This window comes from Manis javanica, chromosome 3 (assembly GCF_040802235.1).
Source record: "Manis javanica isolate MJ-LG chromosome 3, MJ_LKY, whole genome shotgun sequence".
In the NCBI taxonomy this organism is placed as follows: Eukaryota; Metazoa; Chordata; class Mammalia; order Pholidota; family Manidae; genus Manis; species Manis javanica.
In genome coordinates this window covers 47,992,518-48,064,606 of record NC_133158.1, presented here as the reverse complement: position 1 = coordinate 48,064,606, position 72,089 = coordinate 47,992,518, and the positions used below count along the sequence as shown (strand labels likewise).

Below are 72,089 nucleotides of genomic sequence, written 5' to 3'. Positions count from 1 at the left end.
CCCACAGCTGTTGTGGTCAGTGACCAATCCATACTCCATATCAATTGCCACAAGCACCCACCCAACCTTTTCATCAGACACCTGCATGTCATTGGTTACAGGACCTGTTCAGCAAAATGCCTGTCACCTTCCAGAGTAACGAGCTGGTTTCCGCGAGGACCAGCAGCCCCTGGAGGCAGGCCAGCCACGGTGGCTGGGGCTCATCCTGAACCACTGCCGTGTGGCCATTACCTCCTGTGGAATCTGCAGCGGGCTCCATGGGGAAGGAGGGCACACACCAGGCATAAGGTACAACAAAATCCCCCAGGATTTATAAACCTATGCAGACAGATAACCTTTCCTTTATCATGGATCAAAACCAAGAAACTCATCCAGATTTTTCTTCTGTTTCTTTAGACTTTGGAATAGTTTGGTGAATTTGTAACCATTTATGAAATAAACAGGAAATTGCAGAGTGAAACACACTGATGCCGCTATGCACTTTTCTCTTAGCCTTCCTCAGTGAGGCCATCTTACACACTATGCAGCATTAAGGAGCCAGGAAATTGAGAGTAACACAATACCATTAACTTGACCTGGACATTTTCTAGAAGTCACCAGAGTTCATAGCAAAAAAAAAAAAACAATCTTTGAAAGTTTCCCACATACACACTGATTACTAACTCTGCTTTCTCTGTCTCTCTAGAGACAGAGACTAGTGTTCTCATCCACCTACATATGGAGGCAGATGTGACAATTAAAAACAATTTTTTTTGACACCAGGTCTACACAGAGCTGCTGTCAATAGAGAGACCTCAAGGTGAGTCTGGCTGGCAGTCCCCATGGAGTGTCTCTGGCAGGATAGGGCCCCTTGCCTCTGACCTCATCCCAGGTCAGCTCCCTCTCCCTGCTCTGCTACACTGGCCCCCATGGTTTGTCTCTTCAGTGATGCTAGGGTTCTTGTTTGCAGAGTTGAAGAATGAACCTAGCAAACACCCAAGGTAGGAGAACCAGGGAGACTTTTATTGAGAGATGCAGTGAGAGGACAGACAGAGCTCCTGGTTTGAGCCAGGAGTGGACAAGAGAGCCCGGGCTGGTGCATTGTCTAGGGGATTTATAGGCTTTTGATGATTTGGGGGAATTGAGGGCTTAGGGGGTGGACTTGTACTACCTGCCCTGCAGTCAAGGTGGGCAGGGTTGTTGTCTGTTTGCTAGGACTGTTTACAGTGAAGTCACAGCTTATGCTGAGATACCCTTGTGGAACACTCAAACATTCCAGGCCAAGTTCCTCCTGGCCTTTTGACCTTTAACTGATCTTACTGAAGATGTCTATATTCCTAGTATGGTATCCCTACCCTAGAGAATTAGTGTGGCCTTAACTTTGCATAATGCTGAACACAGAGTTTCAATAGGGACTTTACATTGTTACATTGCTTTGACTGTAAATATCTTGCCTTGCTTTTTGCAAAGGCCCTCACCCTACTCTGTCTAACCCCACGGTCCCTGTCTCATTCCCAACTCCACAGATAGAGACCCTAGCTGCTGCTACAGAAAGGGGGCGATGACCGCTCTGGCTGCTTCATGCTGTGAAGGGGCACAGTAAAGGGTGCAGTTAGGTCTCCATCAGTGGTCAGTTGAGAGGGCCTCAGAAGATGGGCACTTCTATTCCAGGTTCCATTTCTATTACTATTTGTAGTTTTGTGGATTCTAGGCAAGATAGAACAAATTGTGTTATTAAGTTTAAGTAGCAACATCTGGAGTTGGATTTTCCATTCTGGAAGGACAACCTTAATGAGATTAAGAATGCATGATTCAATATGAGAACTAGAAATAGATCTCAAAACTTTAATCGAAATGATGGGAGAAAACTAACACATCTGGAGAATCATAGCCAGATATTTTGAAGAAACTAGAATTCTAGATCTTGTTTATGTCCCAATGACTAGTATTAGGATTTACTATAGATAAGGCTGCATTATTGAAACAATACTTTTCTCTAAAATCACCCTCATTTTTATTAGAAGCAACCAGATTAAGAAAATAATGAACACTTGGCTTTATTATTTGCATAAGTGCAGCAAGAAAAGCAATTGAATACATAGGCTCTTTTAAATGTGCTTTGCTGGAACTTTTTATAAGGAATTTCAGATTGGACTTTTAAAGACCTCTCAAGGCCAGAAAGCCAAGCCAGACTTGTCTCCAGGTTTTGCCTGCAGTACCTGTACATTTGGGTGAATTCCTCTCATCTCGAGGTCCCTAAGACATCCTGAGGTTCCTGCACCTGCCAGGAAGTGACCTTCCTTACTCACCTGGGAGTTAAGTAAGGCTGCTGGGAACCCTGTAAGCAAGGTAGCAGGCCAGTTCTTCCAAGGGGCTTTGTTGGCTTTATAAAGACAACCCTAGTTCCTTAAAGCTGTCTGTTCATATCTGAGTTTACACATGTGTCTCTCAGGTATTACACTCCAGTCAAAGCATTGGCAATATAATCAGTGTTTCTAATTGGTCCTTTTACAAGGAAAGCAGATTCTTATTGAACTTATGCAAATAAACATACTGCCATGAAATATTAAAAAAACAGTCACTGAGAGTTTTTTAATTCTGGAGGTATCAGGTAGAGAGAAAAACAAATGTTTCAATTCTGCTTATAAAGGTATTGTCATTTACTAAACTGTTGTCGGCTTAAGAGAAAAATCTTAAAACACTTTAACAGCAACATTTGAAATAAAGAGCCACAAAATCATCTTCCTTTGTTTACTTAATCTTATGTATCTAATACCTGTTCTGCTGAAATCTAGTTCTTTACTAGTTTAGGAGTAATAAACCAGTGACTAAATGACAAAAGACTTACAAATGACAATGCCTAAATATCTGATGAGAGCTTTCTATGAGACAGTTGACATAAGAAAATTTGGAAATTTCTGTAACACAAACATTCAATGATAGCATCATTGCAATAGCAAGCATTCAGTTTAGCTTCACTACCTTTGACAGTGCTTTCCAGGTAATTAAGCAGGTAATTATGTATCAGATAAATAAGCCAAATTAGCCAAATCCTTTCCCCAAAAAAATTCCTCTGACATGTTCCAGGGACCCTCTGAAAAATATCAGACTTAACTAGAGGTGAAAGCACCTTTTTGATTTGATTTTGGGAAATCAGAAGAAAGTTTCTTTGGCACTTGCTTAAATAGGATTATAGGTTGTCATGAAGCAATACTTATCCATTTAACTAGAATGACAATAAAATACCTAAAGACAAACACAGAAGGTTACATTTGTTAGCAAAGTTTTAATATTAAGATCTCACTTTCTTAAATACTCAGACAACTCATTGAGACTTTAAGCATGAGAAACAGCTTTGACAAAACAATTAGAGAACCCTTTGCAATCTTTCAACATTAGGAGCAAACAGTTTAAGAAAACTCTGTCTTTTAATTGAAAATAAAATTCTAATTGGCTGTGTACTTGATACCGAGACTCATTTGCTTTAATTTAACACAGCATGACCATATCAATTCTTACACACACTTTCTACAAGTTCCTTTTACATTCAGAGATCTCCCTCTTTAAATAAACAGCTGTACTTTAGAACAAAGTTACTTTATTTTATCAAAAGACACATTCTTTAGCACACAGAAATGTTTTCTTTATTACTTTAACTAGTTTTAATTAGAGCTTAAAACCATTAGGTACCTTAATTTTCAGTGAACACTGAGAAGTAGGCTATTGTAAACTGGTACACTAGCATTCTTTAGATTGAAAGATTTATGAACACATTTTATAATTTCTTCAACCATGAGCTTTACAGCGCAATCTCTCACTAAGCACAAAGTATGTCTACTTAACTTAGCAAAACTTTAAAGTTTTAGGTTACTACAAAGATTATCAGTCTGTTTGTAGGCATACACACTCTAACACATGATTATTAAAGTGTCCACTTGTTACACTTAGTTTACTCATTTCTAACAACTATGCTAGATCACTTTCAAAACCCTTACTGAACATTAGACAAAGTCAAGCCTCTAAGCACTATATTCTTGAAAGATTTAACAGATAACATTAACTTAAATGACTTTAGGTAAACTTAGGCAGCTGATAACCGTAAGAACATGTCTATTTTAGTTCAACTAAAATTAGCATTAATGCTTAATATCTTCTTTTAGAATTTTCTGGAAGTTTTAGAATGCCCAATTTTCAGAAGTGCTTGTCTTTAAATCGATTTTATTAATACTATCTGGAGGTAGAAAAATATTTTTCATTTAGACTCTTACACACACAAACATACAGAATGAGACCTAATGACTACAGTTAGCAACACTTTTCATAAAAGAACATATACACAGACAGATAAGCTGATACAAAGATTTGAGTTAGTGCTGTCCAATTACCTTCTTTCCTTTTACTTTATTTGACTAAAAGTATCTCAGTTTTCAGGAATACACTCTAAAGGCGAACAGTTTACATAACTGGATTAAGGCTTAGATGACCCTAGACTAACAGGGCAGATGAATGCTCTGAATTGATAGGCACTGTGTGTGTCTAGGTGGCTGGAAATGAAATACAAGTACAGTACAAGCTCTAGTCATTTAAAGGCAGGCTGTATTGCATGTGATAAATTTCTTCAATTTCAGGGAGTCTAGTTTAAAAACCTCTAAATTTTTTAATATAATGTACCCAATAAGTAGAATAGATTTTCACCAAAAAAAAATTAGAATATTAGTCCCATATTGTAGGAGTCCACGAGACTTTGACTATTTTCTTTCATTGTGGCAAAATACATTTAGCCGCATAACCTAATAATATTGTATACTTCTCTCAGGGGCCAAGCCTCTCTATTAGAGAGTCTGTATTGAGGAGAGGCTTGTGTGCAGAAGATAAAGCACTTCTTTTTCAGGGTCTGGGGGTCAAATTACTCCCAGTTCTTCAGAATGCATGCCAGAGGGGTGTCTGGCTTTAAGAGGAAGCTCCCATCTGGAAGAGAGAGAAAGACAGATGGGCAACACCTGGTTGGCTCCCCTCGCCTTGGAGCCTGGGTGACAGCAGTCAATCACCTCCTCTGCCAAGCCTACTGGACTTAACCACTCCTTCCCAGCGTGGCCTGTATCTTGCCTTGATTTCCCTCGTGCCTTCACACTCAGCAAGAGGTGCTTCAGAGCCCTAGATCTAGTGGGAACCTGACCAGTATGCTCTTACTTTACACCTTCTGGGAGTCCTGAACAAGACCCTAGTTTCTCTGCATGGGCTTTAGCATAGTCCACTCAGGATCAATCCCTGAGAGCCCCCTGCCTGTCCGATAAGTGTAGGGACTGTGTGACCTCTCACTGCCAGAGCCTTGGTCAGAGCCACAAGCCTGTTTCACTTCCCTGAGGCTGCAGAAAAGGAAATGCCTAGCCCCAGCATGGCTGCCTCTAAGGAAGGGAGGTCAAGGGAATAGAGACATTTACATGGTGGGCTCAAGGTTTCAGCCTGATTACTTTACAGACTCCATTTACATTACACAGGAGAAAGTGGTGCAGGTCTAAGAGGACTGCTTTGTGTGGGGAGCAGGGGAACTTTTTCCAAGGCCAGAGATAAAATTCAGAGGCTGCCACAAACATTTTTGGGGGAGATCCATACTCTTAAACACCAGTTTCTGCCACTGCCTGGAAATTATCCTGCTAGTCACTCATTCTAAGACATCTGATCTGTGAGACAAGAGGTCAGGTATCATCTGTGACTCTTGCATAGGAAGGAGCCTAGCTGGAGGTTCACTCAGCACTATCGGATCCATCAGCCAGAGCCGAGATCCAAGGACCACTGTCTACTAGTCCAGTCCACCCTCAGAGTCTGCAGATTAGGAGAAGAAAGTAGGAAATCAGCTCAGCCACTCCCCGACATCCTCGTCCAACTGGAGGCGGGGGATCACGAGCAGCAGACACCGGGAAACCTTTCACCTGAGACTTAAGAATGGTTGCTGATCTAATTGTCTTTTAAGTGGCTAGCAGGTGCCCACACACATTTTATGAGATAAACAGTGCAGCATTTAGTCAGGAATAAGAGTGAAGAGTAGGTCTTTTACCTTGCGGTGGTGAGCATTGGGTTCTGTGAAATTGATGAACTTAGGAGAAAGTTAGGAACACCCCCAGCCTCACTCAGAGGCCAGGGTGGCCTGAAGAAGCAGGCTGGAAGTTAGAGACACAGAGAGAGAGAGAGACACTCTTCACGGATACCCAGTCGGGCTGTCGGGGTCTGATTCCAGACACATTGCCTTTGAGAAGCCGCTGAAGTGCAGCCTCAGCCTAGACTCTCGCAGGTGACCACGGCCTTCCTTGGCCCCTGGCATCCAAGGAGATCCCTCTGAAAGGGAATCCTGGCCTCCACTCAGGAGACTTTCCCAGCTCCCAAGGGGGATGGGGGACCCACTGAGGGAGACGCAGGGGAACCTGTCACTCGAGACTTTGTGATTGGCAGCAGGGCTAGTCCCATTTAAGTGGCTGATGAATGCCTGATGCTGTGTGCCATAGACGGCTTCCTTCTATAAGGACAATGAAAGAAAAGGCAGGCTTGGATTCCGATACTCACCTCTGAAGTTATCCTGGATGAGCCCCCAAAAGAAGATGCCATGGATCTTGTTCGCAGAGTCAAAGAATGAACTTAGCAAACACCCAAGGGAGGAGAGCCAAGGAGACTTTTATTGAGAGATACAGTGAGAGGACAGACAGAGCTCCTGGGATGAGCCAGGAGGGGACAAGAGAGCCCGGGCTGGTGCACTGTCTAGGGGATTTATAGGCAGTTGAGGATTTGGGGGAACTGAGGGCTTAGGGTGTGGACTTGTACCACCTGCCCTGCCCTCAAGGTGGGCTGGGTTGTCTGTTTGCCAGGGCTGTTTACAGTGAAGTCATGGGTTATGCAGAGAAACCTTGTGGAACATTCAAACATTCCAGGCCAAGTTGGTCCTTGCATTTCGACCTTTAACTGATCTCACTGAAGATGGCTATATTCCTAGTCTGGTATCTTTACCCCAGAGAATTAGTGTGGCCTTGAATTTGCATAATGCTGAACACAGAGTCTTGATAGGGACTTTATACTGTTACATTGCTTTGACTGTAAATATCTTGCCTGGCTTTTTCCCGAGGCCCTCACCCTACTCTGTCTAAGCCCACGGTCTCTGTCTCCTCAGGTCCCAGTGCCCCACCTCAGGACTACACACTTGTCAGTGGCCATCAGTGCTCTGTCCCCAGCACAACTGCCTCTTTCCCACTCCCCGCTCTTCAGTCAAGGGTCTCCAGCAGGTCCTTTCCTTCCTCCCTGCCTCTCTCACACGGCATCTCTCAGTGGGCCTTCTTGCCCTCTCTCCTCCTTCTCTCTTTCTCAGGGGGAGCATATTCAGTAGAGTGGAACCTTCACAACCCCAATTTATTAGAACCCACAATATGTGTCACCTGCCCAGAACATTCCCAGACTCCAGACTCACATACATGTCTTACTGCCAGTCAGTCTCGTCCTGATGGCCATCCATCCCCAGAACACACCCCATGAAATTCATTTCCAAAACACACTCATCCTTTCCCCAACCATTTGGCATGTGACTTAATACAACCACCAGTCCCTGGAGTTTACACACATACCTGTTATTATCATTAACCAGGTCACAGGAGCTGTCCACCAGAGTTTCTCCACAGGCCTCCCCCTCCACCCGAGCTCTACAACACATGCTCACCTGGGACAATTGTAAACCCTTCTAGGGGACCAGCTTCTTAAGTGTTTTCCTTCCTGAGCCTTCTCTGTACCATCGGCATGCTACTCTCTCCCAAAATTCCTTCTGGTGCATGTCCAAGATCTTAGCATGTATGTATGTCTCTCTGTCATGTGACCTGTCTTCCCCCAGGTCGTGTTAACTCCCCTTCACCATAGCTGATACTTGGGTGAAAACAGTCACTTTACTTAAATGCTTTCAAGCTTCATCCACAGTGTTGCATGGTTCACTGCATCATTTCTTTGGAGAGTGTCCCTTACTAACCCTGTTTTCCACTGCCACTCTTGAGTACGATGTAATCAGTCCATTAGACAATGCTCACAAGTTGATAAAACCCAAACATAGAGAAAAGAGAATGCAATCCAGTGCTCTGAGCTGCTTTGATTTCCCATTGCTTGTGCAGGCTGGCAGCCTTCCAACAAGATGTACTGCATTCATCTCAGAACTGACAGTGAACCAATCATCCCTCGCTTGGTCTTCACACACATGTACAGAGAGCACTGCCTACATGTCATTAGATCCTCAAGTCATGGTAATGAGCAGCTCCTTACTTTCCCCTTAGTATGTTTCTGTAAAATCGCTTCTCATTTTCTTATGCAAGTTCTGGGAATGGCTTTCCCCATTCAAGCATTCTTCATTATCTGAGACAGTATAGGTAACACAAGTTTCAGGATTGTATCATGTGCTTCCTGCACAAGGCAGTCTTCACTAAAGCTCACAGCAGCTGGTTATTGCCTCTCCAAAGGACAAAACCCCAGTGACATTGGTATTTATCATTCTTGTGCACGCTTTCTACGTAACAACAGGTGTTGAATTTTAGGAACACTGGTGCATGTCTCTGCCATGGTGAGCTTGGTACCTCTTCAGCAGTGCAGCCAAGAAGTGGAGCAGTTGTTTAAGAGTGAGACCATCACATAGGAGGAGCTGGTAGGGCTTGCGAGCAAGTTTGTGGAAGATACAAAGAACACAGTGCACATGAAGGAGGGCTGGCTTTATATGAACATCACCATCTCTGCAGTGACAAACCTTGTTCTCACGGTCCTACCAAGAATCCATACCTGGATGCTGAGTGAATACAAGAAAGGGGCCAAGATCCTTCAGAATGCCTGGTTCCTGGGTGGGTGAGAATGGGCATGGGGGCATGGACAGAAGTCAGAGCACAGGAGAAGGATGAGGACCCTTGTGTATTTGGCCCCTTTTCCCTCAGATGCTGAGGCTGACAGTATGTCAGGAGAAAAATGTAGAGCAAGGACTCCTATCAGACTTCCCTTCACTGGCCCAAGTGTGTGGAATGTCTGCATTTGGGCCAAATGACATTATTTTGACTCTATCCAAAATATCCCCACCCAAAAAATAAAGAATACAAGGAATGCATTTCTGTCTATGGACTACTGCTTCCACTGGTTACTTCTCTGTGACTGGGTTGTGATAACTCTGTGATAGAGGGAGAAACATCCCACTGATGAATGATGATCTGAGATGAAATAATACTTTTTTACATATGTCCATTTATATGGACTGTTCATGAGCCAACTGTCAGGTATCTAGTAGACCCATACCAGGCTAGGTAGAGAAGAGAAAGTACAACTCAGAGATAAGTGAACATTATGAAAAGAGTCATGTAGTAAGTGTTTCCACCTTTATAAGCCACATGGTCTTGTTGCACTCAGATCATGTTGTAGCAGAAAGGTAGCCACAGACAACATAGAAACCAGTGAGCGTGGTTGGCTTGGAAGGAGCTCTTGCCAGAGAAGAAAGGGCAGGCAGGCAACACTTTCCAAGACCAACCGATCTGACCTATCACAGCCAGCTCTGAATCTCTCTACCTGCTCCACTGGCTCACCCAGTGTGGCCTTGTAAACCTGCTCCACCTGGCATGCTCAGCTCAACAGGGCCACCATTTCTGATTAAAGGCAGAAGAAAGCTATGCCCACAGTGAATCCCAGCAATCCCACAGTGAGTCACAGCACACAGGCAGCAGAGACCAGCTATGGGATGAGCCATTACTGGCAGATAGGGCAGTAAGATGGGCTCTGCCCACGTCTGACTAAAAGCAACCGCTACTGAGAGGAGAACCAGGCTCTGGCAGCACAGGGTTTTGAGGTTCTGGGCACTAGAGAATGCCTACTTTGTAAAACCATTACTTTCCAGACCAAGAGGCACACAGCCCTTCTATCTAATGCAAAGGAAGAAACACAGATACTCAGACAACATGAGGAGGCAGAGGAGTATGTTCCAATACAGAACACCAGGAAAAGGGCTTAGGAAATGGGGATAAGCAGTCTTCTTCATAAAGAATCCAATGTAACGGGCATAAAGACGCTCACTAATATGTGGAAACCAACTCGGGAGTAAAGGAGAATTTCAACAAAGAGATAGAAACACTGAGAGATGAAGAATACATTCACCAAAATAACAAATACAGTAGTAATGAACAAAAGAAGTAACAGAATAACCAAATAATAAATACAAATAGCAGGCTGCAGGGAGCAGTGGTACTCATCAGCGGGTGGGAGGATTGAGCACTGCCAAGTAAACAAGCTGAAGAAAAGAGAAAGAAGAATTTTTAAACATGAGAAAATGCTAACAGAGCTGTATGACAACTCCAAATAAAACAGTATTTGCATAGAAGGAGCCCCAGAAGGAGGAATGAGGGGCAAAGGGGTAGAATGTACATTGGAAGACATAGGAGCTGACCCTACAGGGTCAAGGAAATAGAGACCCAGGTCCTGGAAGCACAAAGAGCCCCTAACTCGATGAACCACAGGAGAACAACACCAAGACACAGAGTAATTCAAATGGCAAATACTCAAGATAAAGAGAGAATCTTAAAATCAGCAAGAGAAAGGCAGATAGTTCCCTGTAAAGGAAATTCCACAAGGCTATCAGCAGACTTCTCAGAAATTTTACAGGCCAGATGGGAGTAGTATGCAATATTCAAAATATTGAAAGGGAAATATCTACTCTACCCAGTAAGGTTATTATTTATACTTGAAGGAGAGACCAAACGTTTCTAAGATTAATGAACATTAATACAATTCACTGGCACAAAATGTTAAAGGGACTTCATTAGATGGAGTTCTTAAGGCTAAATATTTTTCATCAGTGAAAATAAATCTAAAGTAAAGGCAGTAGACCAACCACTTACAAAGCAAGCAGGAAGTTCAAAAAACAGAAGTGCTACGATCAACTATATACAATATTCATCAAAGAACATACAAATGTAGCCAATTACTACAACATGTACATAAAAGGTAAATGAGGAAAAAGAGTAAAAAATGTAGTCCTTTAAGAATGTGTTCACATAGAGCAACCATCAGCTTAAAATCAAATGTTATCTGTGTAGGAAACTACATATCAACCATATGGTAACCACAAACCTGAAACTTATAATAGATATACAAAAAGACAAAGAAATTAATATATCAAAACATTAAAGAAAACCATAATCTCATAAGAGAAGAATATAAAAATGAAGAAAGGAAAGAGAAGAACCAAAAACAAAAATAAGAGAATAGATCATAAAATGAAAAGTACATACCTATCACCAATTGCTTGTAATTTAAATGCATTAAATGTGCAAATCAAAAGATATACAGTGCAAGATGGATAAAGAAACAAGACCCATCTACATGCTGCCTACAGGAGATTCATTTCAGACATAAAGACATACATAGACTAAAAGGGAAGGGATTGAAAAAGATTTCAAACAAATAAAAGAATAGAGCAAGAGCAGCAATACTTTTATCAGACAAAGTAGAATTCAAAACAAAGAAAGTAAATAAAGAAGGGCATTACAGAATGATAAAGGGATCAGTTAAACAGGAGTATGTAACAATTGTAAATATCTATGCACCTAACATAGGAGACTAAAATATATAAAACAGATACTAACATAACTAAACAGAGAAACAGACAGCAACACAATAGTGCTAGGAATTTTTAACAGGACACATACATCACTGCATAGATCATCCAGACAGAAAATAAATAAGGAAACAGTGATGTTGAATGATATTAGACCAGAAAGACTTAATGCACATATATGGAACATTCCATCCCAAAGCAGCAGAATACACATTCTCCTCAAGTGTATATGAAACATTCTCCAAACAGATCACATATTATGACACAAAAAAAGTGTCAATTGATTTTTAAAAATTGAGATTATATCAAGCATCTTTTGAGGCTACAATGGTATGAAAATTGCAATTAATTACTTGGAACAAAAAACAGAAAAATACAAGCCTTGAGGTTAAACAATATACATCAAAAAACCCAATGAATCAATGAACAGCTCAAAGAGGAAATCGAACAATATATAGAGACCAAAAAAAACCAGAAAAACCAAAAATGTTAGGAATGCAAAAAAGTGTTCCTAACAGGGAAGTACCTGGCTACACAGGCCTACCTCTAGAAAAAAGAATAATCACAAATGAACAACATTACCTCACAATTAAAAGACCAAGAAAAAAGGAAATCAATAAAAGGCCAAAGTTAGTAGATGGAGGGACATAATGACAATGAGTGCAGAAATGAATAAAATACAGAATAAGAAAACAACTGAAAATAAAAACGATGAAACCAAGCACTGGTTTTTTGAGTAAATTTAAAAAATAGACAAATCCATAGCCAGACTTATCAAAAAACTGTAAAAAGGAGAGAGAACACAAATAAACAAAATCAGAATCAAAAAAAGAAGAGTCACAACCAAAACCATGGAAATGGAAAGAATCATTAGAGAAGTCCTTGAAAAATTATATGCCAATAAATTGTATAACATGGAAGAAATGGACAAATGCCTCAAAATGTACAATCTTCCAAGACTAAAGGAGAAAGAAATAGTAAATCTGAACAGACATATAACCAGTAATGAATTCAATAGTAATCAAAATATGGCCAAGAAAAAAAGATCAGGTGGCTTCCTGGATGAATATTACCAAATATATAAACATGGGCTAACACTTACCATTTTTAAAGGATTTGAAAAAAATAAAGGAGAGAATACTTCCAAACTAATTCTAAGTGGTCAGCATCACACTACTACAGAAAACAGAAAATGGCAATCCAAAAAAGGAAATGCCAGACCAATATCATTGAGACACCTGAATGCAAAAATCCTCAACAAAATATTACCAAACTGATTTCAAAAATACATCAAATTATTACCCATTACAGCCGAGCAGGATTTATTCCAGGGATGCAAGAATGGTATAAGCCTCATAAATCAATCAATGTGATAAAACACATCAACAAAGGAAGCATAAAACGCATATGATCATCTCAATAGTTGAAGAAAAAGCATTTGAATCTTCACCCATTCATGATAAAAACTCAATAAAGTAGGTATAGAGGGGACAGCCCTCAATATAATAAAGGCCATATAAAACAAACCCACAGCTAACATCATACTGAATGACAAAAAAACTGAAAACTTTTTTCTCTAAGATCAGCATCAAAACAAGGATGCCCACAGTCACCACTTCTATTCAGGAAAGTACTGGAGTTCCTAGCCATAGCAATCACACAAGAAAAAGAGATAAAAGTCATCCAAACTGGTAAGAAGGAAGCAAAACTGTCACTATTTGTGAATGACATGATTCTGTTTATGGAAAACCCTAAACAAAACACTATTAGAACTTGGATTTAGTAAAGCTGCAAGATACAAAATAATATAGAGAATTGGGTTGCATTCCTGTATATTAGTTATGAACTAGTGGAATGAAATCAAGAGAACAATTCCATTTGCAATTGCATCAGAAAGACTAAAATGTTTAGGAAAAAACCTAACTGAGGAGGTGAAAGACCTATACTCTGAAAAATAAAGACACTGATGAAATAAAGTGAAAACAACACAAATAAATGGAAAGCTATCCCTTGCTCATGGATAGGAAGAATTAACATTGTCAAAATGGCCATCCTGCCCAAAGCAATTTACAGATTCAGTACAATCCCTATGGAAGTACCAGTGGCAGTTTTCAATGAACTAGAGTAAATCATCCTAAAAATTATATGGAAATACAGAAGGCTCTGAATGGCCAAAGCAAAACTGAGAAAGAAGAACAAAGCTGGGGTTGTCAGAGTCCCAGATTTCAAGCTACATTACAAAGCTACATTGCTTAAAACTGTATGATACGACCACAAGAACAGACACATAGATCAACAGAACACAATAGAGAGCCCAAGCATATATATTCAATTAATATATGAGAATGGAACCAAGAATATACAATGGAGAAAACTCCATCTCTTCAATAAATCATCTGGGAAAAATTGGAGAATTCTATGCACAAGAAACAGGACCACTGTCTAACACCGTACATGAAAGTCAACTCAAAATGGATTAAAGACCTAAACATAAGACACAAAACCAGAACACTCTTAGTATAAAGCATAGGCAGGCATCTCTTAAACAACAAAAGGAGAAACGTTTTTCTGATATATTTCCCTGGGTAAGGGAAACTAAAGGAAAATTAAACAAGTGGGTCTACATCAAGCTGCTCTGTAAAGCAAAGGGAACCATCAACAAAACAAAAAGGCAACCTACTATATAAGAATATATATGGGAAGGCAGAGCCAAGATAACAGCGTGAGTAGAGCAGCGGAAATCTCCTCCCAAAAACACATATATTTTTGAAAATACAACAAATACAACTCTCCCTAAAAGACAGACCAGAAGACACAGGACAACAGCCAGACTACACCCACACCTGCGAGAACCCAGAGCCTCGCAAAGGGGGTAAGATACAAGCCATAGCCCGGTGGGACCTGAGCGCCCCTCACCCCAGCTCCCGGCAGGAGGAGAGGAGTCAGAGCGGGGAGGGAGAGGGAGCCCAGGACTGCTAAACACCCAGCCCTAGCCATCCGCAACAGAGCACAGACACACAGTGTGTGTGTGGGGTGCTGGAAACTAGGGGAAGAGGACAGTAAGACCTGTGAGTGGGTGCCTGCAGCCAGTGCCCCAGGGACAAAGAAAAATGAGTGCTTTTTGAAAGTCTTAAAGGGACAGGGACCCCACAGCTGGACAGAAGCATCCCGGGACACCGCTGGGAATCCGGGGGAACTCTGGGCACCCTAAACCCCTGTGCAGCAGGGCGGTTCAGAAGCCCCTCACAGAGATAAACAACCTCTCAGGCATTTCCCCTCCGAAGCGGCTCCGCCATATCGGAGCGGCAGCCCAAGGCAGGCCACAGCCACAGCAACTGTGGAGCTAAACTCCATAGAAGCCAGGCAGGAATCAGAGGCCCCGTCTGCACGCAGCTGCCCAGCACAAGCCACTAGAGGTTGCTGTTCTCCCAGGAGAGGAAGGCCACGAACCAACACGAAGGGAAGTTCTCCCAGCCATCACTCGCCCCAGCTCCACAAACTATCTCTATCGCCATGAAAAGGCAGAATCTAAGACAGACAAAAATCACAGAGACAACATCTGAAAAGGAGATAGACCTAACCAGTCTTCCTGAAAAAGAATTCAAAATAAAAATCATAAACATGCTGACGGAGATGCAGAGAGATATACAAGAGCTAAGGGATGAAGTCCAGAGGGAGATTACAGACGCCGGGAAAGAGATTACAGAAGTGAAACAAACTCTGGAAGGATTTATAAGCAGAATGGATAAGATGCAAGAGGCCATTGATGGAAGAGAAACCAGAGAACAGGAATGCATAGAAGCTGATGCAGAGAGAGATAAAAGGATATCCAGGAATGAAACAATATTAAGAGAACTGTGTGACCAATCCAAAAGGAACAATATCCTCATTATAGCAGTACCAGAGGAAGAAGAGAGAGAAAAAGGGATAGAAAGTGTCTTTGAAGAAATAATTGCTGAGAATTTCCACAAAATGGGGGAGGAAATAGTTGCTCAGACTACGGAAGTACACAGAACTCCCAACAGAAAGAACCCAAAGAGGACAACACCAAGACACATAATAATTAAAATGGCAAAGATCAAGGACAAGGACAGAGTATTAAAGGCAGCAAGAGAGAGAAAAAAGGTCACCTAGAAAGAAAAACCCATCAGGCTATCATCAGACTTCTCAAGAGAAACCTTACAGGCCAGAAGAGAATGGCATGATATATTTAATGCAGTGAAACAGAAGGACCTTGAACCAAGGATACTGTATCCACAAAGATTATTATTTAAATATGAAGGAGGGATTAAACAATTCCCAGACAAGCAAAAGTTGAGGGAATTTGCCTCCCACAAACCACCTCTACAGGGTATTTTAGAGGGACTGCTCTAGATGGAAGCACTCCTAAAAAGAGCACAGAACAAAACACCCAACATATGAAGAATGGAGGAGGAAGAATAAAAAGGGAGAGAAATAATTACCAGGCTGCATTTATAATAGCTCAATAAGTGAGTTAAGTTAGACAGTAAGGTAGTAAAGAAGCTAACCTTGAACCTTTGGTAACCATGAATCTAAATCCTACAATGGCAATAAGTACCTATCTTTCAATAATCACCCTAAATGTAAATGGACTGAATGCACCAATCAAAAGACACAGAGTAATAGAATGGACAAAAAAGCAAGACCCATCTATATGCTGCTTGCAAGAGACTCACCTAAACCCAAAGACATGCACAGATTAAAAGTCAAGGGATGGAAAAAGATATTTCATGCAAACAATAGGGAGAAAAAAGCAGATGTTGCAATACTAGTATCAGACAAAATAGACTTCAAAACAAAGAAAGTAACAAGAGATAAATAAGGACATTACATAATGATAAAGTGCTCAGTCCAACAAGAGGACATAACCATTATAAACATATATGCACCCAATACAGGCGCACCAATATATGTAAAGCAAATACTAACAGAATTAAAGGAGGAAATAGAATGCAATGTATTCGTTTTGGGAGACTTTAACACACCACTCACTCCAAAGGACAGATCCCCCAGACAGAAAATAAGTAAGGACACAAAGGCACTGAACAACACACTAGAACAGATGGACCTAATAGACACATATAGAACTCTACATCCAAAAGCAACAGGATACACATTCTTCTCAAGTGCACATGGAACATTCTCCAGAATAGACCACATACTAGGCCACAAAAAGAGCCTCAGTAAATTCCGAAAGATTGATATCCTACCAACCAATTTTTCAGACCACAAAGATATAAAACTAGAAATTAATTGTACAAAGAAAGCAAAAAGGCCTACAAACACATGGAGACTTAACAACATGCTCCTAAATAATCAATGGATCAACTACCAAATTAAAATGGAAATCCAGCAATATATGGAAACAAATGACAACAACAACACAAAGCCCCAACTTCTGTGGGACGCAGCAAAAGCAGTCTTAAGAGGAAAGTATATACCAATCAGGACATAAATAAAGAAGGAAGAACAATTCCAAATGAATAGTCTAATGTCACAATTATCAAAACTGGAAAAAGAAGAACAAATGAGGCCTAAGGTCAGCAGAAGGAGGGACATAATAAAGATCAGAGAAGAAATAAATAAAATTGAGAAGAATAAAACAATAGAAAAAATCAATGAAACCAAGAGCTGGTTCTTCAAGAAAATAAACAAAATAGTTAAGCCTCTAACCAGACTTATTAAGAGAAAAATAAAGTCAACACACATCAACAGAATCAGAAATGAGAAAGGAAAAATCACGACGGACCCCACAGAAATACAAAGAATTATTAGAGAATACTATGAAAACCTATATGTTAATAAGCTGGAAAACCCAGGAGAAATGGACAACTTCATAGAAAAATACAACCTTCCAAGACTGACCCAGAAAGAAACAGAAAATCTAAACAGACCGATTATCAGCAACGAAATTGATTCAGTAATCAAAAAACTACCCAAGAACAAAACCCACAGGCCAGATGGATTTACCTCAGAATTTTATCAGACAGAGAAGACATAGTACCCATTCTCCATAAAGTTTTCCAAAAAATAGAAGAGGAGGGAATACTCCCAAACCCATTCTATGAAGCCAACATCACCCTAATACCAAAACCAGGCAAAGACCCCACCAAAAAAGAAAACTACCGACCAATATCCCTGATGAACGTAGATGCAAAAATACTCAACAAAACATTAGCAAACCGAATTAAAAAATACATCAAAAGGATCATACACCATGACCAACTGGGATTCATGCCAGGGATGTAAGGATGGTACAACATCCAAAAATCCATCAACATCATCCACCACATCAACAAAAAGAAGGACAAAAACCACATGATCATCTCCATAGATGTTGAAAAAGCATTGGACAAAATTCAACAACCATTCATGATAAAAACTCTCAACAAAATGGGCATAGAGGGCAAGTACCTCAACATAATAAAGGCCATATATGATAAACCCACAGCCAGCATTATACTGAACAGCAAGAAGCTAAAGGCATTTCCTCTGAGATCAGGAACAAGACAGGGATGACCACTCTCCCCACTGTTATTCAACATAGTACTGGAGGTCCTAGCCACGGCAATCAGACAAAACAAAGAAATACAAGGAATCCAGATTGGTAAAAAAGAAGTCAAACTGTCACTATTTGCAGATGACATGATATTGTACATTAAAAAACCCTAAAGACTCCATTGCAAAACTACTAGAACTAATATCGAAATTCAGCAAAGTTGCAGGATACAAAATTAACACACGTGGCTTTCCTATACACCAACAATGAACTAATAGAAAGAGAAATCAGGAAAACAATTCCATTCACAGTACAATCAAAAAGAATAAAATACCTAGGAATAAACCTAACCAAGGAAGTGAAAGACCTATACCCTGAAAACTATAAGACACTCCTAACAGAAATTTAAGAGGACACTAACAAATGGAAACTCATCCCATGCTCCTGGCTAGGAAGAATTAATATCATCAAAATGGCCATCCTGCCCAAAGCAATATATAGATTTGATGCAATCCCTATCAAATTACCAACAGCATTCCTCAATGAACTGGAACAAATAGTTCAGAAATTCACATGGAACCACCAAGACCCCAAATAGCCAAAGCAATCCTGAGAAAGAAGAATACAGTGGGGGGGGATCTCACTCCCCAACTTCAAGCTCTACTACAAAGCCACAGTAATCAAGACAATTTGGTACTGGCACAAGAACAGAGCCACAGACCAGTGGAACAGAATAGAGACTCCAGATATTAACCCAAACATATATGGCCAATTAATATACAATAAAGGAGCCGTGGACATACAATGGGGAAATGACAGTCTCTTCAACAGATGGTGCTGGCAAAACTGGACACCTACATGTAAGAGAATGAAGCTGGATCACTGTCTAACTCCATACACAAAAGTAAATTCAAAATGGATCAAAGACCTGAATGTAACCATAAAACTCTTGAAAAAAACATAGGCAAAAATCTCATGGACATAAACATGAGTGACTTCTTCATGAACATATCTCCCCAGGCAAGGGAAACAAAAGCAAAAATGACCAAGTAGGACTATATCAAGCTAAAAAGCTTCTGTACAGCAAAGCACACCATCAATAGAACAAAAAGGTATCCTACAGTGTGGGAGAATATATTCATAAATGACAGATCCAATGAAGGGCTGACATCCAAAATATATAAAGAGCTCACACACCTCAACAAACAAAAAGCAAATAATCCAATTAAAAAATGGGCAGAGGAGCTGAAAAGACAGTTCTCTAAAGAAGAAATTCAGATGGCCAACAGACACATGAAAAGATGCTCCACATCGCTTGTTATCAGAGAAATGCAAATTAAAACCACAATGAGATATCACCTCAAACCAGTATGGATCGCCATCATTGAAAAGACAATCAACAACAAACGTTGGCGAGGTTGTGGAGAACCCTCCTACACTGCTGGTGGGAATGTAAATTAGTTCAACCATTGTGGAAAGCAGTATGGAGGTTCCTCAGAATGCTCAAAATAGAAATACCATTTGACCCAGGAATTCCACTCCTAGGAATTTACCCTAAGGATGCAGCACTCCAGTTTCAAAAGACAGATGCACCCCTATGTTTATCGCTGCACTATTTTCAATAGCCAAGATATGGAAGCAACCTAAATGTCCATCAGTAGATGAATGGATAAAGAAGATGTGGTATATATACACAATGGAATATTACTCAGCCATAAAAAAAAACAGATCCTACCATTTGCAACCACATGGATGGAGCTAGAGGGTATTATGCTCAGTGAAATAAGCCAGGCAGAGAAAGACAAGTACCAAGTAATTTCACTCATATGTGGAGTATAAGAACAAAGGAAAAATGAAGGTTCAAAACAGCAGCAGAACCACAGAACCGAAGAATGGACTAATAGTTACCAAAGGGAAAGGGACTGGGGAGGATGGGTGGGAAGGGAGGGACAAGGGCAGGGAAAAAGAAAGGGGGCATTACAATTAGCATATATGGTGTGTGGGGGCACTGGGAGGGCTGTACAACACAGGGAAGACAAGTAGTGATTTTTACAGCATCTTACTATGCTGATGAACAGTGACTATGAAGGGGTATGTGGGGGGGACTTTGTGAAGGGGGCAGCCTAGTAAACATAATTTTCTTCATGTAATTGTAGATTAATGATACCAAAATAAAAATAATAAAAAGCATATATTAAAAAAAAAGAATATATATGCCCAAATTATAAACCTGATAAGGGGCCAATACAAAAAATAAATAATGAACTGATATGATACAACACCATAAATAACATATAACCCAATAGAAAAAATTGGCAGAGATCCTGAAAGGACACTTTTCCAAAGAATACATACATAGCCAACAGGCACATAAAAATGTGTTCCATATCACTAATCATCAGGGAAATACAAATCAAAACCACAGTGAGATCATCTCACATGAGTCAGAATGGCCGCTGTCCAAAAGACAAGAAATAACAAGTGTTGGTGAAAATGTGGAGAAAAGGGAACCCTCCTTGATGTTGGTCGGACTGTAAATGGGTCCAGCTCTATGGGAAGCAGTTCAGAGGTTTATCCAAAAACTACAATTAGAAACACCAAAGACTCTGCAATTGCAGATCTAGGAATATACCAGGAAAAAAACAAACACCCTGACTTGAAAAGATACATGCACCCTTATATTTCATGCTGTATTATTCACAGTACCTTAGTTATGGAAGGAACCAAAGTGTCCATCAGCAGGTAGTGGATAAAGAAGAGGTGGTGCATAGACACAATGGAATATTACTCAGCAATAAAAAGAAGGAATTCTTGCCATTTGCAACTACATGGATTGACCTAGACGGTATTGTGCTAAGTTATATCAGCCAGCTGAGAAACACAAATAACCTATGATTTTACATACATGGGAAACGATGAACAAAATGAAACAAATGAAAAAAAACAGAAAAAGACTTAGAGACACTGGGAAGTGACAGGTGGTTACCATGGGGAAGAGACTGAGATAAGTGGGTGAAATAGATGAAGGGGATAAAGAAGCGCAAAATCCAAATCATATTTAGGTTAGTCATGGGAAAGAAAGAGAACACAGCACAGGGATACAGTCAGTAGTTTTGTAAAATCTTTCTATGTTGTCAGATAGTAACTACACTAGTTGGGTGAGCATTTAATAGCATGGATTATAGTTGGATAACTATGTTGTATTTTTGAAACCCATATCGTTTATCAAACTATATTTCAACAAAAAAGGACACAGGAAAATGGTCAGGATGGTCGTAGGAGTGCAGTGAAGATTAAGTGCAGGGACACAGATGCAAACATTGGAAGCACACGGGAAGGGAAAGTGAGTGATAACGTGAGAGCCTGGGAGTGGCCCTAACACAGCAGGGCAGTGACAAGGAGCTGCTCCCTGCCCCCCACCAAGTCCGGCGCCTCTGGGCCTCGGGGAGGGCACCCCACTGCCCTCCTTCACAGAAGCACCCAAAAAGAGACTAAAAGACGCCTCTGCTCTCAGGATTATTTTTACTCTTCACCAGTGAATGTCAGGCGTTTGGGAATTTAAAGGGATGGTCCCCAAAAGATAAGGGCAAGGCCTTACTGTAAAGGAGAGGTTACCTTCCCAGTGCCACCTGCACCCGACTGTGAAGGTCCTTCCCTGGAATTTATTTTTCTGAATTGCCACGGAGGAACATTTTTCTCTAGATCAATACCTGATCACTTCAACTCCTAGGATGCAAATGTATTCTCATCCCACAAGCATGGTTTATTCACCTTAATTAACTAAAAATGACACCGAAGTAAACGTAACACTTATTAAGTTGGACCCGTGAGAAAACGAAAAGGCAGGACTTTTCGCAAACCTAGTGATTATGTAACCATGAAAAATGACACATTCCAAACAAAACCTAAGTACCCAGGGAGAGCTCATACACATTCCTTGCCACCTGGGGGCACCTGGGCTCACACTGGGGGACCAGCCCCGTGCACAGCACCCGTCCCATCACAGGACCCAGTGTCCCTAATCCTGTCTCCTGAGTTTCTCTCTTCCTAAGGAAGCGCGGGGCTCACTGTCCTCAGAACCGCTTCCTGGGCCCAAGTCACCTCACTGCCTCTTGGGGAAGAGCAAGCAAACCCACTCTGCAGGGGGATGGGCCCGACCCAGCCATCACTCTGCTCCCGCTCTCCAGGGGTCCTCCCAAAGCAGTGTCCCTCCCCTGCCCTGACTCTCACCTCCTACTGAGCCCTCGCCAACCTGTGCTGCTTTGGGGAAGCGCACCTCTTCACCCAGAATGTGTTACTGGCTCTGAAGTGGGATCACGTGAGTGCTGTGTCCTGCTGGGCCCAGGGGGCCTCACCTGGAGAGGCCGACCGGGGGGCAGGACGAATCCTTCCAGGATACTTGGCTCCTCCTGGAGGGAGGGTCACAGGTGGGTCTTCCCTCTCTGAATCACAACGCTGGTTCCCAGAAACCATTACAGAGCAGGTTCTCTGGACTGTGCCAGGCCTTTGCAGCCTCGATGCCCTCAGCTAGCAGGCCCGTCTGCCTTCAACACCATCATCCCCACACAGCCCAGCCATGTCATCCTACAGCCGAGTGGTGCTGGTTACTGGGGCCAACAGGGGCATTGGCTTGGCCATTGTACGCAGCCTGTGCCAGCAGTTCTCGGGGGACGTGGTGCTCACGGCGCTGCACGCAGCACAGGGTCATGCGGCCGTGCAGCAGCTGCAGGCCGAGGGCCTGAGCCCGCGCTTCCTCCTGCTGGACATCTGCAACCGGCAGAGCATCCGGGCCCTGCGGGACTTCCTGCTCAAGGAGTACGGGGGCCTCGACGTGCTGGTCAACAATGCGGGGATAGGCTTCAATGGTAACGAAGGGATGGGTGCTGGAAAGGGACCCCTCTGTGAGGGTGTCCAGCCAGGGTGGGCTGGGGATTCTCCTGAGCCACTGTGGGGCCTGTATGTCCTGCAGAAACCAGACGGGCTCCCTAGGGAAAGACATCACACTTCGGGCATCAGGGGCATTCAAATCCTCCAAGATATACAAGGCTTTCAGGCAAAGGATCTTTGTATTATCATAAAGCAGACTCTTAGGGCCTCCTCCACATGTCTAGTTTCTGTTAATGGGACTGGGGAGCAGTTTAGTAAATTTTTAACTCACTTCAAAATAAACAAGAAATTGAGAAGAATGACACACAGAGATCCCATCCTGCACACTTCTCATAGCCTTCTCTAATGGTGCCAACTTACACACTTCGTAGCTTTAAAGAGCCAGGAAACTGACCTTGACACAATACCATTATCAGAACTCAAATGTTACGTACAATTGACCACATTTCACAGGCAAGAAAATAGTCTATCTTTCTGCAGAATTATCCCACATGGCTACTATTTAGGACTCTGTTTTCTTGCTCCTGGAAGAACAGATGATCCCACAAGATTGCATTTTCAAGCACAAATGGCCATGAAAACCAACCTTTTTGGTACCCGAGATGTCTGCACGGAGCTGCTGCCTCTAGTGAGACCCCAAGGTGAGTCTGGTGAGCAGCCCCAATGGAGCGTCTCTGGCAGGATCAGGCCCCGCTGTCCCTGACCTCGTCCCCAGCACGGCCCCCTCTCCCTGCTCTGCTACACTGGTCCTCGGGGTGTGTCTCCTCAGGGCCAGGGGCCCCTCTCCCACGACTACACACTTGTCAGTGGCCATCGGTGCTTCTCTCCGTGGCACAACCGCCTCTTTCTCTTCTTCAACTCTTCAGTCCAGCTGTCCCGACAGGCCCTTCACTTGCTCCCTGCCCCTCACGCCTGCAGGTCCCTGAGCATGGCTTCCTGCCCTCTGCCCTCCCCGCCTGTCTCTAGTGTGATCTTATTCCAGCAAACAGAGCCTTCTCCACCCCAATTTATTAGGCCTTCCAAAACCCTGTCAGCTGCCTAGAACACATCCAGAGCTCGTGACACTCAATTATCTGTTACTGTCAGTCAATATTGTCCTGACGCACATCCCTCCCCTAGAGTCCTCCTTACATAATACATTTCAAAGTACACTCACCCTTACCCAAACCTTTTGGACTCTGACTTAATCCACCCCCTCGGATGCTAGAGCTCACCATAACCACCTCCTACTATCATTAACCAGACCCCAGGTATTATCCACCTGAGTTTCTCCCCAGGCCTCTGCCCCCAGCCCTACAACAGATGCTCAGATGTCATTTGAGGCAATTGGAACCCCAATAAGGGACCCTCCTATTGAGGCCACTCCTTCCTGAGCATTCTCTGTACTCTGAATGCTTACTCCCTCCATAAAGTGCTTTAGGAGCAAAGTCCAGGCCCTCAGCATGGCTTGTAGGTCTCTCTCTCATCTGACTTGCCTTTGTCCCGGCCTGTGTTACTTCTCCTTTACCAGGACTAATAGACTGTGCAAAACAGACTATCATGTTACTTTGGAGGTGACCTCCTGCACCACCCACTCCAAGGTGTGGGATGGGATGGGGAAACACCACCCACTCAACACACCAAATAAGACGTGCAGATACTTTGAGAAAGATTAAAGCTCTGGCTTGGAATTGACAATATGCATATACAGTCTGTTCTGAGTTCTTCCCAGTTCCCTGTACTGTCCCCCGGGAAAGTTCTACTGTATCTTCATGATTTAGCTCAGTCAGGCCTCAAAATGCAGCTCTTTTGAATGGCACCCTGACTCTTACATTCACCCCAGCACCTGGGAGCAGGGTGGCATTCCTTACGCCACAACCACACATCCTATGTGTATTCCTGTTAAAATGCATACTAAGGACTTCTGGCCAATTCTTTTACGTGTTTTATTTACCTGCCCTGTGCGAGTTGTTGCAGGCACTGTCCTTGTCTCAGGTGGAGGACAGATGGCACTCCTGACCTGCCAAATCAGCCTTAAATGAAAGGATCAACAGTCCCTCTCTAAAGCGGGAGATAGTGGAAATGGAAACTCATGCAATATTCTGTGCATTAGACCAAGGTTTTGTAATCTTTTGAAGTAGGAGAGTTCTGCCATCATTTCAGGGGAAAGGCAGCCACATTGTTAATGGAATCCTGACTTTATTAGCTCATTTTCACTAAAGAGTCTGGGAGAAATCCCAGCTAGGAAACCAAAAGCAAATACTGCCCTCCCCCCCACACCAGATAAAAGAGTGCAAAGCAAAGTCCTGAAGGGTTTCCGCAGTAGAGACTTTCCAGAAGAGCACTGTTCCATCTGGGTTTTCTTGGCAAAAGAGGAAGGGGGTGAGATTGGTGACCTTCAAGATCACTGAGGAAGAATACATGTGAATTTCTTTTTATTATTTCTTTTTTTAAACAAAAGGTATTCTTAAATAACTCACCTCATAAAATACAAGAGTTTACAATGTCCAGGTACCCATGACAGAGCTTAACCAATCCAGCAATATCCTCCCGGTTCACATAAACTTGCCGTCATTCTGAATTTGAAGAACAATGTTAGGCAGTTTGTCCTATTCTCCTTGAATTATATTATACATGTATTTTAAAAATATAAGGAATTATATGTTTGAGTAATACCTATATTGAAATCCTAACACTCTTGTGCATCAGATATTAACTTAAAGACATCTAGGAGGACATAAATGGTCTTCTTAGGGCTACACTTACCAAGTACTCCTTTGAGGAAACTGTAACCAAATTCAGTTTGAGAAGGGCTGCTTCTCAACTTCCTGTGGTCTGAAAAATTCACAGCAGGAAGCTGGGATGAAAATCACATTGCTAAAGCTCTCTTCCACTTCTGACAATTTGTGTTTAGACGGATGGGTGGGTGGATATATCCTGATGCAGCAGGCTGGGTATTTTATATACTGTCCAGAAAAAGACATGGGGTCTGAAGGAGTCTCAAGGTCACGTGCACAGCCAGATGCAGACTTGGACGTGTGGTCTCCAGCCTGATTGCTCTTCCAAGTATTCCAAGGTCCTCAAATCTCTTATGCCAAGAGTCTCATTTGTCAGGTGAAACTTCACCCAGCCAGTCCAGAGGGTCAGTCCATGGAAGGCCTCAACCGATTTGGGGCCACGGTGTTTCCATTTACTTACCCTTTAGACGGAAAACATGGCTTCCCTAAAATAGCTTTATTGATCTGATAAAATGGATGGCGTGAATCAAGTATTAGCACCACCAGAGAAGTGGTTCTTTTTAAATTGGTGTCATGCTTTTGCCTCCATCAGAGTGACTATTAAAGGGCAACTGCTTCACACACACACACACACACACACACACACACACACACACACACACATACACACACACAGTAGTAAAATAATGCCTGGACGTCCTATAGCCCTTCATGGAGGATTGGCTCTGCTCAGGCCAGTAGAGTGTCTAGGAAATGCCCTGTGGCAGCCATGAGCACACTGCAGAGAAATAAATGTCTGCATCCAACTCCTGCTGTGTAACCTTCAGCAAGTGCTTCCAGCTTCTGTGTGTGTTTCCTGTCCTGAGGTGTCAGACCACAAGGGTCCACAGTCTCACCCAGCTGTGTGGGGATGCCCCCAGAAGGCTCCCCTGTCCTTCTTGGGAGCATGACCAGTGGGGTGAAAAGCTTAGGGGAAGACAGACCTGGATGCAGCCGCACATCCAGGAATTTACCACAAACCCTGTGGCCTCCCTGTTCAGGCTTCCCCAGTGCACACAGACAAGTGTTTTCACAGCTGGTTTAGACCTCCTGGGATGGATGATACCGAATAGAGAAGAGGTCATCCCTACTCTATACAGTATAAACAGTCCAGAGAGAGTTGCTAGAGTTTCTCCATCTCCTGCCTAGACTAAAGGCATGGGGGAAATTGGTGTGACTGTGTGATTGCAACTGCATTCTCCTCTTCCAGTCACCAGCTCTGGCTGACTCCCTGCTGCTTTATTTCCCTACATCCCCTCTAGTATTTTGCAATTTGAAGTCAAGACACATGTATTATTTTTTTATGAGTGGCTAAGCAGTATTTTAGAAAATGACATATATTCTAGTAGGACCTCTAAGTGGTGGGTTCTACATTTGACACATAGATTCAATTGATTCTTACAATTTACATGATCTATGGGAAAGGGAGGTCACAAATATCAACCTGGTTCTAAATTATTCATCTTAGAAGATTTTTGGCAGTAAATAAAACTTTATGTCATTCCCTTTAAGTGTCTCTACAGATTATTTACTGTGGATCATATTGCCATGGATTATCATTTTTTCTCTTTTTTTGCCCCACAACTCCTTCAGTGGGATGGGGATCCCCATTCTCTGTTGGTGACAGCCTTCCCTGAGTGTGCACAGCAGAGAGACAGCTTTCCAGGCTCCTTTGTCTCTATTTGGTAGTATGCTCTCATGACATTCTTATAATATTTTACATATCGATTTGAATATGAGCATTATAAACCAATTTTCATAAATGTTAATATAAATTCATCTTTGAATACCTAGTATATTTTCCAAAATTATTAGTGAGAAACATGTAATGGCTTTACACTTTTAACAGCTTTTTGAGATATAATTCTCATACCATGCACTTCACCAACTTAACGCTACAACTCACTGATGCTTAATATTCATGCTCAGTTGTGGAAACATCACCACATTCAAGATTACAGCACTGCAATGCCCCAAAAAGAAATCCTGGGCCCTTTAACCATTCACCATCTTTTCCCACATTCCCTAAGCAGGCACTATTCTGCATTCTGTGTCAAGCTTTCTTGGTCTGGACATCCCATATAAGTAGAATCATATAATATGTTCTTTGCAATTGGCCTCTTTAATTTGGCACGATGTGCTCAAGCCTCATCATGTGGCAGCATGGGGCAGCAGGCCATTCCTTTTTCAAGCATCCCTTTAAATGTTCACGTTTCCACTGCCCCACACCAGGACCATATTATTGGGCCCTTAGTCACAACTCACAAGTTCATAAAACTAGACAGAAAAGCATGCCATTCAGCCCACTGAGCTGTGTTGTTTACCCTGGTTGGAGCACAGCAGCCTCCTTCCAAACCACGTGCTGTGCATTCACCTTGGAACCGCCATCACTAAACCCATCGGCTCTTTCTTGGTCAGGAGACACCTGTTCACAGAGCACGGACCCTGTGACTGTAAGGTGCACAGGTGGACCCAAGCTGACTTAGGGGGAACAAAGCTGTCTTCTCATGAATGCAAAAAGCACCTCCTTACAACCCTTAGCATGTTCATTATACACATTTTCATTTTCTTCTGGACCTTGTGGGCACTGCCCTCCCATGAGAACACTTCCTGACATCTTAAAGTGACACTTGTGGCAGGTTTCAAGATGGCATCATGTCCTTTACTCTCACAGGCAGTCCTCATTAATTCTCACAGCAGCTAGTAATGATCTTGCAAAGAACAAACCCCAGACATATTTGGTATTTATCATTCTTGTGCACGCCTTTCTACTTACTCGTATCTGTTGAATTTTAGGCAGAGTGGTGAATCTCTCTAGCACACTGAGCTTGGTAGCTCTAAAACCTGCAGCCTGGAACTGCAGCAGAAGTTTACAAGTGAGACCATCACAGAGGAGGAGCTGGTGGGGCTCATGAACAAGTTTGTGGAAGATACAAAGAATGGAGTGCACTTGAAGGAGGGCTGACCTTCTATGAAATTGGTTCCCTATGCAGTGTCAAAGGTCGGCCTCACAGTCCTGTCCAGAATCCTGGCCCGGAAACTGAGTGAGCAGAGGACAGGGGACAAGATACTCCTGAATTCCTGCTGTCCCGGATGGGTCAGAACCGACATAGGGGGACCCGAGGCCTTGAAAAGCCCAAAGGAAGGAGCAGAGACCACCGTGTACTTGGCCCTTTTGCCATCAAAAGCTGAAGGCCCTCACGGAGAGTTTGTTTTGGAGAAGAATGTTGTACAATGGGAACCTGGCGTAGAGCTGCCTGCATGGATGCAAATATATGGAGAGCTGTGACTGACCAAAAGGACCTTAATACTGTCAAAAGTGTCCTAGCGCAAACAAACAATAAGAATGATGGAGTACTCACTCTGAGTGGGATACCAATTCTGTGAAATCTTTAGTAATTTCCTCTGTGATAAAAGGGGTCAAAAAGTGGGAAGATGATAATAATGAATGAACATCTTAGATGAATAAATGGTTCTTTACAAATGTCTGTTTGTGCTGATTGTTTACAGGCCAGCCAGCTCAGGGAGTTAATGACATAAAGGTTAGGCCAAAGCAAGGGACAGGATAACTCAGGGGTTGGCAAACAGTATAGAATGAGCCAGATACAAATGACATTCAGCTTTGCAGACTACATGGAACAGGCCTGATGCCTACTTCACCAGCCTCTTGTTTTATTACCTGCATGAAACCAAGGAGAGAATGCATAGCTGTGCTTTCACACCAAACTGTTTGAGATCGAAACGGTAGCAAAGTGTGAATTCTCAGACAGCCTTTGTAAGAAATACACATCCATGAAGGAATCTGAAATAACTGGGGGTAGAATGAACATGGATTAGGTCCAGATTTCATAACTATTTTTCATTAAACATATGCAAACTTATTAGAAAGAAAAGTGATGGCCCCTGAAGCAAGGGTAGGGCCCTTATTTTAAAAGGGATGTTGACCTTGCAAGTTTCAACCTCAACAGAGCTGTGAATTTCCTTCCCTTAACTTGTTTGTCTAAACTGATATAGCACTAAAATCAATTTCTGTGATAGGACATTTGATTCTCAGCTGCTGGTCTGTAAATGTATTTTGGTATCACAAAAAAATTTCTTTTTTCTCCAGAGGTTAAATATAATAGCTTATTAGATATACCATTTCTTAACTTTGACCTGGAACAGAACCAATAAATTTGACATTTTGTAGATTTAGGGATTATAGAATCACGAAATGAAACAACCAATCATCGGTCTGGCACAGAGTTAGAGCTCATACATACCTCTCCCACCTGGAGCACACCTGGACTCCCACCAGGGCATGAACCCTGCCCACAGTGAAAGTCTAATCACAGGACCTATTTTCTCTAACTCTCCTTCTTGGGTTTCTCTTAAGGAAGCACAACGATCATTTTTGTCCCCAGAAACAGTTAACCTATTCAAGTAATATCACTGCATCTTAGGGAAATCAAATCCATTCTGCAGGGAGATGGGCCCACAGCCAAGCCAATGACTCAGGGTATCCTCAGGAATAGGATCTCCACCACACACTGAGCCATTACTACCATGTGTTGGTTTGGGGTAGCATGCCTGTCCACCTCTCCATCCAGATCATATGAGTGCTGTGCCCAGGTTTGTCCAAGGTGCCTAACTGTGTACAAGTGAGCCAAGAGTTTTTCCATTAGGAACTTTCTGGAACAATCTGACTCCAACTCTCAGGGGGAGATATTTTCTTAGTCTAGGGCAAAAAACCTTTGAAACCAAAATCAGTCAAAGGTAGAAATAAAGTGGGAGAAACTCATATATTGCTTACAAGCATCTGTCCATGTCTACTCACCCATGTCTTTCATGACCCGGCTGCAAAAAGGGTTGCCACACAACCTCTCCAGTCCAGATATGCCCTAGTTCCCCTGTAACTACCCATTGTATGGAGATGGACTACCTCTCTGCACCCGTTGGAAACACCTGTTGATATGGAGATGCACTAAGCCCAGGCTAGAGATTCCACAAATCTTACAATTTTACCCACAGGCCACCCGTCCAGAAATCTCGCCTAACAATCTACTCACTCCTCACCTTCCACAAGCAGCCCTATGTGAGAAAACTGGAGCACTGTAACCAGACTAATAAGATACAATAACAACAGCAATACAATCACGATATTCCTCAAGCTGGAGAATTCACCTAGTTCAAAGTCCTACACTGATAAGTCCATAGCTCACCCATTCCACAGGAAGTCAGTAGCGGAATGGGTCAGGAGTTCAAAACAATCATCACCCAGCAGCTGCAGCCAGGGGGCATGTACAGGACACAGAGATTTTAAAAGCAAATAACCTTAAGGGAGATAAGATACATGCCTTAATGACACCAGCTTAGGCAAATCTTGTCCATCAGGTGGGATGCATGTGATAGGACAGAGGCAGGAATAGGATCTCGTACTTGTCTAGCATACCAGACTTTCACCCCTCTCCCTGTGGGAGTTACAGATGAGTAATATATAGGGCTATGCTAGGTATGTGCACTGGCCATAAATATAAAATAAAACTTACCATACGATGCTGTCACCACCGTGATCTTTGGGGGCCACACTATTGTTACTCCAGGAACGTGTGGTATGCCAGCTTCCAGGCCTTTTCCCAATGTGCCAAAGGGCCAGCCATTGTGGGTCCATGCGTTGAGAAGTCCAGTGCCATGTCCACTCAACACTGTCTCCAGCATTTAATGCACTTGGGGCGAGCAGCGGGATTTTGCTCTGATGGCCATATCGTGGTTTCAATATCTATTCTTTGGTTGGTACATACAGAACTTTAAGAGAGGCACCAATGTGTCTTAGAATGTCCACAGGGCTCAAGGCTCCTTTTGGGGCTTCTCATTCAGTGCCATAGCACTGTCCATAGGCAAACAGACGAGTGCCATAAAGTATTGGTGTCTGACTTCAGACCAGACTTCAACAAACCATGGTTCCTCTCTGTCAGACCTGCTGCAGTAGGACTGTATGGGACATGAAACTTCTACTTTATTCCTAATTGCTGCACCCATTCTCCTCATGCATGTCCAGTAAAGTGGGTGTCTGGATCTCTCTCCATCAACCAAGGCTGCCCACAGGCAGCACAGAGACCCTCTAGGACCCTTTTGGTCATTTGCTGATCTGCATGAAGAGCAGGAAAAGCAACCAACAGTTCAGTAGCTGTGGTCACACAAGTTATGGTATATTGGTGCCCTTCTGACACAGGCAGTGGTCCAATACAGTCTATTTGTCACCTGACAGGGGGTTTTGGTCCCTGTACTATTGTCACATGTTGCCACAGGACTCAGTGTAAGTCCTCTTGGAGTGCACAAGGCACTCCTTCCGGGCTCTGCTGACTCCTTCAAAGGGCAATGGCAAGCCCCACCGACGGGCTACAGCCCACATTCTTTTGACCCATGGGGAACAAATGCTGATATAACCACTGGGCCACATCGGAGGCAGGCTTTCCTTCTAGCAACAGCACCTGGGCAATTGTGTCTGGTTCATCGTTCCCTGGGGATGCCAAAGTAAAACGGCCACTCACATGAAATACAGTAACTGTTTCAGTCTCACCACAGGCCCATAGATCTTGCCACAACTCTTGCCCCCAAAGGGGCCAGTGACCCATCCAGTTGGCATGTTACCATGTCAATAGGAACAGGGGGAAACCCTGATAGATGGCGCAGAGGTTAGTGCAGACAACTATAGGGGAAAGGACTCCTGGGTGGTCAGGGTCCATACTTCTAGCAAGTCAGCCCATTGACTACCCTTCCCCTCTCTGTCTTCCTTCCATATAGTCTCAGTCTTAGGATGAAAGCCACAGCCCTCCACTTTGGGGCTGCCCACGACTGGAGCCATCTGTATGCCAAGCATCTTCAGGTATATGGGATTTTCCATCCTTATTAAGACTCTTGGCTACCAATAGCTCAAAAACAAATTTTTACAGCTTTCCACTGGTGTACGTCATTGGCCTTAATTAGCATTAGAGTTCTCCATATAAAAGGCTAGTAGAGAGGGCATTACACTGCTTTAAATATGCACCCCAATTGGCCAGTGTAGGTGTCTGTGCCACGCCACTACACGGCCTTCGGTTCCAATTTCGCACACATCCCACAATGGGATAGATGGTTGTTACCATGGTCAGAGCTGTTCCAGTGATGGGCTGCATTGCCAGAAAGGAATGGTAAACAGGAGCCAGTTGCTTGTCTTTCAAGGTGCACTGGACCTCTCCTCCTTTCCCTAGTTGTGACCAGAATCCAATAGGTTGTCATGTCCATTCAAGCCACTCCCAAAGGCCCCATCCTTAACAGTCTTCAGTTACATGAATATCTAATACACAGAGCCTTTGTGAGTCCATTACACTCAAGGCCTGTACGGCCGTGACTACTCTCTCACCCGTACTAAAAGCAGCTGCACATGTTTCACCCCAGACCCACCTGATGCTCTTTTGTACCAACAGGTATAAGGGCTCCAGAATTTGTGTGAGGTGCAGTATGAACACTCTCCAGTGCCCAACAGACCCCAAATCTGTTGTAATCCTGCCACAGTGGCAGGGGGTAGGGAAAGCCTGGAATTGTCTATGCTTCTGGCATAACTTTTATTTTGCCCAACCAGACAACTCCAAGAACTACACATACAAACCAGGTCCCTGAACCTTGGTGCTGTTCACAGCCCATCCTTTCTCCTGTAGATGTTGCAGCAGTCTAGGAACTGCCCATTCTAAATCTAAAACTATAAATGTGCACTGCCAGGGTCCCCACATGAAGGCAAACTGTTATTGACTTTCCTGTGCTATGTCAATAGAGAAGACAGCATTAGCAAGACCCACAACTTGATGATATGTCCCTACTTCATGACTGAGGGTGTCCATAAGGGCTGCTGTAGAGGGGAGAAGAGCATGCAAAGGAGGTGTGACTTCATTCAGTTCCTTGTAAACAACAGTAATATGCAAACAGCAGTCCGGCATTTTCACTGGCCACACTGGGGAATTGAAAGGACTATGAGTGGGCTTTATGATGCCCACCTTCTCCAACTCCTATGGAGTATCTCCAATTTCCTTGTGTCCTCAATGAAATTTATACTGCTCAGAATTTATCACCCACTGAGGTACAGGCAGATCTACAGGTGGATACTGAATATGTCCCCTCAGAACTCTCTTTACCACACATACCCTCAGTCTGAACTCACCTGCAGTGTTCTGTAACCACAGGCCCTGCAGCATGTCAACCACCAAAATAGATTCAGCATTGTGAGGAATGTACAAAGGATACTACTTTGGGCATAAATACTCTATCCCCAATGGGTTTGGGGCTTTCTTTACTCTAAATGCCTTACACCCAAAGCCATTTGTCACAGCAGGGGTCCCAAGAAAATGCTCAGGGTTGCCAGAAATCACAGAACTTTCAGCTTTCTTTCCACCAGCACCAAGACAGCTTGTTCATTCATAGGTGACCAATAACTTGCTAACTCTACATGTGGCCTCCAGTCCCCACCATGCGCCCCAAGGTGGGGGCCTTGACCCAACCCTCAGTCAAACTGCAACACCCAATCATCCTCCTGTGGGGCTGAGGACCCACACGGATCCTGAGCAGCATCCCCAGGAAGTCTGGTATGGACACAAGCTGGACATATGGCTTTGGTCCCGGCTTCCGTGTCCTAGACCTGAGCAGCTGGAAGTGCTACTCTGGCTTTAATCCATGCCACAGTTCTAACAAGATCCTATTGGGCTGGCCATCAAGTTTTTCTTTCACGACCCCAGCCTTTACCAAATCAACCCACATCTGGGTCCTCAAGACCTTCATGGGGCCCTTCGCACCTCTCCTTTCAGTTGTAGCCTGTACTTCCTTATGTGCTCTCATTGTTTCAACAGACCCCAGATCCGCTAAACCATGAGTAGCCTCACTCATAGGCTGCACTATGTGGGGGGCAAGAATAGTCACTAGGGACACAAGGAGAGATGGGGGAGCTGCATGGAACACCAGATTTCTCATTCCTGTGGTGCACAGCTCCTCACTGGGGCCATGGAGGTCCATCCTGCAGATGATATTATTCATGCCCAAGTCCCGTGACACCTACCGGAGCTCTGCATATATATTCCAGCTAGTGGGTAAGTGTGATAAATCACCCTGATTAGGCCCAACTGTCCTGGTGGCTGCTGTCAGCCAATCCACAAGTGCCTGATTCCCTGAGGTGTGATGGGCATCTTGCAACTGCTGCTGGAGGGAAGGGAGAATCATCAGGGAAGCCAGCCTACCCGTTTCAGATCCCAACATAACAATGTTCTCCACCCCCATATCCCAGAGACACAAAAGCCATGTAAGAAGAGATTCTGATGGCTTGAACTTAAACTGGATGCCCATGTCCATCAGCTCACCCTGCATAAAGGCATAGAGCATGGAGTGCTCCACAACCTGAGGAGGGGCAGCTCCTCCCCTGAGGTGCCCAAAGATGTAGCTTTTTTATTTCCTTAATTACAACCAGGTAGCCTTTAATGAGGGAGTGTCTGGTGCCTTGGAGTTGGCCTCAGCGGCAGTTTGGCCCTGGGCCCCACCCCCTTATCCTCTCCCGACATCTGCTCTACCATCTCTGGGGCTGAGGACACCGGTTCCCCCCTCTTCCACCCCCCACCCCATCCCCCACGGACTCCTGCAACGCAGATTCTCCTGCTGCCTCCTCCCTCGCTGCTGCTCAGGAATCTTCCAGGGGCGTCACTCTCTTCTCAACAGTTGTCTGTGTCTCATGAGGGCATCCTATAGGTCACTGCCCAGCTCCTCCAGGCAGTGCTGCAGTGTGTCTCCCTCCTGCTAAAGTCTCTCTCTCCCCTCAATAACCCTTCCCACTATCTCAAAAAACAGACATCCCAAAACCCCGGCTGCTACACAGCCACTCAGGGCCTCAAAGCAGTCTCCTACCTCGCAGAGGGCTAGTTAGACAAACTCCAGTGTCTCCACACGTCCCCCAAACTGGGGGGACCCCACTGCCCTAGGAGGTGCTTTACCCCAGACCCATTCCCCACTAGGGGCTCCCCAACTGGAAGCCCCACAGATCCGGTGATCCCACAGAAAGCTGCACCCTACACCAATGCAGACACTGGGGCCTCCCCACCATCCACAGGGAGGGTTTGGGGTATCTCCCCACCACCTCTAGGGGCCGCCCATCCAAGGGTCCCACCCATGAAGACAGACTTCATGTTCAGAGGTCCTGCCGGTTACCATCAGATGTAACTCTGGACGGGGGGAAATATTTTCCCTCCCTGGGGAAAAATACCTTTGAAACTGAAATCAGTCAAAGTTAGAAAAAAAGTGGGAGAAAACCATTTATTGCCCACAAGCAGTCATCCACTTCTACTTGCCCAGGTCTGTCATGACCCGGCTGCAAGAAGGGGTCCTCCCCCCATCCTCTCTGATTCTGATATGCCCTTGTTCCCCGTGTAATTACCCACTGACATGGAGATGCACTAAGGCCAGGTGACAGATTCTGAAAATGGTGCAGTTTCACCCACACTGACTCACCTTGAAGGAAAGAAGAAACGGGAGGCCCCAGCCTTTAATTTCTATGCTATTTACCAGAACCCATTTTTGTGAAACTCCTCAGACTGTGGCCTGACCTCCAAAATCAGAGTCCCCCACAGCTGTTGTGGCCAGTGTCCAACCCATGCCCCACGCCAGGGGCCACAAGCACCCACCCAACCTTTTCATCAGACACCTGCATGTCATTGGTTACAGGACCTGTTCAGCAAAATGCCTGTCACCTTCCATAGTAACGAGCTTGTTTCCGGGAGGGCCGGCAGCCTCTGAGGGAGTCCAGCCACAGTGGGCTGGGGCTCATCCTGAACCACTGCTGTGTGGCCATTAGCTCCTGTGGAATCTGCAATGGGCTCTGTACGGAAGGAGGGCACATGCCAGGCATAGATACAACAAAATACCCCAAGATTCATAAACCTATTCAGCCAGATAACCTTTGCTTTATCATGGATCAGAACCAGGAATCTCATCCAGACTTCCCTTCTGTTTGTTTGGACTTTGGAATAGTTTGGTGAATTTGTAACCATTTATGAAATAAACAGGAAATTGCAAGGAATGATACACAGAGATGCCACTATGCGCCTTTACCTTAGCTTTCCTCAGTGGAGCCATCTTACCCACTATGCAGCATTGAGGAGGCAGGATATTGAAAGTGACACAATACAGCTAGCTGAGACCAGACATTTTCTAGGAGTCATCAGACTTTATAGGAAAAACAATTCTGTCTTTGAAAGTTTCCCACATGCACACTTTACTAACTCTGCTTTCTCTCTCCCCTAGACTACTGTCCCCATCACGTACAGATGGAGGCAGATGTTACAATTAAAACCAATTTTTTTGACACCAGAGATATCTACATAGAGCTGCTGCCAATCGAGAGATGTCAAGGCGAGTCGGGCTGGCAGTCCCATGGGGCGTCTCTGGCAGGATCGGGCCCCTTGCCCCTGACCTCACCTGAGGCCCAGCCCCCTCTCCCTGCTATGCTACACTGGCCCCCGGGGTCTGTCTTCTCAGGGCCCAGCTCCCCCTCCTCAGGACTACACACTTGTCAGTGGCCATCAGCGCTCTGTCCCCTGCACAACTGCCTCTTTTGCACTGCCAGCTCTTCAGTCAAGTGTTGGGAGCCGGGGCTATGTCCCTTCCCCCACGTCTGAACGCAGCATGGGAAAGCACAAGCTTGAGAGCAACCGGTCCAGTCCTTGGAAGTTATCTGCTCACAAAAACATATCTTGTCCTTGAAGACAAGCCAAGACTCCTCACTCTGAAAATAGGGAGACCTTGAGGATGTGTGAAAACACAGCCCCTGCTTTTGGCCTGCCCCCCCTGAGAAGGGAAAGATGAGTACAGCACTTGGCTGAGGTCCGAGAAAGGCAGTATAAAAATAAAGGTGCTGCGCCACATCGGGGCTGCAGCCATTGTCTGTCTATCTGTGTTGTCTGTGTTTTCTGTTCTCTCATCAGGCGCCCAAACATGGGGCGTCCTCTCAGAGTGAGTTTTACATATAATCAGCTCCACGCCTCCCCTTCAGACTGTTCGACTTCAATGGCAGGCACCATCAAGTGGCGACTGAACAGGGACTTGAAGTATGGAGGAGAACGTGAGAGCCGCTGCGAGATAACAGTGTGCACGAAGCAGCGAGCTGCTGGACGGCGCAAGTGGTGGCCCGTACGGGGAGGACGCTCCTTCGTTGGGGACAAAAACGGCGGATCAGCTGAGGACCCCCAGGAGAAAAAGCTTCGGCTGAAGTGAAAGGTAAGCGGGGAAAACAGAATTACCCACTAAACTGGGAAGGAATTTCCCACTAAACTGGAAAGGAATTACCCACTAAACTGGGAAGGAATTTCCCACTAAACTGGGAAGGAATCACCTACTAAACTGGGAAGGATCGCCCATTAAATTGGGAGGAAAAATAGTAGAACTCAAGCTCTGAGAAAGGCCTCACAAAATTCATGGGCTGTTGGGGAAAATCGCCCTCAGAAGAGGCAGTGCACAGACAATTTATATCTGTGCAAGCTCTGAGAGAATTTTCATCCTAGCAGGCTTTCTTTGCCTTATTGTTCTGCTAATTGTCCTTGTCATATATTATTGATAAGCTGCTTTCTATTTTTCATAAGTTACAAAATGGGATCAGATCTGTCTAAACATCAGGCCAAAAACAGCTTGAAACAGCTGCTTAAAGCAGCAGGAACTGGAATAAAAGATGAAACAGCAAAGAAGTACATCAATGCCTTAGGAGAGATAAGTCCTTGGTTACTGACAGTGGGAAGTTTTGACAAAGAAGACTGGGAGAGGCACAAATTGGACGTTGCTAAATATATGAGGGAAAAATGGAGAGGATTCAGTCCCTCCTAATATCCTTTCCCTTTGGGCCTTAGTTAAAGATTGCCTCTCCTCCCCCAAAGTTGTGATTCAAGAGCACATACAAGATTGTGCTAAGACAGGGGAAATTCAAGAAAGAGAATCACAGGCTGGAGATGATTTAGTAAAGACTTCATCACAGACAGAAAAGGCAGCAGGGGGCCCGCTGAACGCAAGAAAGGAGGAGGAGATAAAAAGGGGGGATGGGTTCAAGAAAAGTAGGAAAAAGGCATCCTGTCACTCATCAGACTCAGACACAGGAAGCTCCGATAATGCAGAAGGGCCTGAGAGAACTAGTCGGGGAGAAGTGAAAGTAAGTAAGGAAAAGCTCAGAAATAGTGATGAGCCTATGAAAAGATCATTTAAGGAAAGGCCCGTGGAGATTATGCCTCCTCCTAGATACACCTCTCAGATTTTGCCCTCCGCACCGCCCTTTGATCCGTGAGAGGATTTAATTGAGTCCTTAAAAGCTCAAGTCATTGCCTCCCAGGAGTAGATCCAGCAACTCACTAATCTGCTCAGAAAAGGGTATAGAGTAACTTGGGAGCCAGAAACAGCTGAGTCCTGTTTGCACAGATACTTAAGTATATGCTGTGGACACATGGCTCAAAAGTAGAACAACAATTAACAAAAATCTTAGAATTTATAGAACAAGTATGTCCTTGGTTCCTCGAAGAAGGTATCTCATTTAAAAGATGCTGTTTTTCACAGCTTAGGAGGTAGTCCTGCAGCTAACACGATGTAAATAGAACCTGAAAAATAATCAAGCTACACCCTCAAATCAACATGTAAATAGCTCTATTCTATTAACTCCTTTCCTTAGAGGCAGTCATCCTAGAGCTAGGCATTTCCTTGTCTGCAGCCCCAAGGAAGCAAAACAAGCTTGTAACCCCAATCAAGGCTCTAGCAGCGAAAAGTCACACAGTCCCTGCACTTATCAGACAGTCAGGGGCCTCTCAAGGAATGACTAAAGCTCGGGCAGAAAAAACTAGGAAAACTAACTGGAACTAATCCAATCCCTAAACTCTAAAAAAGAAGTGTCTTGTCTTCTGCACACAAACCTGGCCTCAATACAAACTCCCTGATTAGAGAGGCTTAGCCCCTGAAAGAGATATGCAATATAATGTTATGCAGCTAAATATATTTGCTACAAAGAAAATGGTCAAAAGTCCCGCGAACTACTACAATATAGAACTAGTTTTCTAAATTCTTTCAGTGAAAATCTGTTCTACTTACTAGGTTCATCATTATCTTTGAAAATTGTAAAGTTTTAAACTAGAGTCCCTGAGATAGAAGAAATTTATCTTTTACAATACAGCCTGGCTTTAAATAACTCGTGCTAGAATTGTACATGCATTTTATTTCCAGCCCCCTGGACTGGGGCTGTATAAGCCTTGACCCAGTAATGTAAACTGCTTGCCCTTAGAGTGTATTCTTGAAAACTGAAGTACTTTTAATCAAATAAACTAAGAAGAAAGAAGGCAATTGAATATTAGAAACTCAAATCTTTATGTCAGTTTGTCTGTGTATATGTTTTTATATGAAAAGTGTTGCTAACTGTAGTCATTACGTCTCGGTCTGTATGTTTGTGTCTAAGTGTGTAACTAAAAAATATTTTCTACCTCTGGAAGGCATTAATAAAAATTAATTTAAAAACAAGCGCTTGTGAAAATTGGGCATTCTAAAACTTCCAGAAAATCTCATAAAACATATTATGCATTAATGCTAATTTAAGCTTAACTGATATGGACATGTCCTTATAGTTATCAGCTGCCAAAGTTTACTTAAAGTCATTTAAGTTGATGTTACCTATTAAATATTTCAAGAAGATGCTTAAAGAAAAGCTTGACTTTGATGTGTAGTGTAAGTTTTGTAATGATCTAGCATGGTTGCTAAAAATAAGTAAACAAGTGCAGCAAATAAACTTTTTAATAATAATACTGTATTAACGTATAACAGTGTATATATCTGCAAACAGCCTGAGAATTTTTGTGGTAACCAAAATTCTTAAAGTTTGCTAAGTTATATAGACATATTTTGTGCCTAATGAGAAATTGTGCTGTAAGGCACATTTCCAAAAATGATAAAATATGTTCATAAATGTATCAATCTGAAGAATGCTGGTGTAACAGTTTACCATAGCCTATTTTTCAGTGTTCACTGGAGGTTAAAGTATCAAATGGTTTTAAGTTCTAATGGAAACTACTTAATATAATAAGGAAAACATTTCTGTATGCTAAAGAATGTATGTTTTAATAAGAGAAGGTATAAAGAATGGAAATTCATTTTGTTGAGGGTAAAAGAAGGTAATTGTTCTAAAGTACAGCTATTTATTTAAAGGGGAAGAACACTGAATGTAAAAAGAAAGTTGTAGAAAGCTTGTGGAAAAGTTGATATAGTCATGCTATGTGAAATTAAAGTGAGTGAGTCTTGATATCGAGTATACAGCAAAATTAGAATTTTGTTTTCAGTTAAAAAGACAAAGTTTTCTTTAACCGTTAGTCTGCTCTTAATATTGAAAGATTGCAAAGGGTTCTCTAATTGTTTTATCAAAACAGTTTCTTGTGCTTAAAGTCTCAATGAATTGTCTGAATATTTAAGAAAATGAGATCTTAATATTAAAAGGACTGTAAGCTAAGTGTTGTTAACAACTATGTAACCTTCTGCATTTGCTTTTAAACTTTCTTATTATCATTCTGGTTAAATAATAAGTGTTATTTAATAACTATAATTCTATTTGGGCAAGTGCCTTAAAAACTTTTGACAACTTCCCAAGACCAAATTTAAAAAGTATTTTTGCCTCTCAATTAACTCTGATATTTTCCAGAGGGCCCCTGGAACATATCAGTAGAATTTCTTCTTTTCATCAAGAAAATATTTGACTAATTTGGGTCATTTACCTGATAAATATTTACCTGGAAAGCACTGTCAAAAGGAATAATGCTTGTGCATACAGTGAGACAACAAATTTGACCGGATCTGTACTGTTGGAACTCAACCAGGAGTTGGGAGGGGTGCAAGGTGTAGCACTCCAAAATCTTATGACTATAGACTATCTACGGTTAAAAGAACATATGGGATGTGAACAGATCCCAGAAATGGGCTGCTTTAATTTGTCTGATTTCTCTCAGACTGTTCAAGTACAGTTGGACAATATCCATCATATCATAGACAAATTTTCACAAATGCCTAGGGTGCCTAAATGGTTTTCTTGGCTTCACTGGAGATGGCTGGTAATTATAGATTTGCTTTGTTTATGTCACCGTATTCCTATTATGTTAATATGTGTGTGCAAATTAGTTAGTAGTTTAAAACCTATACATACTTAAGGTACTATACAAGAAGATATGTCAAAGAAATAATCAATCCTCCCAAGTTTCCTTCATATGCTACATCTATAGCTTTTCTTCTTCCTTCCTAATTACAACCCTTAAATAGAATTCGTGCCTCATATCGAATTTACCGAGTATCATAATTCCTCCAGGTGGTAAAGATACCTCGAGACAAGTGCTGGGCATAGAAGCCACAGGGCATAAATCTGCAAAGAAGTAAAAAGCTAACCTTTGCAAACAATATGGCTTCTCTCTCACTTACCAACTTTACATTTCCCTGTATGGCCCCAGAAGATGACTGGTTAGCCAGAGACGGGTAAGATTCCTCAAGGGAGGAACAACCTAAGACAGGCACAGTCGCAGGGGGCCCATCAGGTGAGAATTTGGGGATCAACAGAGGTGAGGCTCAGAACCTCACCCCCCCTGCTTTGAGAGAAATCTTCTGCATCCGTGGATGTCTTGCTGCCCTTGTCTAGCCTGGATTAATACTTAGTCCATAGGCACACACCTGATCATCTGATCATCTACATTTGCCTTCTTACAGCACTAAACTATGTTTTCTACCTTTATCTTGCATCTACCTACCACTTCAGCATTTTATTAAAAATAAAAATAATAATAATAATAGGAGAAATGTGGGATCAACATATAAATCAAGTACAAAAATCAAATGAATATTCATATTTGACCTGATGGTTTATAGGTCATATTGCATGATCAAAACCGAAAGTTTCTGTGATGAATGCCCTTGTACTGTTCACCATGTAAGAATTTATTCACTCTGTAAGAATTCGTTCACCATGTAAGAACTTGTTCATTATGCTTCAGAAGATTGGAGACTGACGAGAATTAGGCTTGAGATGGATTAATGATTGTACATTGAGCATTGACCCCCCTATACTGAATTTTATTGTTGTTAACAACCATTTGATCAATAAATATGAGAGATGCCCTCTCAAAAAAAAAAAAAAAAATTCATTCAGAAAATTATAGCTTGTAAAGTATTTAACTTTTTCTTATATATTGTTATGTAAAATGCATATAAATGAGTAAATAAAAATTTTTTCTGCCTAAAAAAAAAAAAAAAAAAAAAAAAAACTTTTGACAACTTCCCAAGACCAAATTTAAAAAGTATTTTTGCCTCTCAATTAACTCTGATATTTTCCAGAGGGCCCCTGGAACATATCAGTAGAATTTCTTCTTTTCATCAAGAAAATATTTGACTAATTTGGGTCATTTACCTGATAAATATTTACCTGGAAAGCACTGTCAAAAGGAATAATGCTTGTGCATACAGTGAGACAACAAATTTGACCGGATCTGTACTGTTGGAACTCAACCAGGAGTTGGGAGGGGTGCAAGGTGTAGCACTCCAAAATCTTATGACTATAGACTATCTACGGTTAAAAGAACATATGGGATGTGAACAGATCCCAGAAATGGGCTGCTTTAATTTGTCTGATTTCTCTCAGACTGTTCAAGTACAGTTGGACAATATCCATCATATCATAGACAAATTTTCACAAATGCCTAGGGTGCCTAAATGGTTTTCTTGGCTTCACTGGAGATGGATGGTAATTATAGATTTGCTTTGTTTATGTCACTGTATTCCTATTATGTTAATATGTGTGTGCAAATTAGTTAGTAGTTTAAAACCTATACATACTTAAGGTACTCTACAAGAAGATATGTCAAAGAAATAATCAATCCTCCCATGTTTCCTTCCATATGCTACATCTATAGCTTTTCTTCTTTCTTCCTAATTACAACCCTTAAATAGAATTCGTGCCTCATATCGAATTTACCGAGTATCATAATTCCTCCAGGTGGTAAAGATACCTCGAGACAAGTGCTGGGCATAGAAGCCACAGGGCATAAATCTGCAAAGAAGTAAAAAGCTAACCTTCTCAAACAATATGGCTTCTCTCTCACTTACTAACTTTACATTTCCCTGTATGGCCCCGGAAGATGACTGGTTAGCCAGAGACAGGTAAGATTCCTCAAGGGAGGAACAACCTAAGACAGGCACAGTCGCAGGGGGGCCATCAGGTGAGAATTTGGGGATCAACAGAGGTGAGGCTCAGAACCTCACCCCCCCTGCTTTGAGAGAAATCTTCTGCATCCGTGGATGTTTTGCTGCCCGTGTCTAGCCTGGATTAATACTTAGTCCATAGGCACACACCTGATCATCTGATCATCTACATTTGCCTTCTTACAGCACTAAACTATGTTTTCTACCTTTATCTTGCATCTACCTACCACTTCAGCATTTTATTAAAAATAATAATAATAATAATAATAATAATAAAGGGAGAAATGTGGGTTCAACATATAAATCAAGTACAAAAATCAAACGAATATTCATATTTGACCTGATTGTTTATAGGTCATAATGCGTGATCAAAACCGAAAGTTTCTGTGATGAATGCCCTTGTACTGTTCACCATGTAAGAATTTATTCACTATGTAAGAATTCGTTCACCATGTAAGAACTTGTTTGTTATGCTTCAGAAGATTGGAGACTGACGAGAATTAGACTTGAGATGGATTAATGATTGTACATTGAGCATTGACCCCCCCTATACTGAATTTTATTGTTGTTAACAATCATTTGATCAATAAATATGAGAGATGCCCTCTAAAAAAAAAAAAAAAGGAATAATGCTAAACTTTATTACTGAATGTTTTATGTTACATAAATATCACTCTTCCCCCTAAAGTGCTTAGTCTTGATTCCCAAATAAATTTACCTGTTAGTACTATAATAATTACTGTGTATGTATTAATTGTACTCATGTAGCCTCTAACTGTAATTTTACAATCAATGTAAAATGGTCTTCTGGATATAGACTTCCAAATGGTTGGGTATTTTTGCATAATGACAAAAGATATCAAGCCCTTTCTCCACACTATCAAGGTGTTTGTGGTGTGGGACGCATTCTTCCTGCTCTAATAGACCACCCGGATATAAGCGCAAGAGGCTTCTCCAAGCTCTGCCATCTGATTGTCATGAAAACTTGAAACTTTGAGAGCCTGCCGCTGTTGCAGTTGCAGCTGCGTTCCTCCTGCCGGTTCCTGGACTTGTCATTAGAATGCAGAAAGAGATATCTAAGCTGGCCTGTGCATATAGCAAAACAACAAATTTGACTGCTTCTGTATTATCTGAACTCAATCAAGAACTGAGAGAAGTGCGAGCTGCAGTGCTTCAGAATCACACTGCTGTTAAAAGAGCATGTAAGATGTGAACAGTTTCCAAGAATGTGCTGTTTCAGTTTGTCTGATTTTTCTCCAACTACCCAAAATCAATTAGATGATATCCATCATATTGTCAATAAGTTTTTACAAATGCCTAAGCTATCTAACTAGTTTTCTTAATTTCATTAGATATAACTAGTAATTGTAAGTCTGCCTTTGTTATGTATCTATATTCCTATTGTTAATGTGTATATGCAATTTAACTAGTAGTTTGTTAAAACCTATATATATATTCAAGTTATGTCTGTCTTTCGACATGTTCAAAGAACCCCTGAATAGTGTCTGGCACGCTATCACACCTCTCTTAACCCTAGGCATTTTATGTCTTCTATTGCTGTTACTAGGGCCTTGTGTCCTTTGCAGCATGTGGAAACTCATCCAACAAGCCTTAAGAGACCTGCATTATTTGAAATTGCAGACGGACCCCCACTTGTAAATCATAAGATCTAAAGTCAAGTTTGGTGGCCAGTGATGGGTAAGATATGGTTGAATGGTAAATACCAACCTAAGACAGGGAGTGGTCGACAGAGGACTATGCCCCCATGACGGGTAAGGATTTACTTCAACCATACAACCTAAGACAGGCACATACCTTGACCCAGTCTGAGTTAGGCTGGTTATTTTATTAAAGAAAAAAGGGGGAGATGTTAGGAGCCGGGGCTATGTCCCTTCCCCCACGTCTGAACGCAGCATGGGAAAGCACAAGCTTGAGAGCAACCGGTCCAGTCCTTGGAAGTTATCTGCTCACAAAAACATATCTTGTCCTTGAAAATGAGCCAAGACTCCTCACTCTGAAAATAGGGAGACCTTGAGGATGTGTGAAAACACCGCCCCTGCTTCTGGCCTGCCCCCCCTGAGAAGGGAAAGATGAGTATAGCACTTGGCTGAGGTCCGAGAAAGGCAGTATAAAAATAAAGGTGCTGCGCCACATCGGGGCTGCAGCCATTGTCTGTCTATCTGTGTTGTCTGTGTTTTTGTTCTCTCATCAGGCGCCCAAACGTGGGGCATCCTCTCAGAGTGAGTTGTACATATAATCAGCTCCATGCCTCCCCTTCAGACTGTTTGACTTCGAAGGCAGGCACCATCAGTCAAGGGTCCCCAGTAGGTCCTTTCCTTCCTCCCTGCCTCTCTCACCTGGCGTCTCTCAGCGGGCCTTATTGCCCTCTCTCCTCCTTCTCTCTCTCTCAGGGGGAGCATATTCAGTAGAGTGGAATCTTCACAACCCTGATTTATTAGAACCCCCAATATGTGTCACCTGCCCAGAACATTCCCAGACTCCAGACTCACATACATGTCTTACTGCCAGTCAGTCTCGTCCTGATGGCCATCCATCCCCAGAACACACCCCATGAAATTCATTTCCAAAATACACTCATTATTTCCCCAACCATTTGGCATGCGACTTAATCCACCCACAAGTCCCTGGAGGTCACACACACACCTGTTATTATCATTAACCAGGTCCCAGGAGCTGTCCACCGGAGTTTCTCCACAGGCCTCCTCCTCCACCCCACCTCTACAACACATGCTCACCTGGGACAATTGTAAACCCTCGTAAGGGACCAGCTTCTTGAGTGTTTTCCTTCCTGAGCCTTCTCTGTACCATCGGCATGCTTACTCCCTCCCAAAGTCCTTCTGCTGGATGTCCAAGACCTTAGCATGGTTTGTATGTCTCTGTCATCTGACCTGACTACCCCCAGGCCATGTTAACTCCCCTTCACCGTAGCTGATATTTGGGACAAAACAGTCACTTTACCTAAATGCTTTCAAGCTTCATCCACATTGTAGCATGAATCACTGCATCATTTCTTTGGAGAGTGTCCCTTACTAGGCCTGTTTTCCACTGCCACTCTCTAGTACCACATAATCACTCCATTAGTCAATGCTCATAAGTTGATAAAACCCCAACATAGAGAAAAGAGAATGCAATCCATTGTTCTGAGGTGATTTGATTTCCCATTGCTTGTTCAGGCTGGCAGCCTTCCAACGAGATGCGCTACATTCATCTTGGAACTGCCAGTAAAACAATCATCCCTCGGTTGCTCATCACACACATGGTCAGAGAGCACTGCCTACGTGTCGTTAGATCCTCAAGTCATGGTAATGAGCAGCTCCTTACTTTCCCCTTAGTAGGTTTCTGTATAAATACTTCTCATTTTCTTATGCAACTTCTGGGAACAGCTTTCCCCTTTAAAGCATTTCTCTGACATCATCTGAGACAGTATAGGTAACACAAGTTTCAGGACTGTATCATGTCCTTCCTGCACAAGGCAGTCTTCACTAAAGCTCACAGCATCTGGTTATTGCCTCTCCAAAGGACAAAACCCCAGTGACATTGGTATTTGTCATTCTTGTGTATGCTTTCTACATAAAAACAAGTGTTGAATTTTAGGAAGACTGGTACATGTCTCAGGCATGGTGAGCTTGGTAGCTCTTCAGCAGTGCAGCCCAGAAGTGAAGCAGTAGTGTAAGACTGAGACCATCACAGAGGAGGAGCTGGTAGGGCTTGCAAGCAAGTTTGTGATACAAAGAACACAGTGCACTTGAAGGAGGGCTGGCTTTATATGAACACAACCATCTATGCAGTGACAAAGCTTGTTCTCACAGTCCTACCAAGAATCCATACCTGGACGCTGAGTGAATAGAAGAGAGGGGCCAAGATCCTTCAGAAAGCCTGCTGCCTGGGTGGGTGAGAATGGACATGGGGGCATGGAGAGCAGTCAGAGCACAGGAGAAGGAGTGAGGTCCCCTGTGTATTTGCCCCTTGTCCCTCAGATGCTGAGGCTGACCGACAGTATGTCATGGAGAAGAATGTAGAGCAAGGACTCCTATCAGACTTCCCTTCATTGGACCAAGTGTGTGCAATGTCTGGATCTGAGCCAAATGACATTATTTTGACTCTATCCAAAATATCCCCATCCAGAAAATAAAGAACACCAGGAATGCATTTCTGTCTATGAACTGCTGCTTCCACTGGGTACTTCTCTGTGACTGAGGTGAGCTAACTCTGTGATATAGGGAGAAACATACCACTGATGAATGACAATCTGAGATGAATAAATATTTCTTTACAAATTTCCATTTATATGGACTGTTTATGAGCCAACTGTCAGGTATCTAGTAGATTTATAGCCAGGCTAGGTAGAGAAGGGAAAGTACAACTCAGAGATAAGTGAACGTTATGGGAAGAGTCATGAAGTAAGTGTTTTCACCTTTACAAGCCACATGGTCTTGTTGCACTCAGATCATGTTGTAGCAGAAAGGTAGCCACACACAACACAGAAACTGGTGAGGGTTAGTGGCTAGGAAGGAGCTCTTACCAGAGGACAAAGGGCAGGCAGGCAACACTTTCCAAGATGAACATTTCTGACCATTCACGCCAGCTCTGAAATCACTACTTGCTTCACTGTCTCACCCAGTGTGGCCTTGCAAACCTGATCCACCTTGCATGCTCAGCTCAACAGGGGCCACCATTGCTGATTAAAGGCAGAAGAAAGCTATGCCCACAGTGAATCCCAGCAATCCCACAATGAGTCACATCACACAGGCATGCAGAGGCCAGCTGTGGGATGACTCATTACTTACACACAGGCAGTAAGATGGGCTCTGCCCACATCTGACTAAAAGCAACCGCTACTCAGAGGCAGCACAGAACCAGGCTCTTGGGAGCACAGGGTTTTGAGGTTCTAGGCACTAGAGAATGCCTACTTAATAAAGTCATTACTTTACAGACCAGGAGGCACACAGCCCTTCTATCTATACAAAGGAAGAAACAAAAGACTCAGACAACATGAGGAGGCAGAGGAGTATGTTCCAATATAGAACTCCAGGAAAAGGGCTTAGGAAATGGGGATAAGTAGTCTTCTTCATAAAGAATCCAAAGTAATGGGCATAAAGACGCTCACTAATATGTGGAAATCAATTCATGGTAAAAGAGAATTTCAACAAAGAGAGAGAAAAATTTAAGAGACTTTGAGAGCTGAAGAACACATTCACCAAAATAACAAATACAGCAGTAATGAAAAAAACAAATAACAGAATAACCAAATAATAAATACAAATAGCAGGCTGCAGGAGGCAGTGGTGCTCACCAGCGTGTACGAGGATTGAGAACTGCCAAGTACACAAGCTGAGGAACAGAGCGAAAAAGAATTTTTAAACATGAGAAAATCCTAACAGCTGTATGACTGTCTTGCCAGTGGGTTTCAGCCCCGGGCAAGTTCTCTATGGATTCAGTGTGACAAAGAAATGACAACATTCTTGGGGTAAAAGGGTTATAGCAACTTTATTTCCAGGTGGCAGGTCAGTCACTAAAATCCCGTTCACTCAGAACAAGTCTGCATGCAGCAAGCCAGTCTCCGCCGCTGGGCCTCTCTACCTGCGCAGCTGTCTCAGTCTCTGTCCTTGGTGCTGCAACCACTCCAGCCTCTGCTCTGCTCTCCTGCAGCCTTGCAGCTCTGCCACCATGTCGTCCAGAGCACTGGGCAGAGCTCCTTATATAGAGTCAACAGCCATGTATTGCCCACAGGTGTGCAGTGAGCTAGTCAACCAGGGCCAGGTGAGAATCCTGGCCACAGGAACTCTCATTTCACCACAATGACAACTTCAAATAAAACAATATTTGCATAGTAGGGGCCCCAGAAGGAGGAGGGGCAAAGGGGTAGAAAGTCTATTTGATGGTGACCAGTGCTATCTGATGGTGGCAGCCTTCCCTGAATATGCACAGTAAAAAGTGATCGTTTATTAATTTCCTTGTCTTTGTTACTATGCTGTCATGACCTTGTTATAATATTTAGTAAATTTATTTAACCTGAAAGTTATAAACTCATTTTCACAAATGCTAATATAAATTCATCTTTATGAATACCTAATATATTTTCCAAAATTATTAGTGAGAAACATGTCTTTGCTTTACACTTTCAATAGTTTATTCAGATATAAGTCTCATACATACACTTCACACGCTCAAACTATGCAATACAGTGATGTTTAGTATATGCGCAGTTGTAGAAATATCACCACATTCAAGATTAGAGTATTTCATCACACCAAAAAGAAATCTGGGCCCTCTAGCTATTCACCCACTGGTCTCACATTCCCCCTGACACTAAGAAGCCGCTAATCTACATTCTGTCTCTAGATACTCTTGGTGTGCACATCCCATATAAGTAGAATAATATAATATGTTCTTTGCGACAGGCCTCTGTAATTTGGCACAAAGTGCTCAAGCCTCATCATGTGGCAGCATGGGGTAGCAGGCCATTCCTTTTCCAAGCATCCCTCAACTGTCCACGTTTCCACTGCCCCACCCCAGAACCATATAATCAGGCATCAGGCCACTAGTCACTACTCATGAGTTGATAAAGACCCCAGCTACAGAAAAATGCATGCCATTCAGCCCACTGAGCTGTGTTGCTTACCCTGGCTGGAGCGGAGCAGCCACCTTCCAAACCAGGTGCTGTGCATTCACCTTGGAACTGCCATCACTAAACCCATCGGCTCTTTCTTGGTCAGGAGACATCTGTTCACAGAGCACTGACCCTGTGACTATAAGGTTCACAGGTGGACCCAAGCTGCTTTAGGGGGAACAAAGCTGTCTTCTCATGAATGAAATGAGCACTGCCTTACATCCCTTAGCATATTCATTATATACTTTTCATTTTCTTTGGGAATTTCTGGGCACTGCCCTCCCATGAGAACATTTCCTGACACCTGAAATTTATGGTTATGGCAAGTTTCAAGCATGCATCATGTCCTTTATTCATACAGACAGTCTTCATTAATACAGCACCTAGTAATGGCCTCTCACAAGATAAAATCCTACCGCATTTGGTTTTATCATTCTTGTGCATACCCTTCTACAGAATGATATCTTATGAATTTTAGGCAGAGTGGTGAATCTCTCTAGCACACTGAGCTTGTTAGCTCTTAAATGCTGCAGCCCAGAACTGCAGCAGAAGTTTACAGGTGAGACCATCACAGAGAAGGAGTTGGTGGGACTCATGAACAAGCTTATGGAAGATATAAGGAATGGAGTGCACATGCAGGATGGCTGACCTCATTAGAAGTTCACTTCCTATGCAGTGTCAAAGCTCAGCATCACTGTCCTGTCCATGATCTAGGCCAGGAAACTGAGTGAGCAGAGGAGAAGAGACAGGATCCTTTTGAATGTCTGCTGCCCCAGATGATTAAGAACCGACATGGGTGACCCTCTGCCTTGAAAAGCCCAGAAGAATGAGTGGAGACTCCTGTGTACTTGGCCCTTTGTCTCTCAAATGCTGAAGGCCCTCTCAGACAGTCTGTTTTGGAGAAGAATGAGAATCCAGTTCAGAGCTCCCTGCATGACTGCAATTACGTGGTGTGCTGTGATTTTAGCAGAAGGACATGAATACTGTCAAAAACATCACAGCCCAAACAAACAAACAGAATCATGGAGTGCTCACTCTCAGTGGGATACCAATTCTGTGACACCTTTAGTAATTTCCTCAGTGATAAAAGGCAACAAAAAGTGGAAAGATGATAAGAATGATTGAACATCTTAGATGAATAAATGGTTCTTTACAAGTGTCCATTTGTGCTGATATTTTACATACCAACAAGCTCAGGTGACTAAAGACCTAAATGTTTAGCCAAGGCAAGGGACAAGATAACTCAGAGGTTGTCAAACGTTACAGAATGAGCTAGATAGTCATGATTTTCAGCTTTGGTTGGAATTACTCAGATTTGCTGTTGTAGCAAGAAAGTAGCCACAATGTATAAACCACCGAGAGTATTTGGAATCAGCCTGGTGCCTAGTTTACCAGTCTTGTGTTACCTGCATGACACCATGGAGGGAGGGCATTGGTATACTTTCTTTAACACCACACCATTTGGGATAAAAACCATAAAAAATGTGAATTCTAAGTGGTCCTTTTTAAGAGAAATACATCCATGAAGGAGTCGAGAAACTTCACGGGAAAAATGAATATGTATTTGGTACAACTTTCATAGTTATTTTTCACCAGACATACTCCGGCTTACTAGAAAGGAAAGTGATGGCCCCTGAAGCAAGGGTAGGGCCCTTAGTTTTTAAATAGAGGTTGACCTTGCAAGTTTCAGCCTCAAGGCAGCTGTGAATTTCCTTCCCCTAATCTGCTCATCTAAACTGATATTGCAGTAAAATCAATATCTAGGTCAGAACTACTGCTTCTCAGCTGCTAGTTTGCAAGTATATTCTCACCTGACAAAGATCTTTTTTTCCCTAATACCTTAAATGTACTACCTATTATATATGGCAATTATTAACTTTGACCTGGGACAAACCAAAAAATTAAACTTTTCACAAACTTAGGTATTATAGAACCATGAAATGCAACAACAAATCATTGATTTGGCACAGAGTTAGAGCTCACAAATATCCCCTCCCACCTGGAGCACACCTGGACTCTCACCAAGGGATGAAACCTGCCCACAATGAAAGTCTAATCACAAGAATTGTTTTCCCTAATTCTCTTTCTTGGGTTCCTCTTAAGGAAGCAGATGATCATTTTTGTCCTCAGAAGCAGTTAACCTGTTAAAGTAATATGATTGTATTTAAGGAATTCTAATCCATTCAGCAGGGTGATGAGCCCAAGACAGCTAATGATTCTGGACCCCTCCTTTGGGCTTGTGGGTAAAATTGTAGTATTCAGAGTACCTCTCCTGGCTTTAGTACATCTCCATATGAACAGGTATTCCTAAGGGGTGGAGAGAAGTAGTCCATCTCCATATCAATGGGTAATTACCTGGGCAACCAAGGGTTTATCTGAACCTAAGAGGTTGGCGGGAGGTCTCTTGCTTCTGCCAGAGCAGGAGAGAGAAACAGCCCCAGACCGCAGTTTGCAAGCAATAACCCAGTTTTAAACTTTATTTCTCCCTTTGACTGATTTTAGTTTTAGAGGTATTTTGGCCCGGATTTCCTCTCCCCAGAGCTACAACTGGCGTAGTCGGTAGGATCTCTCAACCTGAAATCGGTCTAAATGGGTGCAACTTTTGGGAGGGCTGCCCCTAGAGATGGTGGGGAGATGCACAGAACCCCACCTATGGATACTGGGGAGGTCCCAGTGGATGCAGCAGCAGAGGGTGCAGCTTCACCTGTTTTTGTCCCTGCATATGTGGGGCTTCCATTTGAGAGCTCCTACTGGGGAATTGGTTTAGGATGAAGTACCTCCTAGAGGGGTGGGGCCTTCCTCAGAACTGGGGAAGGGTGGAGACACTGAAAGCTGCAGAATTACCCCTCCATGAGATGGAAGGCTTGCTTCTTAGAGACCCTAAGTGGCCATGTAGCAGCTGCCATTGTAGGATCTCTTTTCACTGAGAGAGTGGAAAGTGTCATCTAGCAGAAAAAGAGGATTATCCAGAGGGTTAGCAAAGAGAGAGAGGGAATTAAGTGGGAGAGAGACACACTTCAGCATTGCTTGGGGGAGCTGGGCAATAATATATGGGATGCCATTAAGAAAGGGAGACGGTTATTGAAAAGACAGGTCACACTCCTGGAAGATTCCTTAGCCGCGGTTGCAGGAGGCCATGGGGGAGGGGAGGAAAGAGTGGTGCCTTCAGCCCCAGAGAAGGAGGAGGAGCCTGGACAGAAGAAGAGGAGGCAGGGCCATGGGCCGGTCTGCTGCAAGGCCACCTCCTGAGATACCAGCCTCTCCTGTATTAAAGGCTGTAATTAAGAAAATAAAAACAAAACAACTGCGGACTCCTCAGGAGGGGCAGCTGCCCCCTCTTCAGGTTGTGGAGCACTCCATGCTCTGTCCCTATACCCAGGATGAGCTGGTGGACATAAGCCTCCAGTAGAAGCAGAAGCCAAAGGAATCTCTGCCTACATGGCTTTCATGTCTCTGGGATATGAGGGTGGAAAACATTATGTCCGTTACTGAAATGAGTAGGATGTCTTTCCTGATGACTCACCCTTCCCTCCAGCAGTGGTTGTAAAATTCCCATCATGCCTCAGGGAATCAGACAATTCTGGAATGGCTGACAGCTGCCATCAGGGTAGTTTGGCCTAATCAGGATCCTTTATCATATTAACCCAGTAGTTCGAAAATGTATGTACAGCTCCAACTGTTATTGTGGGCATTGGGTATGAAAAATATCATCTATAATATGGACCCAGGTACCTGATGAGTTTTTCACTGTAGGAATGAGAAACCTGGTGCTGCATACAGCTCCCACATCTCTCTTTGGGTCCCTAGTGATTACTCTTGCCGCCCGCCTTGGACAACCCATAAGTGAGGCTACTTGTACTTTAGCAGATCTGGGGGAGATTGAAACAGTAAGTGCACAGAAGGAAGTAGGACTACATCAAAAAGGAGAGGTGCAAAAGGGCCACTGAAGGTCTCAAGGACCCAGATGTGGGTTGATTTGATAAAGGCCAGGGTAGTGAAAGAAAAACTTGATGGGCAGCCCAATAGGATCTTGTTAGAACTGTTGCAACAATTAAAGCCACCAGAATAGCGATTGCAGGCGCTGAGGTCCAGGACACTGAAACTGGAGTCAAGGCCTCATGCCCACCCTGTGTCCCTGCAGAACTTCCTGGGTGATGGTACTCAGGATTCACCTGGGCCCTCACCCACACAGGAGGATGATCGGGCATCACGGTATGACTGAGGGGGGTGTCAAGGTCTCCACCTTGGGGGACATGGTGGGGACTGGAGACCACTGTAGAATTAGCAATGCATTGGTTCCCTGTGAATGTACGTGTCCTGGTGCTGGTGGACACAGGAGCTGAGTGTTCTTTGGTTTATGGAAACCCTGAGTGTTTTCCCAGGTATGATAGATGCTATGGGAGTAAGGCAATTACAGTGAAGAAAGCCCAAATCCCATTAGGGATAGTGCGTTTACCCCCAAAGGAGTATACTGTGTATATTTCTCCCATCCCTGAATCTATTTTGGGGGTAGATATCCTGCAGGGCCTATGGTTACAGACCACTGCAGGTGAGTTCAGACAGAGGGTACATGTGGTAAAGATGGTTCTGAGAGGACATGCTAAGCACCCAACTGTACCTTGGCAGCTGACAAATACTAAGCAGTATAAAGTGCTGGGGGGCACAAGGAAATTGGAGAAACTCTTCAGAAGCTGGAGAAGGTGGGCATCATAAAGCCCATGCAGAGTCCTTTTAATTCTCCAGTGTGGCCAGTGAAAAAGACAAATGGCTCCTGGCATATGGCTGTAGACTACAGGGAACTGAATAAAGTCACATCCGCTTTGCATGCTGCTGTCCCCTCTATAGCAACCATTGTGGACAGCCTCAGCCATGAGCTGGGAGCATATCATCATGTAGTAGGCCTTGCTAATGCTTTCTTCTCTATTGACATAGCACAGGAAAGTCAGAAACTGTTTGCATTCACGTGGGGAGGCTAGTAGTGGACATTCACTGTCCTTCATAGGGATACCACCACAGTCTCACCATCTGTCACAGACTTGTAGCCCAGGACTTGGCCACATGGAAGAAACTACAAACAGTACAGTTGTACCATTACACTGATGATATGCTCACATCTGATTCTCTTTCAGATTTAGAAGGGGCAGTTCCTAGACTGCTGCAACATATTCAGGAGAAAGGATGGGCTGTGAACAGCACCAAGGTTCAGGGACCAGGTTTGTAAAATTCTTGGGGGTTGTCTGGTCAGGTGAAACTAAAGTTATTCCTGAAGCAGTCATAGACAAGGTCCAGGCTTTCCCCACCCCTACCACTGTGGCAGTATTACAAGAGCTTTTAGGTCTTTTGGGCTACTGGAGAGTGTTCATCCCAAACTTGGCACATATGAAGCCCTTATACTGGTTTGCAGGAAAGGGCATCAGGTGGGACTGGGATGAGACATGTGCAGCTGCTTTTACTGCTTCCAAGTGAGTAGTCAAGGCCAAACAGGCCCTGAGTGTAATATACTCATCAAGACCCTGTGAGCTAGATGTTCATGTAATTGAAGATGGTTATGGATACAGTATTTGGCAGTGGCTTGAATGGACATGCCAAACTATTGGATTCTGGTCACAACTATGGAAAGGAGCAGAAGTCTGATACACCTCGATAAAGAAGCACCTGGCTGCTGTGTACCATGCTGTGCTGGCTATGGAGCCCATTGCTGGAAAACCTCCAACCAAGGTAACAACCACCTATCCCATTGCAGGGTGGTTGTGAGACTGGACCCAAAGGTCACAGAGTGGCATGACACAGACATTTACACTGGCCAAGTGGGGTGCATATTTACAGCAATGTAGCACCCTCTCTACTAGTCCATTAAGTGGAGAACTCCAGTGCTTACTGGGGCCAGTGACCTCCACCAGTGAAAGCAGGAAGAACTTGTTTTTGATCCATTGGTAGCTGAGAGTCCTTATCAGGAGGGAAAAGCCCCTATACCTGAAGATGATTGGTATACAGATGGCTCCAGTTGTGGGCAGCCCCCAAAGTAGAGGGCTGTGGCTTTCCATCCTAAGACTGAGACAATATGGATGGAGGATGGAGAGGGGAAGAGCAGCCAATGGGCTGAGTTGCAGGCAATATGGGATGTGATCACCCAGGAGCCTTCCCACATAGCTGTCTGCACTGACAGCTGGGCCAAGTATTGTGGCTTGACCCTGTTGCTACCGATATAGTACCATGTCAACTGAGTGGTTGGTCACTGGCCCTTTTGGGGGCAAGAGTTGTGACAAGACCTATGGGCCTCTGGTCAGACTAAGTCTGTTACCACATATCATGTGACTGGCCATTTGCCTTTGACATCCCCAGGGAATGATGAAGCAGACACACTGGCCCAGGTGCGCTGGATAGAAGGAAAGCCTGTCTCTGATGTGGCTCAATGGTTATATCAGCATTTGGTGCATGCGGAGCAAAAGACAATGTGGGCTGTAGCCCGTTGGTGGGGCTTGCCAGTGACCTTTGAAGAAGTCAGCCAAACCCAGGAGTAGTGCCTTGTGTGCTCTAAGAGGGACTTACACAGAGACATAAAGCAACATTGGACAATAGTAAGGGAGTCGATACCCCTTGTCAGGTGTCAGATAGCCTATATTTGATCTCTGCCCATATCAAAAGGATATCAGTTTGCCATGAATTAGGTAGACATGGCTACTGGACTATTGGTTGATTTTCTTCCATATCGTGCAGATCAGCAACCCACCAAGAGGGGCCTAGAGCATCTCTTTGCAGTCTATGACCTGCTGCAGGTGATTGAGAGTGATCAAGGCACCCACTTTACTGGACATGCATTACAAGGATGGGTAGAGTAATTAGTAACAAAGTGGAAGTTTCATGTACCATATAACACTACTAGGGTAGACATGATAGAGAGGTACAACAGTTTATTGAAATCTGACCTAAAGTCAGACACCAGTAGTCTACAGGGCTGATCAGTTCACCTATGGACAGTGTTACGGCAATTGAATGAGAAGCCCCGTAAAGGAGCTTTGAGCCCTGTGGATGTGCTCACACACCTTGCTGCCTCTCCTATACAACTGTATGTCCACACCAAAGAAGAGTTATTGAAGCCAGGATATGGCCAGCAGAGCAACATCCTGCTGCCAGTCCTGGCTGCATTATATCCTGGGGACACTGTTGAATGGATGTGGCCCTAGACATTTCAACACATGGACCAGAAATGGCTGGCCCTTCTGGCACCTTTGGGAAAAGGCCTGGAAGCTGGCCTCAGGTGTATTCCTGGAATAACAGCAGAGTGGCCCCCAAAGATCACGGTAGTGTACCCAAAACATCCAGGAGGTAAAAGCATCTTATGGGGAAGTTTTGTTTCATCTTTATGGCCAGTATATGTACCTCCCATAGCCCTATGTATTAACCCATCTGTAACTCCCACACGAAGTATGTGAAAGTCTGATATATGAGACCAGGACAAGATCCCATTCCTGCCACTGTCCTATCACAGGACCCCTGTCTTGCATGTGTCCTACCTGATGGACAAGGTTTGCCTATGCTGGTGTCATCAAAACATGTATCTTATTGCCCTTAAGGTTTTCTTCTTGTACAGTCCTTCTGACCTGGATGCATTCCCTGGCTGCAGCTGAAGTGTGATGATCGCTATTGCCTGCCTGTGGAATGAACGAACTGTGGACTTAATCTCCATAGGACTTAGAACCGAGCTGAATCCTCCAGTTTGAAGATTATCATGATTTTATTGCTGTTGCTATTGTATGACATTAGTCTGGTCACAGTGCTCTAGTTTTCTCACCCAGGGACCACTGAGGAAGAGGGGGAACAAGTAGATTGTAAGGCAACATTTCTGGAGGGGTGGCCTGTGGGCAAAACTGTAATATTCTAGAATATCTCGCCTAGCTTTAGTGCATCTCCATATGAACAGGCGTTTCTAAGGGGTGGAGAGTAGTTCATCTCCATATCAGTGGGTAATTCCCTGGACAACCAAGGGCTTATCTCACCCTGAGAGGTTGGTGGGAGGTCTCACTTGCTTCTGCCAGAGCAGGAGAGAGAAACGGCCCCAGACCGCAGTTTGTAAGCAATAAATGGGTTTTAAACTTTATTTCTCCCTTTGATGGATTTCAGGTTTAGAGGTATTTTGCCCACGGATTTCCTCTCCCTGGAGTTACAGGGCTCCTCCCAAAGAGTTTTAGTTGAACCGCCTAGAATCTCACCCTACACTGAGCCATACTGAGTATCACCAAGGCATACTGGTTTGGGGAAGCACACCTCTCCACCCTGACCATCACCTGTCTCTGAAGAGGGATCATATGAGCGCTGTGCCCTGGCTTGTCCACAGTGCCTCACTGGGCAGAAGCAGAACAAGAGTTTGGTCATTAGAAACCTTCTGGAACGATCTGACCCACTTCACAGGAGCAAGAAAGGGGAGGCCTCAGCTTTTAGGAGTGTATACACTGCTTCCCAGAACCTATTTTTGTGCAGTTTCTCAAACTGTGGCTGGACCTCCAAAATCAGAGCCCCCACCCCCACCCCCATGGCCAGATTCCAAACCACTCTCCATGCCAACAGCCTGCAGGCTCCCACCCAGCCATGTCGTCAGATACCTGTGTGACATTGGTCACTGTGGCTGGTCCACAACATGCCCGTCACCTTCCAGAGGCAGGGCCTGGGTGCTGGGAGGGCAGGTGGCCTCCATGAAGGTGTCCAGCCAGGGCTGGCTGTGGCTTGTCCAGAACCACTGCTGTGGGGACCTTAGCTCTCTAGGGTTTACAAGGGGCTCCCTAGGGAAGGAGGACACACACGGGCGTAAGGGGCAGCCCAGTCCCCAGAGGTTTTCAAACCTTTCCAGCCAGATGACATGTGAGTTGTCATGGATCAGAGCCAGGAATCTCATCCACGTTTTCTTCATCTGATTAGAGTTTGGAGTACAATGGTGAATTTGTGGCCTCCTTCCAAACAAACAAGGAATCGCAAAGAATGATACCCAGAGATGCCATTATGCATGTTTCTCATAGCCTTCCTCAATGGGGTCCACTTACGCACTATACAGCATTGAAGAGAAGGAAATTGACACTGACACAATACTGTTAACTGGACCCAGACATTACTAGAATTCACCAGAGTTTATAAGGAAAACTAAATTGTATCTTTCTATGATATTTTTCCACATGGATACTCTTTAGTAACTCGGCTTTTTCTTTCCCCTAAGCTATTGATACTATCCCCAAATATTTTAAGACAGAAATAACAGTGAAACCAACTTTTTTGGTACCCAAGATGTCTGCATGGAGCTGCTGCCTCTAGTGAGACCCCAAGGTCAGCCTGGTGAGCAGCCCCACGGAGCATCTCTGGCAGAATCGGGCCCCGCTACCCCTGACCTTGTCCTCAGCACTGCTCCCTTTCCCTGCTCTGCTACACTGGCCCCCGGGTGTGTCTCCTCAGGGCCAGGGGCCCCTCTCCCACAACTACACACTTGTCAGTGGCCATCAGTGCTTCTGTCCATGGCACAACCGCCTCTTCCTCTTCCTCAGCTCTTCAGTCAAGGTTCCCCAACAGGCCCTTTATTTGCTCCTTGCCCCTCACATATTGGGGTCCCTCAGCTTGCCTTCCTGCCCTCTCTCTCCTCTCTCTCTCTCTCAGGGTGATCTTATTCAGGCTAGTGGAACTTCACCACCCCAATTTATTAGCACCACCCAATATGTGTCACCTGTCCAGAACATTCCCAGAGTCCAGACACACATATGTCACTTACTGCCAATCTTGTCCTGATGGCCATCCCTCCCCTGGAATCCACTTCACTTCCAAAACACACTCATCCTTTTCCCAAACATTTGGCCTGTGACCTTATCCAACTGCCAGTACCCTGGAGGTCACATGCCCACATTATATTATCATTAACCAGATTCCAGGAGTTGTCCACCCGAGTTTCTCCCCAGGCCTGAGGAGGCCTCCAGCCCAGCTCTATATCAGGTGCTCAGCTGTCCTTTCAGTGCAATGTAAGCCCTGTACTCTGTACTCTGTGCATGCTTACTGTCTCCAAAAGGCCTTGAGGAGCAAAGACCAATCTCTTAGGGCAGCAAGTAGTTCTCTCTGTCATCTGACCTGCCTTTGCCCAGTCCTCTGTTCATTCCCCTCACCAAGCCCACAGTTCTAGACAAAACCATCCTATTACTTTGGTGGTAAACTACTGCAGTACTTACCCCAAGGCTAGGGATAGTTTGGGAACCACCACACATTAAATACACCTATTAAGACAAGCATTAAATTTTAGAAAGATTAAGAGGTCTGGCTTGGTATTGATGATATGCATGTACCATTTACTCACAAATCTGCCCAGTGTTCCTTTCCTATCCTACTGGAAAATGCTATTACTTCTTCTAAACTTTGGTTCTCCTGGGTCAGAACAGGTAGTGTTTTGAATGTCACCTAACCCCCTCATCACCCCAAAACTAGATGGTAGAAATGGAGTTCCTCTGGACACCAGCCCACAGTTCTACAGTGATTCCTATTACAGCTCAGACCAGCACATCTGGCCGATTATTTTTCATCTAACTGAGCTGTGCAAGTTATTGCAGTGTCTGCTCTTGCTCTCAAAGGGCAAAGGACTCCTCTCAGAGTTTGCTAAATCCGCCTTATTTAAATAATTAACATCACCTCTCAAGAGCTAGAAAATGGAAATGGAAATGCATGTGATATTCTCTGCATTAGAACAAGATTTTCTTACTTCTGAAATGGAGAGTTTTTCCAGTATTTGGAGGGAAAGGCTGCCCCATTGATTCATGGTATCAGGAATTTACCTGCTCTCTTTAAGGAGAAAATCTGAGAGAAGTCCTAGCTAGGGTTACCAAAAGCATATACTGTCCCTTCTCTCCCACAGCAGAGCCTGAGATACAAAGAACAATCTGGAATGGTTCCCACAGAATCTCTGTGGGGAGAAGAAACCTTCCAGAAGAGGACTGTTCATGTTGTGTTTTGATGAGGAAGGAGAAAGGGAAAGACTGTGTGCGCTTAGGATCACTGAGGGAGAATACATGTGGATTTCTTTTAAATTATTCCCTTTTTTAAAAAAGAGAGATATTCTGAAATGCACTAGCCATACAAAATATAAAAATCTACAATGCCCAGGTACCCATGTTAACCAATCAGTCAATATGCCTCCTGTTTTTCCAAACTCGCCATCATCCTGAGTTTGAGGAATACTGGTAGGTGGTTACTCTTTGATTCTCTTTAAATGATGATGTGAACTTATTCTGAAAACATACTGAGGGAAAACCAACTCTGTGAAATCAGACAAACACCTGAAATCTGGAGACTCTTATTCACCAGATACTAGCTTGAAAAGTACTAGGAGGAAATAAATGGCCTTCTTAAGGCTTCACTTACCAAGTAATCCTTCAAAGAAATTATGATCTACCCTAATTTGAGGAGGAACTTCTCTTCAAATTTCTATAGACTGAAAAATTCCTAGAGGAAGTTGAGGTGAAAATCACATTATTATAGGTCTCTTCAACCTCTGACATTTTGCCATTCTAGGGGGAGGGACATCCCTTGATGCAATGGGCTGGGCATTTTATATATTGTCCCTAAAGCACATGGAAGCTTATTGGATCTCAAAGTCACACACACAGTCAAATGCAGACTTGGACACATGGAGCCAACCTGATTTCTTCCAATTACTCGATGGTTCTCAAATCTTTTACGCTAAGGGTCTCACTCCTCAGTGTGAAGCTTCACCTATTTAGGTCAGAGTAACAGTCAGCACAAGTCCTCAGCAGACTGGAATCATTTTCTTCTCACCACAGGGCCCCCAGGAACCTCAGGGAAACCCACAGGGCCCCAGGAGGCTCATATAAAAGCCTGCCATGTTTAGTGAAAACCCACTATCAAAACAGAGACTTAATGATAAGTGTCCTTGGAATTAGAAAAGATGGACTTAGAAGGGACTGTGATCAATGGGAAATAGGAAAACAGTCCAGAGAAGCAGATGTGGACTCATCACCTCTGAACAGACCATAGGAACTGAGTGAAGCTTTGGAGTGTGTTACGGAGGTGAGATGAGGTCCACGACATCCTTGGTTGTCCAGAGCGTGTTGGCTCCGGCTGTAGGCAGTAGTCTTGGGGAGGGAAGATGGCCAGGGGCAGAACCCTCAGGGCACAGTCATCCCCAGAGGGTTTTGGATTAGATCTCTGAGGGCTGAGCCCTGGGGACCTGGCCTATGTGTTGCCATACATTCACACTTTTGAAGGAAAACATGGCTTCTCTAAAGTAATTACCTGGTTAGATACAGAAAAATGGCTGGAAGCAACTCCTAAGCTCTACCAGTGAAAGGGTCTGGTCTTAGATTGTTGGTGTGCTTTTCCCCTCTGTGGAATGGCTATTAAAGGGTGAGTTTTTCTCATACACACACACACACACACACACACACACACACACACACACACACCCTTAACCCATTAATGACAGGTGGCCCATAACACTTTCAGTGGGCATTCCAGTGTAGTGTCCTGAAATGCCATGTGAATGCCATAAGCACACTCCAGAGACAAAAAGTATTTGGATCCAAACCTGTACTGTGTAATGTCTAGCAAGTGCTTCCAGCTTTGTCTGTGCGTTTCCTGTCCTGACTTGTCAGACCACAAGGGTGGTGGCCTCACGTAGCTGTGTGGAGAGGCCCCCAGGTGTGGTCCTGACCTGTGGGAGTGTGGTCTGTGGGAGGGATAGCGTGGGGGAAGGGAGACTGGATGCAGCACCACATTCACCAATTTACCTCCAAAGCCCTGCAGCCTCCCCTGTCAGGCTTTCCTAGTGCATACAGATAAGTATTTTCCCAGCTGATCTAGACTTCCTGGGCTAGATAGAATGAAAAACAGGCCATCACTTCCTTTCAGAGAAACAACAGCCTAGAGAAAGGTGATAGAGATTCGCCATCTACTATCTTGAGGAAATAGACATGAGAAGATGGTTTCAAAACCTGATGTGTAATCGAAGCTGTGGTATACCAGTTACCCACACTGACTGTCTCTCCTACTGTCTTTTTTCTAAAGACATTTTTGAATTTTGTGATTTTGAGTCATGAAATGTATTTAAATTATGGCTGGTCAGATGGCATGTTAGAAAATGATATAAATTCTATTAGGATATCTAAGTAGTGCTTAGATTCAATTTATTCTTATGCTTTATATATTCCACATAAAATGAAGGATTCAGTATTAACCAGTTGCTCAAATTTGTTCATCTTAGAAGACTGTTGGAAGTCAAATAATACAGTTTCTATAATTTACTTTAATTCTCTCAAAAGATCATTTAATGAGAGTCACCATTCTGCGGATACTGAAATCACTGAGCTTTTTTGGCCTAGGCACTCTTTTAAGGGGATGTGGATCAAATTTACCTGGTGCTGACAGTCCCTACTGGATATTCACAGGAAAAAGGAACAGCTTCCTAATTTTCCTTATGTCTAATTGAAGTTATGGTACATGGCTTGTTATAATACTAAAATATTCATTTATATATATTAACATTATAAGACAAATATTCATACTATTTTATATAAATTCATCTTTATGTATACCTAGCATACTTTCCAAAAAAACTAGTCAGATATGTGTCATTATTTAACACTTTTGACAAATTTATTAAGATATAACTTACTCTACCATACACTTCACCCTTTTAAAGTACAAACCCAGTTGTGGAACCATCTCCACATTCAAGATTAGAACATTTTAATTACCCAAAAAATAAATCCAGTGCCCTTCAGTTTTAATCTGGTGGTCTCCCATTTCTCCTGCCCCTAAGACACCACCAGTCTACACTTCATCTCTAGATGTTCTTGTTCAGGACTGTCCATATAAAAAGAATCATTCAATATGTTCTTTTGTGAGTGATTGTCTTGGCAATGGATTTCACCCCAAGTTCACTATAGATTCCAAGTGCACCCCAGATCTGCAGCAGAAGTTTACAAGTGAGAGAAGAGGAGCTGGTGGGGCTCATGAACAAGTGCGTGGAAGACACAAAGAATGGCGTGCACTTGGAGGAGGGCTGGCCTCATATGAATGTTGCCTCCTACGCAGTGTCAAAGCCCAGCAACACAGTTCTGTCAAAAATATCCCAGCCCAAACAAACAAAATGAATCACCATCCTATGCAGTACTCACTCCGAGATGGGTGCCAACTCTGTGACATCTTCAGTAATTTCCTCCATGATAAAAGGCAACAAAAAGTGGAAAGATGATAAGAATGATTGAACATTTTAGATGAATAAATGGTTCTTACAAATGTCCATTTGTGCTGATTCTTTACATGCCAACCAACTCAGGTAACTAAAGACCTAAATGTTAAGCCAAGGCAAGAGACAGGATAACTCAGAGGTTGCCAAACATTGCAGAATGAGTTAGATAGTCATGATTTCAGCTTTGCAGGCTACATGGTCTCGTTGGAACTACTCAGATCTGCTGTTGTAGCAATAAAGTAGCCACAAACAATATATAAACCACCAAGAGTGTTTGGAATTGGCGTGGTGCCTAGTATACCGGCTGGCTGCATGCAGACTCACTCTGAGTGGACGGGATTCTACTGATTGACCTGCCACTGTGGAAATAAAGTTGGATATAACCCTTTCACCCCAAGAACATTCCAAAATCCAGACAAGGAAACTGAATGAGCAGAGTAGGAGGGACACTATCCTCTTGAATACCTGATGCCCAGGGTTGGTGAAAACAAACATGGGAGGAGCCTCTTCCTTGAAAAGCCCTGAAGAAGGAGCAAAGACCCCTATGTACTTGGCCTCTTTGCCTTCAAATGCTGAGGAGCCTCATGGACAGTTTGTCATTGAGAAGAAAGTTGAACAATGGGAATCTCCAACTCAGAGCTCCCTCCATGGCTCCAATTACCTGGCATGTTCTGATTTGACCAAAGGCCTGTGAGTCCCCACCCAGTCATGTCATCAGACACCTGTGTGACATTGGTCACTGTGGCTGGTCAAAAACATGCCCATCACCTTCCAGAGTAAGGGTCTGGGTGCTGGGAGGGCAGGTGGCCTCTAGTGTGTCCAGCCAGGGTGGGCTGTGGCTTGTCTGGAACCACTGCTGTGGGGCTGTTAGCTTCTCTGGGACCTACAAGGGGCTCCCTAGGGAAGAAGGACACACTAGAAGCTTCAGGAACAAATTAATCCCCAGAGACTTGCAAACTTTTCAAGCCAGATGAACTTTGTTCTATCATGGATCACACTCGGGCAACTCATCCAGATTTTCTCAGTTTCTATCTGATTGGACTTTTGGAGTATACTGGTGAATGTTTTACCTTTTTTGAAATAAACAGGAAATTGCAAAGAATGATACACAGAGGTATCACTGTACATTCTTCACAGTGCCTTCTTATGGGGCCACCTTACACACTGTACAGCACTGACCAGCCAGGAAATTGACATTGACACAATACTATTAACTGGACCCACACCTTACTGAGAAGTCACAAGAGTTCATAGGTGGAAAAAAATTTGTTTCATTTTATGGAATTTTCCCACATGGCAACTATGAGTAATTCTGTTCTCTTACTGCCCTGGAAGCTGATGATCCCACACCCTTACCTACTCAAGCACAAATGGCAATCACACAAGAAAAAAAGATAAGAGGCATCCAAATCGGTAAAAAAAAAAAAAAAAAAAGAATGAAATTGTCACTATTTTCAGATGACATAAAACTATATATATAAAACCTAAAGATTCCACAAAAAACTATTAGAGCTAATACATGGGTTTAGTAATAACTATTAGAACTAATACCTGGATTTAGTAAAGTTAGAGGATACAAAATAATATAGAGAAAGAAGTTGCATTCCTGTATAGTAATCATGAACTAGCAGAAAGAAATCAAGAAAACAATTCTATTTGCAGTTGCCTCAAAAAGAATTAAATGCCTAGGAAAAAACCTAACAGAGGAGGTGAAACACCTGTATTCTGAAAACTAAAGACACTGATGAAAGAAACTGAAGAAGACACAAATAAATGGAAAATTATCCCTTGTTCATGGATAGGAAGAATTAAAACTGTCAAAAAGGCGATTCATCCAAAGCGATTTACAGATTCAAAGCAATCTCTATCAAAATACCAATGACATTTTTCAATGAACTACAACAAATAATCCTAAAAATTATATGGAAGCACAGAGGATCCTGAATAGCCAAAGCCATCTTGAGAAATAAGAACAAAACTGGGGTTGTCAGAGTCCCTGATTTCAAGCTATACTACAAAGCTATGTTGATTAAAACAATGTGGTAAGGCCACAAGAACAGACACATAGACCAAAGTAACAGAAGAGTAAGCCCAAGCATATATATTCAATTATATCTGAGAATGGAACCAAGAATATACAATGGGGAGAAGACCATCTCTACAATAAATGGTCTTAGGAAAAAAAAGAACTCTATGCCAGACAATGAAACTGGATTACTGTCTAACACCATACATAAAAGGAGGTGGGGGAGAGTCTAGTAACCATAATGTTGCTCATGTAATTGTACATTAATGATACCAGGAACAAAAAAGTCAACACAAAATAGGTTAAAGACCCAGATATAAGATAAGAAGCAAAAGAACTCTTAGTATAAAACATAGGCAGGCATCTCTTGATCACCACAATGAAAAATGTTTTTCTGATACATTTACCTGGGTAAGGGAAAGTAAAGGAAAATTAAACAGGTGGGACTACATCAAGCAGTAAAGCTTCTGTAGAGTAGAAAGATGGCAGTGTGAGAGGTGAGACAGAGGCTTCCTCCTAAAACCACATACAATATGAAAATATAATTAATACAACTAATCCTGAAAGAGCAACAGGAAAGAGGACTGCGCCAGACTGCACACACCTGGAGAAAAGAACAAGGTAACATACCAAAGCTGTGGCCCAGCACCCTAGCCCCTCCCTCACCCCAGTTCACCAGCAGGAGGAAGAGAAATGGAGCTGGGAGGAAGTGGAGGCCTGGGAATGCTGAATACATAACTCCAGAGATCTCCTCTGAGAGCATAAACATACATTTCATGGTGCTTGCATGTTACTCTCATGATTAGGGGGTTGGAAAGCAAAGACGGGCAAAATTCCTGGAGAGACTGAGATTCCAGCTGCTTGTGAAAAACAGGGATCCATATGTGGCTGCTCTGGAACAAAAGAAAGGCAAGCAGTCTGAGACTTCCTAACAAGGAAGCCCTTAGCAAGAGGGCTGCTAAAAGGGCAAGGACTGCACAGAGCTTACTGCTCAGGAGAAAGGACAGGTAGACAAAATTGTCCAGGTGCACTCTGCCCAGCTGGTTAGGAGCTTCCACAATTTTTAGGTGCTCCAGCTCCCTTGCTGGCTACACAGCTCCAAGGACCCCCTCCATGATACGCAGCCTACTGTGTCTTTCTCCTGGCCAGCCCCACCTGGCTCACAAACTAGCAAACCCTATCCTGGCATTAGGCAGCCAGAGGGAAGATCGGTCTACAGCAACTACAAACGCAAAGCATAGAGCCTTATGCCTGTGTGCTTGGACCACTGGTTCAGGCAGTGGAGACAGGCATAGCAGCTGGGAAACAGGAAACAGCTCTTTCCCTTGCCCAGGCACCAATACCACTACCCTGCAACCCCCAACATTCCTTCAGGGGCTGAGCACCTCCAGAGAATAGAGCTTCTGGACACTAAAGGGCACCATATACAAATGTGAAATGCCAAAGGAACCTGCTCCAAAGTAAAATTATTAATACAACTCCTGAGAAAGATGACATAAACCTATGAATCTTCCTGAAAGGGAGTTCAAAATAAAAATCATTAATATGCTCATGGAGGTATGGAAAGGTATTCAAGAATTCAGGAATGAATTCCAGTCAGAAATCCAATTGTTGAAGAGCACAATGGAGGCTATTAAAAGCAGATTATATATGGTGGAGAAGACGATAAATGAAATAGAAACTAGAGAAGAGGAAGACAAAGAAGCTGAGGCACAGAGAGAAAAAAGGATCTCTAAAAATGAAAGAATATTGAGAGAACTGTGTGACCAATCCAAACAGAACATTATTCACATTATAGGGATACCAGAAGAAGAAGAGAGAGAGAAAGGGATAGAAAGTGTCCTTGAGGAGGTAATTGCTGAAAACTTCCCCAATCTGGGGAAGGAGATAGTCTCTCAGGCCATGGAGATGCACAGATTTCCCAACACAAGGGACACAAGGAAGACAACACCAAGATATATAGTTATTAAAATGGCAAAGATCAAGGATAAGGACAGACTATTAAAAGCAGGCAGAGAGAGAAATAAGATCATATACAAAGGAAAGCCCATCAGGCTATCATCAGACTTCTCAGGCCAGAAGGGAGTGGCATGATGTATTTAATGCAATGAAGCAGAGGCACCTCGAACCAAGATTACTTCATCCGGCAAGATTATCATTTAAATTTGAAGGAGGGATTAAACAATTTCCAGATGAGTAAAAACTGAGAGAATTTACCTCCCAAAAACCATCTCTACAGTGTATTTTTGAGGGACTGCTATAGATGGAAGTGTTCCTAAGATTTAATAGCTGTCACCAGAGGTAATATAACTACAGTAAAGAAAGTAGAACAGCTAATTTGCAAATGCAAAATAAAATTCACTATCCCCAAAGTCAATCAAGGGATAGACAAAGAGTACAGAATATGATACCTAATATATAAAGAATGGAAGATGAAGAAAAAGGAGGAGGAAAAGAAAAGAACCTTTAGATTGTGTTTGTAATAGCATATTAAGTGACTTGGTTAGACTCTTAGATAGTAAGGAAGCTAACCTTGAACCTTTGGTAACCATGAATCTAAAGCCTGCAATGGCAATAAGTACATACCTATCGATAATCACCCTAAATGTAAATGGACTGAATGCACCAATAAAAAGACATAGAGTCACTGAATGGATAAAAAAACAAGACCCATCTATATGCTGCCTACAAGAGACTCACTTTAAACCCAAAGACAAACACAGACTAAAAGTGAGAGGATGGAAAAGATATTTCATGCAATTAATAGGGAGAAAAAAGCAGGAGTTGCAGTACTTGTATCAGACAAAACAGACTTCAAAACAAAGAAAGTCACAAGAGACAAAGAAGGACATTATATAATGACAAAAGTGTTAATCCAACAAGAAGATATAACCATTATAAATATTTATGAGCCCAGCACAGAAGCACCTACATATGTGAAACAAACACTAACTGAATTAAAAGGGGAAATAGAATGCAATGCATTCATTATAGGAGACTTCAACACTCCATTCACTCTGAAGGACAGATCAACCAGACAGAAAATAAGAAAGGAGATAGAGGCACTGAACAATACATTAGAATAGATGGACCTAACAGATATTTACAGGACTCTACACCCAAAAGCAGCAGAATACACATTCTTCTCAAGTGTACATGGAACATTTTCAAGAATAGATCATATAATAGGCCACAAAAAGAGCCTTGGTAAATTCAAAAAGATTGAAATTGTACCAACCAGTTGCTCAGACCAAAAAGGTATGAAAGTAGAAATAAATTACCCAAAGAAAATGAAAAATCCCACAAACACATGGAGGCTTCACAACATGCTCCTAAATAACCAATGGATCAATGACCAAATAAAAACAGAGATCAAGCAACATATGGAGACAAATGACAACAATAATTCAACACCACAAAATCTGTGGGACGCAGCAAAGGCCATGCTGAGAGGAAAGTATAGTGCAATACAGGCCTACCTCAGGAAAGAAGAACAATCCCATATGAGCAGTCTAAACTCACAATTAATGAAACTAGAAAAAGAAGAACAAAGGAGGCCCAAAGTCAGTAGAAGGAGGGTCATAATAAAGATTAGAGCAGAAATAAATAAAAACAAGAAGAATAAAACAATAGAATCAATGAAAGCAACAGCTGGTTCTTCGAGAAAATAAACAAAATAGATAAACCCTTAGCCAGACTTACTAAGAAAAAAAGAGAGTCTACTCACATAAACAGAATCAGAAATGAGAAAGGAAAAATCACTACAGACACCACAGAAATACAAAGAAGTATTATAGAATACTATGAAAAATTATATGCTAACAAACTGGATAACCTAGAAGAAACGGACAACTTTCTAGAAAAAGACAACTTTCCAAGGCTGACGCAGAAAGAAACAGAAAATCAGAAAAGACCAATTACCAGCAAAGAAATTGAACTGGTAATCAAAAACCTACCTAAGAACAAAACTCCTGGGCAAGATGGCTTCACAGCTAAATTTTATCAAGCATTTAGCAAAGACTTAATACCCATTCTCCTTAAAGTTTTCCAAAGAGTAGAAGAAGAGGGAATACTTCCAAACTCATTCTCTGAGGCCTGAATCACTCTAATACCAAAACCAGGCAAAGACACCATAAAAAAAGAAAATTACATACCAATATCCCTGATGAACATAGATGCAAAAATACTGAACAAAATATTAGCAAACCAAATTCAAAAATAGATCAAAAAGATCATCCATCATGATCAGGTAGGATTTTTCCCTGGGATGCACAGATGGTACGACATTAAAAAACCTATCAACATCATCCACCACATCAACAAAAAGAAGGACAAAAACCACATGATCATGTCCATAGATGCAGAAAAAGCATCTGACAAAATTAACATACATTCATGATAAAAACTCTCAACAAAATGGGTACAGAGGGCAAGTACCTCAACATAATAAAGGACATATATGACAAACCCTCAGCCAACATTATACTTAACAGCAAGAAACTGAAAGCTTTTCCTTTAAGATTGGGAACAAGACAAGGATGCCCACTCTCCCCACTCTATTCAACATAGTACTGGAGGTCCTAGCCACAGCAATCAGACAACACAAAGAAATAAAAGGCATCCAGATTGGCAAGGAAGAAGCTAAACTGTCCCTGTTTGCATAAAAAACCCTAAAGAGTCCACTCCAAAACTACTAGATCTAATATCCAAATTCAGCAAAGTTGCCAAATACAAAATTAATATGCAGAAATCGGTGGCATTCCTATACACTAACAATGAACTAGCAGAGAGAGAAATCCGGAAAACAATTCCATTCATAGTTGCATCAAAAAGAATAAAGTACTTAGGAATAAACTTAACCAAGGAAGTGAAAGACCTATATCCTGAAAACTACAAGACCCTAGTGAGAGAAATTAAAGAAGATACCAGTAAATGGAAACACATCCCGTGCTCATGGATAGGAAGAATTAACATTGTCAAAATGATCATCCTGCTTAAGCAATCTACAGATTCAATGCAATTCCTACCAAATACCAATAGCATTCTTCAACGAACTAGAGAAAATTGTTCTAAAATTCATATGGAACCACCAAAGACCCTGAATAGTCACAGTAATCCTGAGAAGGAAGAATAAAGCTGGGGAAATAATGCTCCCCAATTTCAAGCTCTACTACAAAGCCACAGTAAAGACAATTTGGTACTGGCACAAGAACAGACCTAGACCAATGGAACA

The 72,089-nt window shown here is 43.1% G+C and overlaps 2 pseudogenes; both read left to right on the top strand.

Annotated features, from left to right (window-relative positions):
* Window positions 1-17,035: 17,035 nt before the first annotated feature.
* On the top strand, window positions 17,036-30,337 carry LOC108383622 (carbonyl reductase [NADPH] 1-like; annotated as a pseudogene).
* A 6,557-nt stretch (window positions 30,338-36,894) lies between these two features.
* Window positions 36,895-65,524, top strand: LOC118971734 (carbonyl reductase [NADPH] 1-like; annotated as a pseudogene).
* The last annotated feature ends 6,565 nt before the right edge of the window (window positions 65,525-72,089 follow it).